This window comes from Saccostrea cucullata, unplaced genomic scaffold (assembly GCF_032062105.1).
Source record: "Saccostrea cucullata isolate Sc308-1 unplaced genomic scaffold, CSIRO_AGI_Scuc_v1 ctg503, whole genome shotgun sequence".
NCBI classification, from domain to species: domain Eukaryota; kingdom Metazoa; phylum Mollusca; class Bivalvia; order Ostreida; family Ostreidae; genus Saccostrea; species Saccostrea cuccullata.
The window spans coordinates 29,442-90,389 of record NW_026935642.1 but is presented as its reverse complement, the minus strand read 5'-3'; the positions used below and the strand labels follow the sequence as shown (position 1 = coordinate 90,389).

Sequence of the window (60,948 nt, the reverse complement as noted above, 5' to 3'; positions counted from 1 at the left end):
AGATTTTCGAAGATTTAATACATTTTCACTATATTCAATAGAGCCCCACCCTTCACCAGAGCCCCTGACTCTGGGGCCATGAAATTCACGATTTTGGAAGACACTCTTCCTCATCATTACTTTACATTAAATTTGTTTGTTTAATACCCAGGAGCAGAGAAGATTATCAAAGAAATGCATTTTCACAATGTAATCTATATAGCCCCGCCCTAGCACTTGGACCCCTGACTCTTGGGCCATACATTTCACAATTTGGGTAGAGGACTCAATGCTGAATACAATCATGCCAACAGTTTGACTGTTTGATGTCCAGGAGTAAAAAAGGAGATTTTTAAAGGTTGCATTAACTTTAGTGGGTTTGGCCCAACTCCTCAGGTCCCGGGGGGACAGGAACCATGAAATTCATTATTTTTGTTCTCCTTTACCCATAGATGCTCTGTTCCAAAATTGGTTGAAATTGATTGAGCGGATGCAAACAAGAAGCTGAAAATGTTCAATTGTTAACACACGACGTACACCGCACGACGCACGACGGCGGACTAAAACTAATAGCAATAGGTCAACGGAATTTATTCAGGTGACCTAAAATGCAATCTTTAAAAATCTTCTTCATGTTCTTTACTCCTAGATATCAAGCAGTCAAACTGTTGGCATGATTGTAATAAGCAATGATCCCTCAACAAAATATATGAAATTTATGGCCCCAGGATCAGGGAAACTGGTGCTAGTGAGGCGTGTAGCTGAATATATAGTGAAAATGCATTTCTCCTTCTTTTTAAATTCTCCTCGGTCCCAGGGTATTAAGCAAACAGACTAAATGCATAGTTATAATGAGGAGGGATGAAGAGAATTTCATGGCCCGTGGGTTAAGGGGTCTGGTGTAAGAGCGAGGCTCTATTGATTATATAGTGAAAATTCATTAATTCTTTCAAAATCTTCTCCTCTGATTTTGGATATTAATCCGATGAAAATATGATGAAGAAGGGTGCTTCCTTTAAAATTATGAATTTCATGGCTCTTGGGTCAAGGGTTTTGGTGTTAGGGCGGGGCCTTATTAATTATATAGTGGAAATGCATTTTCTTTTATCTTCTGCTCTGCCTCTGGGTAATAAGTAATCAAAGTAAGCATACTTGGTGTATAGTTATGAAGAGCAACAGTTGGTGCCTCTTTCAAAATTGTGAATTTCATGGCATTTGGTTAAAAACACAAACCAAATTAAAGAGTTGGAATACGCGGTCCCTGTAACCCGCGGTTCTCTCGTTAGAATTAACAATTAAAATTTCATTTATAAAAACTGTAGAATGTTCTCATTCGCATTAAATAGTCTGCTTTACTATATATCTTTGAAATGTATAAAAATTATACATACATGGATATGAAAGTTTTGCAGATCAAATTCTTGATCCTTTTCAGAGAGTTTCACTACAGGAAACATAGGTGTATCCTTATATCAAATACACACGTCACATCCATTTTGTCTATTTAATGGTGGAAAAATTAAAGACTGAACGAGATTTTTCTCTCCATTTATGCTCTACTTTGCAGATTTAACTAACAAAAGTTTTATGCAAATACAAAGATTGTTGAAATGTTAGATCGATTACATTCAATCAGGAAAAATTAAATTGTCCGTTGCATTTTATTGGACCTAAATGGAAGGAGCAAATAGCACCAACGGAAGATGGACTTAATTCATATTCCGATACTCTCATACATAAATTCTTATCAGTATACGATCTTTTATCGACGCTTTTATACAATTTAAAAAAATGTATGCTGCAAGTATTCATAAAAGAACAAAACTTTTCAACTCTGCATGAGTGACGCAGTGGAAATCTGTAATTGATCTTTATGAAAGTATTAACGATTTGTGACTGGTCCTTTCAGGGCACATCTAGGATATTTATATCTATTTGGACTTTCTTCCCTACAGAATATACACAGTAACCCTCCTAGATCGATACAGACCGACATTGGAGTATTCAGGACTGTTCAAATGTAAAAATTTATAATTTTTATATTAAATCAACAGAAGTCGAGATTTAAATATTATCTATGTCACTGACACGGATGCACGGAAACTGACTTTTTTTGCAGGTAAGCAATTTTACTTTTCTTTAGAAATGTGTTTATGTTGCTGTTTTGATGTGAATAATAAGAAGTTTTATAATTCCTTTTTTCTATTTAATATTTGCTATTGTGACAAAAATAGTTATAGTTTTTTTAGTGAAAAGATAAATGATACATGTAATTGATAAATGATGATATGTATTTGTTTTGTTTTTATTTGTTTTTGTGTTTTTTTCCCTTTTTTCCATAAAGCACAATCAGTATATATTACTTTAAAAAGAATATAAAATTAAACATTATAAGTTTAACGGCAGATGAAGAAAATGTTAAATTAAAGAAATTATTAGTCTTTGGAATTGACACCAAACTCACACTTTCTGACAACCATCACACGATAGCTTCATTACAGTTTTATAAATTGGATGATTCGGGGATTTGCTCGGTGAGGGAACACTGGCCTTTGATGGGGCCACAGAGAACTCTATACCCATTTGCCAGAACCTCATGTCATTTCATTATCTCTGTTTACACAGAAAGTTTGTTCTTTTAATGAGAATTTCTGTTCGAGATGTCAGTAAGAAGTCCAATGCAAAGTAACTTAATGATAACTTAAATGTAATCATTCCTTTAGATTTCGCTTCGAATATTGCTCTAATATTTCCGAACAATATAATGTAAGTCACATGACTTTTAACATGTTTTGATTTTATCTTCTTTTGGTAGAGATTTGCAATTATAATTAGAAATTGTTGATATTTTGTTTTCATTTTAAGCTATCTAAGATTCAGTGAATATATCTGATTCCTTTCTTACAGGAAATTACCCAGTACTTGTGCTCTGTGTTATGGCTGTCTAATTTGAATCTAAATCTTTTCTTTAAAAAAATATATCTAAAAATCTTTTTAAAAATTGCAAAACGATGGTTTGTAAATGGAAGTATCTATGCATAAACTTAATTCACCAAATAAACATGACTTATATCCCCGATATATAATCAATAGATCGACTAACATTGTATTTCACACAGTTGTTGCATTAAAGTACTCACTCTCCAAACAGGTGTACTGGTCCAAAAAGCATGCATTCCATCTTTCTACTTTTTCTGGCAAAATTAATCAAATTAAATTGTTTTCAATTTACATCTTCCAATTTGTCTAAAAATATATAAATGCATATCCATTTTTGTTCCACCTTCAATCAAGAAATTGAATAGATGTTTAATAGAAAAAAATGTTCATGCGTATACTCTTTGCATGTTTGTTAATTTAGTCTTCAAGCGATCTTCGCGGTGAAAGTCGAATGCTCTTTAATAATTATTTAGAATGCTTACACATGAATAAATGAAAACTCAATCAACTGATAAAATTCAAGTGCTATTTTGCCTAAATACATATAGAAAACCATTTTACTAACGACTTAAGTGGGTTTGTATGAACTGAATGTAGAGCAGTCACGACTGTTAGTTTTAAGAATATTGTTTTAAGTTCATTTTCTCTTGAATTTGCTTCTTTTATAACCATTTTCATTATGCTGTAATTCACGTCACGCTAGACAATGTATCGAGCATACAATAAAAAATTAATGTGAAACATAAACATATAAATGTATAATAATTATTGAAGTAACTGGTTTAATGCAATTACTCACATTCACGAAACTTATCATAAGGGAGATAATTTCTTAGATCGGTGTAGAATGACTGTTAGTTGCAATAGAATTCTTCCTCTCACGGGACCATCTTCGCAGATCGTGTGATTATACTCCACTAAAAGCAAGAAACCATACATATTCACGCCGCCGTTAATGTCTGTTTCTGCTCTATTGTAAGTCAGTGTAGCATTTCGCGTAGTGTTACAAAAGAAAGCTAATCCCTAGAGGAAATTACAATACAATATAGGTCTAACCTTAAACCATAACAGAATTGTACATTTGTTAATTGCAGCATTTGTTTTAGACATATAAAGCACCATTGGACATTATGATGTAACTGTGCTATGTTATCAATAAATTACTGTACATTCGTGTGAAGCAACTGCAGATGTTATTTGATTTTTGAGTGAAACAGCATGCAAGTACAGCAAAGATCAACAAGTACTAGAACTACAATCGTAGATCATAGAAGCATAAACCTTAGAAAATAAAAGGAATCCATTATTTATATGCAACTATGGAGTGCAAAAAAAAAATATACATGCATGTTTTATATTAAAAATGGTCATTCAAAAAATACCAAGCCAGTATGTCGCTCCTCATCATATTACTTTTACTAAATGTAATTTCAAAGCATTCTCTAATATAAACAAAAACATCCCTATCTTGACATTAACAATTCAGCAAGCACAAAAATTTAACGTCTGTCTTCCCACAATTTTATATTTTATTATTAAAATATAAACTTTTTGATAAATAGTTATATCACCACCAAATTATGTATTTTGATAATAAAAAAATGCGGGAAATTTCTTTTCTCAAGAAAACAGAAACAGAAGTACTTTATGAATGGTTTAAGTGCAAAGAAGACGTATGAACTTACTAAAATTTTGTTCTCATTTAGGCAAACTCATGGATTAAATGTCTCCCCAAAGCCTACTGATTGCGATTCAAATTCTGGATTTGCTGTCAGTTAACAGCTTGTCTCGTCGCAAATGGCACGACAATTTAAATTATCATGAAGTAATTTTTAAAGACATTTTATAAGCTTATTTTGAATTTTCATTGTAAGTACATCTTAAATAAATTTTTAAGCTTGTATGTCTCAAAATCTGATAAGGATAAGGAGAGGGCTGAAATAGGCTTCGCCTGCTGCCCAGTCCCTTTCACTTCTTGTGAATAAAACTATGTATGAAATTTGGTGTATAATTTTAAAAAGACTTAAAGTATCGAAATATAGGTGTGCATTTTTAAAGTATAATTTACTCGTAAAAATGCCTCTTTTTCACAAATCAAACGTCTAATATAATATCATTTGTTAAAACTCATGCTCAATAAATTTAAATATATTCTGATCTCTGAAGTATGCATGCTTAAAAAGCTTTCTTCGACAGTACTGTAGATCACTTAATTTTCGCGGCACCTTATTTTCTCGAGATAGTCATTGACTCTTTATTAGCGAGACAAAATTATCGCGCGATTGTTGATATAGTAGTGTTATGATAATCTTATGTACAAATGGTTGAAGGCAAAGGCTTTAAAAAATTTTCGCATTTCGATGCACCAAATTACGCGAAAATAAAGTTCTCGTGAATAAAAAAGGATTTAATGTATTCAATCGCAAAGTCCATTTAAACAATACAGATCGAAAGCAGAGCAAAAATGGACCTACAAAAACATTAAAGATGGGCTCAGGTTCAATTGATGATTATTTTTTTAACAAAAACACTGTGAACCACTTACATTTGCTTGTGTTTATCATGATAAAAAAAAACCCGGAAAAAATGTTGTATTATTTCATTTGTAGTTGGTATGAAAAACATAAGTAAATATTTGTCGTAATAATAGATTTTATTTGCTGATAAGGTCATTGTATCCAACATAGAACTTGCGAAATGATGACGTCAAACAAGACTGATGATATAAATATAAATCAAAGGAAAGACTACAAAGAAAAGGTAAAAAAAAAACTCAAACTGAAGTTTGAAAAACCAGCGTTAATGCTAGGAATGCCAATATTAAAGTTTGAAAGCACAAACGTAAATTTGGAAATGCCAAGATTAAAGGTAGATTACCAACTTTGTTGGAAAAGCCAAAAGTTGGAATAACCGACTTTAAAGCTGGAAAAACCAAAAAGTTCCGGAAAATCAACTTCTGTTTGGAGAAGGGCGAAAGAAAAAAATGTGATTGAAGCAGAATTTTGAAAAAAAGAACTTAAAAATGAAAAGAAGAAAACATTTTCTGTGGTCTAAAACTCGACATTTAGATACATGTATATCGACGACGAATTGTCAGCTAAAATGGTTATTTCCATTCTTATGTCGATACGATATACCAGTATCCCGATGAAAGATGCCACAGAATCTAACACACCTGTTTCATATTTAGATATTTTACTTGAAAATATTTCTGGTAATGGTTAATAACGTTTATGATAATCTAACAACCATGCTTTATGACAAACGAAAAGACTTAACATTGTCAACTTCCATTACTTATGCAGCAATATACATGTACCTTCATCACCTGCATACGGGGTTTATATCTCTCAGTTGATTTGGTACGCAAGAGCATGTTCTACTTATGAACGATTTTTATAACAAGGTAAGTTATTGGCAAATAGGTTGCTGAAACAAGAATATCAGCAGTCTCTTTTAAAGTCATCATTTTGTTTGTTCTATTGTCAATTCAATGATTTTGTCAGTAAATACAATATATCATTAAGTCAAATGATGACTGACATTTTTCAAACGAATTGTCAGGCCAATATTTCTCACTGATTTGTTGACATACTTTCCCATTTTTTCCCGATCATAACAAGCAGCACATAGCTGGTGTGACAGGTCGGCAGGGGATGCTTACTCCTCCATGGACCCTGATCCCACCTCTGATGTTTCGGAGGTCCGTGCTTGCTCTGATCCAATGTTTTATTGTTTATTGGATGTTTGAGCTTGAATGCTGTTCGTCATTTCCATATAGTTCATTTAATATACTTAACTTTTTATAACATTTTTAAAAATCTCTTCTTGTAGAGCTTCAGTTTAACATAATGTCAAAAGCACAATATTATGATGTCAATCTACATATTAGTTTTAAAAATCATTTTGAGATTGAGTTATATAAAATTGTAATTAAGTTTTTCCGCCTGTGATTTCGGATTTTTTTTTTTTATTTATTAATTAGGTGGGAAAAGATGCTTTAAAACTGTAAATGCACTTCATTTTACTGTGATGCGAGAAGAATTGGGCAATGGAAAACCCCGAAATCCCATTCGTCCCCCTAAAATTTACTTTGTTTTGAAAATTAAAATTTAAAGGTACTCGTCATAATTCAAAACTTGGTTGTAACTGATATCCTTTTAACTGTCTTTGCAAACTACAAAACAGATCTATTAGATATTGAAATACATTCCATGCGATATGTTCTCACGTTTATGGATGTATTTATTCTACCTTCTGGTATTGAATGTTTAACTTTAATTGTTTCCGTTTTTAAAAATAAATCTACGATGTATTCTTCAATTACAAAGTTAACATGATTTTGCTATTAATGTAACAGGTTTGTTAAAGAGAACAGAGGATGTAACTTTCATGTTGTTTGAACGGTTTTACATATAATGACTTAATAGGCGATTATTTTCTTTGCTCTTTTATGCCTTAAACCAATATAACATAACAAAGGAGATAAAGATTGATAAATGAGGAAGTGTAACATTCTAAATTACAGATTACAACCCAGCATTAACCCTCATTACCTGACGAACGTAATCAGAGGACATCTTAGAGTTGCTGATGTTCTGGCGATGAATTATTCCCTTATTATTCTGTTTTCTCTCTGGGATTAAGAATACAAGTTTCAGCATCAATCATATATGACAATTCAATTTGCTTGATGCGCCATATGTAAACGAGTCTCCGTCTACAAAAGTCCTAAGATTATTAATCTCTCCTATAGTTTATGGAAAGTGAGGAAAAAGTGTCGATTTATGACGCGATATTATTCCCTTTTCATTGTACTTCTACAACTATTGTTTCTAAAATTATAGTCAAAATATGCGTGTTTCCTTACTTCTTATCTAAGACATTAGCACTAGAATTTTATATTAAAATATACACAAAGACGGCGCCGGGGGACCTGTTGGGAACTATTGGCGCCAAAGTATTTGGCGGGAACCGTTTTTCTTTCCTTTTCCTCGCTTTGCGAGAAGATTATAATGCACCAAGACAGTTCTATTTATGTGGGAATACTTGATAATAAATGTATTGATTCAGAGCTACAAATTTGACGGACATTTCATCTTGCTTGTTATTTTCAGGAGTGATAGATATCCATTACACATAATCGACCAATATCTGATATACGCGAGTAATATAGCAATAACGAAATTGCAAATATATACTGAAAACCCTTTTTAGGTACTATAGTACTTGTAACCATTTTTTCATTGTTATATACGGGTACATAGGCCACCAGGGTTACCAAAAATGTAAAAAAAAAAAAAAAAAAAAAAAAAAAAATCCTTGACCATGAAAGGTTATTAAAAAAAAAGTAGTGCCCCCCTCCTCCAGTTTCTATCAATAAGAGAAAAAAATACATAGTAGTAGTTGAATAGGATCTCTGGGGTGCTAGTGCCGTCCTTTTCCCCTTCTTTTTTAGAATCTTGTTTTTTTAAACTCCCTTCCCACTTGAAAAATGGAGTATATTTGAGATTAGGATGTCCGATCGTATAACTGAGGGTTCATCTCTTATACGCAAACCTTCTTGCAACACTCTGTAATATGTAATGAACTTTTAGAATTATTTATCGGGTCATTTAAAAAAAAATGTTTGGGTGCCTCCTCCCGACCGACCGCCCCTGGCTAAAAAAATTGCTCGACTAAAAAAAAAAATAATCTACAAGTAACATTTATTTTTTAATGCACAATGTAGTTTGGAATTAGATTTTGAAAATTTGAGGCATTGGTGTTGAAATTTTCTAACAGAAAAAAGTTTTCACTTCCACTTACTGGGGCGAACTTAAAAATAATGTTTGTTTTTCCATTCGCGACTTCCGATGAAAAAAAATCGGGACAGTTGGTAGGTGGAACTTTTTTAAAGAAAATTTATACAACAATGCTTGATTTTGAAAAGTCTAATAGTATTTTCCGGATACTATACAGAAATAGAAATAACTGTCATCTGGAGGTTTGATTCGAGCCATTATTAGTCGGTCGGTCGGGAGAAGCAACCAAACAGGGGAGGGCAAAGAAACGCTGTTTTAAGGTGACATTACACTAAATATAGTCCGACTCAATTTTTTTTCAGCACACAATTTATTTTTTTCCAATTTATTCCTGTTATCCTGTCAACAAATATGTTGAAATTTTCTACATACCTATCGACCCAATAATTTTACCACCATGAGTCGGGAGAGGGCAAGCAAACATTATATTAAAGATGGCCTGAAATGATAGACAATTTCATTAATTTTTTAACATTGAGAATATCCCATATTATCCGCAACTCCTTCTATACTACTGAAAAAATTAATGAATTTTCCATAGAGTATTATTTCAATATTTTATGCTGTCATAATGCATCTCCTATATGAAACATATGGAGATAACGAACAGTATTCAAGATCAAAAGTCCATTAAGCAATACAAAATAGGAGCAGAGCAAACAAGGACCCCCGAAACATTGGAGGTGGGACCAGGTGCCATGGAGGGGTAAGCATCTCCAACATATTTCAGTTCCATTGGACAAAAAATCTTTTAAAGTTATACATAGACACTGGCATTCTGTACATAAAAGTGGGGGTACTGATCACGATTCCTCCTTCGCAGTTTTCTAGTTATCGTTTGTATTTTGTTTTTAACGAAAAAAAACATTTTTTCGTTTTCTAGTTGAATTGTTACCAGCAGGTATAATAATTTTTTTTTCTTCGTTTTTTAAAGGAACATAAATGTATCTGTGTAGATGAATAATTATTGTAATCACAAAGTAAGAAAGAAAAGTCTACAATCCTTCTTTTCCTATTTAGTCCTGTCCATGTGATTTTACGAATTACCACTGAGTTGTCTGGATTATAAAGAAATCTGACCTTCTGTTTTTCTCTGGGAACGTTCGTTTTTGGTAACACTTGTTCATTCTGGTCTGCGTCACGCCTCTCTCTTCTCCAGTCCTGAGAGAAAACTCCTCAGTCTAAATACTGAACAAACAAATTGATAAGGACACACATTGGCGGCTATCACAACAAGGGCATTAACTTTTGTGCGTATTTGGAGAATATTTGATGAGGTTTGGAATAAAAGGAATTCTTTGTTTTATTTCTGGGCCAAAGCTAAAGCAAAAACGATATTTCGTCCAAAGTGAGTTGATAAATAGATATAAAAGGGTCATCAATCATATAAAAAATCTCTTTAATATCAATAACGTTTTCTCTTGAACTATATTCATTGTAATTTGTTCCCGTTATAAATGATATTTCATCGAGTAACTATCTCTATTTGTGGCTAAAGAAGTCACTCAGTTTGTTGTATTGTTAAGTACTTTTACCAGTGCTTCTGGCGAAGAAAACAATTGTCAGACTTAAATTGCATTTCTACAGCTTTGATGAGATTTTACGTCGAAATGATGATTAATTTTTTTTTATTTATTTTCATAACAAGAGATGGTTCAAGACACAAACACCAAAGCAACACTTCAGTTCTATGAGAATGTAAAGTGTACGATATTAAAAAATTGTGTCACATAACTTTTAATGCAAACAAACCATAGGACACTGAAAATTTACCATGAAATTAAACAGATGTCGTTAAAACGATATATCATCTTCCAGTTTTATAAATATCTAAAGGCCAATTTCACTTAAACTTTTATTTCTTCAGAACAACATTGCACAATTATTTAGAAATCTAAAACAGCATTTTACAATGATCACTCATATTAAAGTGTCCCACTGCCAACGAAAAGGTATTAAAACTGGTCTTTAAAAGCTAATAAAACTGAAAGATGATATTGTAATTTTTTGTTAGACCGTTTTGAAAAAATGGCGCTTTGTACAATGCAGGATAGGCTTATTCATGTTATTTTTGATTAAATAAAAATATTTAACGTTTTATAATAATTATGTCCTATCTCATATATTGAGTTATATACAAACTAAAAGGGGATGATGCAAACAAAATCTGAAAAGATAGTCAGGATTCATGGGAGCGGGGTTGTGGGAAATTGATTTTAAAAATCCTTTTAAATCGGCACATTTGTTGTAAAAGTCAAAACGATGATTTTACGACGTTACGTGATATATATAGATTATGAAATACAATACTTTTAGTGAATTGATAGGCCAGACAAAATGTAATGAATTATCATTAAAAGGCTTTGTCATATTTTTTGTGAGTCGATTTAGAACAGCCACTTTGAACAGCTGGTACCAAGTTCAAACAAAAGCAATGTAAATATATGGTCAATTTGAAAATGATTTTGGATATATCTCAATAAATCTCCTTTTATTTCAATAATGATTTTAGAAAAAAAACTATCAAATTCGCTGTATGGTTGTTAAGAAGCTGGGTAGCGGACTGCTTTAAAAATGTGTTCAATGAAACCGGGCCAGCGTGTTTGATAGTGTATCTAGAAATTGTACCCAAGTGGCATCCTTATATCTAATTGTGTACGTCTATTTAACGGTTTAAAGAATTAGATTTGATTGGCCCCTCGGATCGCATGTGTTCGAACAATAAAATGACTGTCGTCTGCGACAACATCATCTGAAGATGTTACATTTAGTTGTCTGAATCTTGAGGACAGCCTTATTTGTAACAATGGTACAATGGATTTATTTGTAACAATGGTGCAATGGATTTCAAATGTCTTTTCTGGGGGTGCGTATACGTTAATTATGCATACACATTTATTAAAGCATATTTGTGTACCAATTTGGATAATTTTATGTGCTTATTTAATAAGAAAAAAAACAAGCAAATATCAATAAAGGAATTAACTTTTCTAAATCTTCATATAGCAAGGCAATTTGAAAGCAAATTGCATCAAAATTGAGATCTTGATCAATTTGATTTTATATTAATCGGATATAACTGGTATTTAAAACTAGCGTTTCAAAAATAAGCATTTAAATGCAATATATTTCCTTGTAAATTGAATTTAAAAACATGCTTATATAATTAACAAATACGGGTATTGTACGATTACATTAGCGCTCCCCTGGAATTAACAACTTTTTATTACAAAATGAGAAAACATTGAAATTACAGGTATATTATTTAAACATCTTATCTTAATAACGGCTATCAATATCCACTATAAAATGATATGATTACCTGGCACACAAAAATACTTTCCTGAACTAAAATTCTCCCATTGGGTTCATATTTCAAAGTATATAAATGGAAAAATTATCGACAAGGGTCCAATCTGCTCCCATATTCTTCAAGGATAACTCAAAAGCAATTACTATTATTTTCTTTTAACTGAAACAATATTTGACATACTGTTTAGAACGTCTCAACTGCATCAAGTGGATAATTTAACATTCATATTCAATTAATAATTTATTCTATATTTAATGATGATAATTGATCACTTTGTGCTGATAATTTATCTTTATACACTGATACTAGTATTTTTTCTTTATGGTGTTTTCTCTTCATTGTGTTTTTTGTTCACGAGTACGTGTTGAACTTTAGTTTGTTGTTTCAGTTGTTTTCATGAGCTCAACATTCTTTATGCAATGATGTAACTATGTCTTTTTTGTTGTTGATTTGAACATATTTTATTGTCTATATACTTTACAATTGGGATTGAGCAAAAGTTCTAAAAACTTGATACGCCCTTTCTCTACATATGCATTATATCAAACATATTTACATACATGGGTTTCAGCTTAAAATGAATTAACACAGAAAAACATGATACATAATCAGAGCAACACACATTCAGTAGAATACATTCCTTATGTAATACACATGCTGTGCTGTATAAAATTTGAAGAAGTAATTATTATATCAACCAAATCGCCCTGACTTTTCAATAAAAGTTTGTACAATAGAAAATAGGTATTCATTTTCAATATCATTTAATGTTTTATCTCCATAGAGTAAAGTGTGAGTATCAACAGTATGTAATTTACCCATTCGCACAAATTCGTCAAAAAATTATTCTTTTCTAGCTTTGGTATATTTTTTCCATGAGAAGAAATAATGATGAGTATCCTCCACTCTTCCTTCCTTATATATTGATGATTGTTTGACAATAAGTAAAGATAGCGAACAGCAATCAAAGCTAAATGTCCACTGAGATTAAACAAAGTGAAGCAGAAAATGTTGAGACATTCGATAACGATAGATTGTATTTACTGAAAAAGTAATTGTATAACAAGCATAAAATTTGCTGGGTATATATTTAAAACGAGTCTGTTGATTTCTTTGTTCCATCAATTTACTTTTCAAAAGCTTACCTTCTTTTAGAAATTATTCGAGCATGTTCTTGCAGATCTGTATGGATCTAAGCAAGAGACATAAATTACATTTGCAGTTGATAATGGTATATTGCTTTATAAATAAAGGAGAAAATTGAAGTCATATACGAAAGTAGGTCTGCTAATAATTAGGTGCAATTAAAATTCTTGTTGCTGATGTTTCTTCATAATACAATAATAATGCTTAAATTTATAAAGCGCTTAATTTAATTACAAATTACTATTATTAAATAAAATGCAGCAATATAATCAAGAAACATGGATAAATAAAATAAAATATATGCATAAGAAATTATAACAGTAAAATCATTTTTAAAAATCTAAAATTACATAAATACAAATAGGTATTTCTCCTTAAAAGCTGTAGAATTTAGAAACGTGTGAGGCAATATGCTGATAATTGTCCACCGATATTTTTGAAGTTATATTCTGATCCCTGGTATATGCTGAAACTTGCGATGTGCATGATATTTTATTAAGGTGATGTGATTTTTGTTTTTGTTTTCGTTTTATTTAGTTTATAAGTGAAAATTTCATGTCAAAACTTCAAAGACGGAACTCAGAGGCTCAGTTCATGATCGAAATTTCAAACGTGTTGCATGTAGAAGGGAAACTGAGGTTGCAACATGCTTAGGAATATTTAAAAGGTAATTATTAAAGCCAGATTTTATTTGTAAGATGTCTCTGTAAACAGAAAAATAGTGTTATTGTTAATGAAAATCAAGCAGTGATTATGACACTTAGAATTGAAAGTGTTGATTTTTTTTTAATTTCAATTTAATAAAATTGAAGGTAATGAAAGATAACATCTATGGCAAGCCCTTTTACTATTTATTCGTGAAATAAAAATTTTCTTTCAATAAGAGAGATATCTCTTTAGCATAGAGAGATATCTCTTTAACTTATACGGATATCTCTTAGACTAAAAGAGATATCTTTATACCTTAGAGAGGTATCTCGTTTTATAAGAGAGATATCTCTTTTACTTAGAGAGATATCTTTATAAGCAAGAGATATATAAAAAAGAGAGATAAAGAGATATCTTTTTTTGCTTGAGAGAAATCTCTTTTGGACAATTTTGAAAGATATCTCTTTGAGAGATATCTCTACAGATAAACTAAGAGAGATATCTCTTTTACTTTGAGAGATATCTCTTTAACTTGGAAAGATATCTCCCAAATAAAAATAGATATCTCTTTAACGTTCTCAAGGAGAAAGGGATATATGTTTAAATGGAAGAGATATCTCTCTTACAAGAAGAGATATCTTACGAAGTTTAAGAGATATCTCTTTCTCATCGAGATATCTCTAAAATTAGAGATATCTCTTTAATTTGGGAGCTATATCTACTTTTTAAGAGATATATATTTTAACTTTCTCTGTTGTTTTAGATATCTCTGCTTGCCATAAACTTCTGTTATATATTGCAAAATCGGCATTGCATGAAGAAGCTGCTTGCAGACTACTTTCAAACTGCTTACTTTTAAACTGTTTGTTTGAAAAACTCTTAAGGGTATCAAAGAGAAATACCAATTGCAAAATGACACTCTTTTAATTGACCCATAGAGAGGTAAAAATACTAGATTTGAGACACACTTGATTAATATATTCATATTCTTGTCTCTTTTTGAAATTCCAGGACAGACAGATTAAAACAAATCTGAGTTAATTTTTCCCTTTCATGATATTCGTGAGTAAAAGTAACAAAATTACATTCTAACTTGTCAAAGTTCTTTATGGATCTTCGATCTTGAATACTGTTCGTTATCTTCATATGTTTCAGTGTAACTAAGGAACAATGTGCAAAAATAAGCATCAGCACAATATGTTAAAGTCTAATAATAAAATACAAAGTATCAGAATATTACGGCTAGTATCAGCATAAATGAATACGTATCAGCAAGAAATGAATATGTATCAGCATAAAATGAAGATGTATTAGTATATATAATAAAGAAATTGCATAAAATTCCAAAGGATAATAAGGTATTAGTATATAAAGGCACAGTGTATTGTCAGTATGACATAAAACATCTTCTTCGGAACATAAATATTTTCCTTATTAGAGTCTTCTTTTCATATTTAGATATTCTAATTGAAAAAAACGTGCATGGTAATCTGAATACCAAGCTGACTTGAACTGAACTTTTCATTCGTCAACTTTCCTTATGCAGCAATATACCTTCATCACACGCAAACGGGGTTTCTTATTACTCAGTTGATTCGATACGCAAGAGCATGCTCTACGTATGTACAATCTCTAAAACGAGGTAAATTATTGGAAAACAAGTTGATGAAACAAGAATATCAGCAGTCTCGTTTAAAGTCATCATTTCGCAAGTTCTATGGTCGATACAATGACCTTGTCAGCAAATACAATTTATCATTGAGTAAAATGTTGACTGACGTTTTTCATACTAATTGTTAGTCCATTATTTATAGACTGAATTATCGACGGACTTTTCCGTTATTCCTCGATCATGACAAGGAGCACACTGCGGGTATGACCGGTCTGCAGGGGATACTCACCCCTCCATGGCACCTGATTCCATCTCTGATTTTTTTGGATATCAGTGTTTGCTCTATTCCTACTTTGTACTGTTTTATGGATTTTTGATCTTGAATACTCTTCGTTATCTCCACATGTTTCATGTATTTTCGGAGCTATAACGAGAAAGTGATTTCGTAAGTTCAATGGTCGATACAATAACCCTGTCAGTAAATACAATTTACCATCATATGCTAACTTACATTTTCAATACTAATTTTTAGTCCATCATTTACACACTGAATTGACGACGGATTTTTCCGTTATTTCCCGATCATGACAAGGAATACACGACAGGTGTGACGTACGATCAGCAGAAGATGTTCACTTGTTTGGGGTTAGGGGGCCATAAAACTTAGTCTGTCTCACTTTTGTTCTCACTTTCACTTTTCCACTATTAATTCCTTTGGAAAAAGAGAGACTGAGATCAAAAGTGAGCTCATCAAAGTTTTATGGCCCCCAGGACTAATCCAATCTCTGATTTGTGGAAGTCCGCGTTTGCTCTGCATTCGATTGTCTTTCTACTCCATTTTTTTTATTGTTTAGTGGAGTTTTGAGCTTGAATACTGTTCATTATAAATATAAATCATTATAAATCTCTGTTCGTTATCTCCATCTATTTCAAATTAAGACTTTCATTTAAACTGTATGGGAATAGAGACAGCTTATCTAAGATCGGGTTTAAAGGATAAAATAGAAAAACAACTCTACAAATCAAACAACATTCGACATCGACTTCCAAAAATAGAACGCAATTCAAAAATCATTTCTTGATTAAATAAGATTTTGGAAGTAAAATAAGTCCCTGAAAGCGTTCATTCAAATTAAAATAGCTTCGGGAGACAAAAGAAAGGATTCTAAGTTGACATTCCCGAGACAAGCTTATTCTTCGGCAATTTGAGGCTGCTTCAGGAAGTCAATCAAGGCCTTAATGTCTGATCTTTTGAAGACAGTTTTCCCAGAATTACATAATTACGATACCTTTGATGTATGATATAAGTGACCAACGAAATTCGCTTTCCGTATCTCGTTTAAAAGATGTTAAAGCTCTTGTTCATTCTTGTCCCTTCAGAGTATGTGGTTATCGTGTCATTCCATCATGAAATTGTGAAGAATTAAATCCCACTTTCTGATTCAGATTAATATCATCAGTAATATTAACTCATACTATTCATTTGTATAGCGTTTCTCTAACGAAAAAAACATTCATTATTACCTCTTTACATTTTCAAAGTCTTTGAAACAAGAAACCGATATTCTTCGGGTTTTAGATTTGTTTTCCTAATCATGCTGATTAAAATGTTAAATTTGAGAAATATTCAGATTTTCACTTTGGTGACATTATTAGGTGTAGAATGACTTTACACGAAAGCGGTCTGAACAAAGAGCACGATTTAATGTTAGCACACGTATAACAGCTGCTTTCTCTGTCAAATCTCAAAACCCACACATTAAAAAATTAATGCAACTGAGATGAAACTTTTGAATTACGTAATATTTCTTCAAATGTAAGAGAAATACAATTAAATCTTATTTTTAAAATATGGAGATAAGGAACAGCTTAAGCTCTGGTAAACAATACAAACAGGACCAGAGCTAACATGGTCCTCTAAAACATCAGAGGTGGGATGAAATGCCATGGAGTACTGCACACCCCATGATGACCGATCTTGTCATGATCGTGAAATAACGATAAGTTCCATAGACAATTCATTGTATAAAAGTAAAGGATACTTACTTACAATAATTACCTTGATGTTTTATGAATGCATACTTAACTCGTAAGTGCGTTATCTTCTCGGTACTTGGTCAGGTGTATTTAATTACGTCTTCATTAGTTTTTCGCATGTTTGCCTGTATGTCTCTTCCGAATCCCTTATTTTAACAGGTTCAATCTTAAGAATAAAATTGCTTATGACCTAAAGGTATATAGTATATGGTGGCAACATTGTTTCAAGGAAAGATACATCAACGAGAACTTTAATTAAAGGGCATGGTTTGATGGTCAAGATAATCTGTTCAAATGATATACATGTAATGATGGTCGGGGTTTTCAATCATATGAATGCGAAGATCCAGATTTTTTATGTCCCAGCTTATTTTTTTCTGTCTGTTTATTCCTTAACTATAGTTAACTAAAGTTTACTATGGTTAACTATAGTAAATCAAAGTTCCAAAGTTTTCACTATAGTAAATCAAAGTTATAAACTTTTCACTACAGTAAATTAAAGTTCCAAAGTTTTTGCTTTGGTACTATAGTTAACTATAGTAAACTATGTTAACTATAGTATTTTTTGTTATACTATATTTTCTTTACAGAAGAAAATTCAAAATAAAAATAATGTAAATTGTTTCATATTCATCCTCGGCATTCAGCAAAAATTATAATATTAACATCATTATGTAAAACGATGTTTCTCTCTCTCTCTCTCTCATTTATTAAAATCATTTATATATAAGCTGTAACTTTATAAATTCAATATTTCATATCTTTTTAAAATAATAACTACATTGTAATAAGAATTCAATTCGTTATTCATTAAACGGAAGATATCTTTCTCATTACAATGTACGATGAAGTTTAAATTTCTTCCGTCCAATTTCCCAACACAAATAAATATTGCATGATATGATTTGTTAATCTAATTTTCATTTACTTTCTTCTTTTAATTACATAATGCACTCCCAAAAACTGAAATAAAAGAGTTTGGAAACCACATATCTTTTGATTACAGTTATCTACGTTATGATTTTTTGCTAATTAAACAAAGTAACACAAATACGAAAAGGCGTTTTAAGTTATTAAACGATAAGTAAATAAATCCAAGAAAATGCTCTCAAATCCATGGGTCGTGTATATACGTAACAACATTAAAGAATCAAAATAGCTCTTTATAATGAAATATGGAAAGCTCCATTGGTTATAAAATTGGGATTCTTTTATCATGAAGAGATCGAGCTAATTACCTGTAAGATCGAAAAGCATATTTGAGCAGAAGTCAAGAACTACAAGTATCTCAGCGTGCACACAAGTGGAACAAATTACAGCTGACGGGGGTACCATTATACCACAGACGCAGAACTTGTTGATTTGTAGGAAATACGGTGTAAAAATAATGTGTTCTAATCTTGCAATGGAGTAAAAGGAATTAATTTAAAACACAACTTGCGAAATCTTATTTGAATTTTTTTTAAAAAAAGCAATCAACGAGAATTCTTGGTAAAAAGGTTTCAAGTTGTTCTAGGATGGTGATTTTTGTGTCTGGTGCGTATTAAATTAGGCAGCCTTCTGTTGTATCTTTTTTTGCATACAGGCAGGAACATTGATATGTTTCTGTATATTTGAATTTACAACGTGATCAATCAACAGGTCTAAGTTGCTTATATCAAGACTGGAATGACGTATTTATTCTTTTCCAACCAATTTTCTCATTTTTACTGCATTGAATGTATTGCAACTGCAACTGAGGTATTGAGAACGTTTTTGGTATTTCGATGAAGCACTGAACAAATCAACTAAAGCTTTTTTACTTCCTTTACTTAGTCAATGAAGACAATTATATCCTTTCTGTGGCAAGCCCTCTTACTATTTTTTCGAAAAATAAAAAAAACCCTCAGATTTTTTTCTTTTAAAAAAAGAGATATCTGTAGATTAGAAAGATATCACTTTGTCTAAAATAGATATCTTTATAATCTAAAAGGATTTTTTTTTTTAAAGAGATACAAGCATCTCTTTAAACATGAATCTCTTTAGGCAAAAAAGATATTTCTTAAAAGGAAAGAGATATCTCTTTTGCTTTAGGGAGTTAGTTTAACTAAAAAGATATCTTGTAGAATAACAGCTTTATCCATCTGAGTGATAAAGACATTTTTAAAAATGAAAGATATCTCTCTGGGTGAAAGATAGTCTCTTTATTTTTTAAGAGATATCTCTCTATGTGAAAGAACTATCTCTTCAAGTGAAAAAGATTTCTCTCCAGGTGAAAGAGATATCTTTTTTTGAGATATTCTTTAGGTTGATAGATACAATGTATACCCGTTTTCAAACGATATCACTCCAAAATAAGAATTATCTCTCTAATTTTAAGAGATAACTTTTTTCCAAATATATAGGCTTGTCATACTTTTTTTCTGAACAATTTGAACTAAACATAGTATTTTTCAACAGATTTAGATCATCTTTCCACACCTTTACTCATTAAATTTATGGAATGTTCTCTCTGATGTCTTGTATTAAAAACTTCAAACTTCTATAGTGTTTTTATTGTTTGCTCAAATTAACAATTCTTTTTTCCACAATATTTTTTAAGGAAAAAAAACTTTCCAAAAATCCTTTGATCTAGGTATTATTAAGGCATGTTTTTACCATGATGCTGTGATGTTTATTGCTGTAGCCGAGGCACTTCAAAACTTAATGAATATATTTCACTACAGTTCTAAATTAATGATGGACAAATGGCATTGCTGAAGTCACAATATGTTTTTTCGTCATTTATGTTTTAAATCTAGAAAAAAACCTGTTGATTTTCTAATTCTATAATTCTCGAGCTTAATTGTAACGTTAAGAATGTCCTTTTTTATTACGTAAGATGCCCAAACCCATGGGTGAAAACCTATAGTATTCATGACGTTTTATAAGAAATAAAAAAAAATCTTACGCTGAATTATCAGTCTTCTTAAAGTTCCTATACTTTTTAAATTGAAGACAATCCAACTCATCATTAACTTTGATCTTCTCTGTATTTGTTGTTTGTAATTGATTGGTGCACGTAGTGCAAGTTGATTAATTATTACTCGTCAGAAATTATAAGAATAAGAAACGCTTGAAATAAAAGCAAAATTCTCAGTTTTGTAAAGGTTTTTTTTTTGATAAGTTGTTATCGTGTTTGAAAACAAAAGAAAATTCTGTAGAATAAATTCTTTGAAAAGAAAATTGATTTCAGTTGAAAAACTCTTGAATTCCATAAATCTGCAAAGTGAAAGAAAAAAATAAGTGATTTATTTCACAATTCAATTTGCAGATGGGTTTGCGTAAACAACATTACATAAGACGATTCATTTGGAGAAATTTTGTTTATCTCGTACCGAGACCGTTGTTTATTGAAATCATTGAAAATGTGTAAATATTTAAAAGTTAAAATTTTATTTTACTCCAGACTTCGTCATATATAGTGGACAATCTTTCCGTACTATTTGTAAAAAATAAAATGATTTTTTAATTATAGCTGAAAATAATTTAAAATTTTTGTTCATACTATTTTAACATGAAGACTGAAAGTTTAAACATGGAATCAATCTCTTTCATCTGGAAAAAAAAAAATCGAACTATGTTTTTCGATCCTTTGAAGAAGCGAAGGAAAAGTGGTTCCTGGGGATGAATATTTATGCAGATCATAATAATAGACAACACGTGTCTAATTTGGCACATCTGACTTTTTAGCATTCTAGCAGCATGCAAACACGTGTAAACAATGGTATTATAGTCTGATGGTCGGTCGTACATGTTTGATTACTATAGCCGATGAGGGCTGATAATAGAAACCGTATATTATATGGTAGTATTGTATTTTATTTCAAAGAAACGCCCTCAAGACTGATTTGTAAAATTGTAAAATTGAGTAAAATAGTAGGAAAAGCATGTTTCGCGAAACAAATAAAATATGCAAAATAAGAGAGATTATTAAAAAGAAAACAAATTTAAGATAAAATTAGCATCACAAAAAACAGGAGTCAAAGAAAATGCGTTATAAGCCTTAATAAATAACACCCCAGAGAGAGAATTTATTTGCTAACACCTAATATTGACATGAAAATAATTGAATTTGAAAATAGACGGTTTCTAAAATTGAATCCGTATTGGATATTTTTCTTCCAGGGAAGACGCAATCTTAAGGCACGAGGGATGAGTTTCTTGGAAAGCCAGGTTTATATAACTGAGGATGAAGTGTTGGTTATACCGAGTGAAGCATCATAGCACAGTGACGCTCTATGTATTGTTTTTGTGGATTCTGATGTAATTGCAGATGAGCCGTATCTACCAGGACTAGAGGTGATCCCCAGCCAGGGTCTAATGAAGAGATGTACACTCTATCATCAGCTACCGTTAATAGCTACCAGGAGCAGGAGATGGGCAAATGCTCTCTTGATGGCATCACAGTGTTGAAAAAATACTGACGGGTATCTATAGTTTTACGAAAAGATATTGTGGTACATTTTTGTTGTTTTGGGAAGTAATACTGGTGAAAATATAAACCATGGAAAAAGTTTCATCGAAGTGTGTGGCTTTGAAAAGTGGAATATTTTTTGTTATAATTTTAGAGTTTCTGATTTTGTTTGTGAATTGTCAAAGGGCTCCAAGAGCAGAACTTGACATTATTCTGCCGGATGTTGATAAAGTTGTCAACGCCATTAATACTAGGAATTTATTCAACATTATGAGATCCATCAGAAGAATGTATTCTCCATTTCCAAGAATTATAAAACTGGAGAATAGTAATCCAAATGAGATTCTGGACATTTTCTGTGAAACAGTGTTTAAAAAGAATGTGAATGCTTTAATTCACTTAAGTGTCACCAGGAAAGCGGAAAAATCTAAGGATTACATTCTAGGTTTAGCAACTAGTCTTGGACTTCCGGTCCTTTCCTTTGATCCGGATTATGTGGGGGCGCTAGAGGTAACATACTCTCTTAATTCCACTTAATGAAAATCTAGTTAACATTAAATTCATATTCATCACTAACAACAACGCGACATAGAGTTTCATTTATTTTCACACCAGCCAAATTTGCATGCTTTGTTTGCCTATCAAGAATTATGCTTACATAGATGATTTGATTTAGTTTTTACAGAGCTTGAAATGTTCCACTTTGTTTTAAAGCTGAGCATCTCCGTTTTTATGATAGATGTCTAATTTAATGGTAAATGATTTTCAAATATGCAGACAACTAAACTACAGGGCAGCGGTGATGGATCGGTAATGTACAGCGAAAGTTGCATGAATTTATGTATTTGTATACATCGTATTCTTGGTTTTCTTTCCTTCTTGCTATTGCTATTTGAAAAAAAGAGATCGCCGATTCTGTCGTTGATATTTTTTACTTCATTTTTTTAAATGTGATCTTAAAAAGCAAAAACGAATTTAAAAGAAAAAATATGGTTGGTAATCTAGTAAAAATCGGCGATCCTTTATGTATTCTATATAATTAGTCTTCTTATCTGTCTTTGAATAATATTCTCTTTCTGTATCTTCTAGTATCCTTAAGATAAGATGCAAAAAATAAGAATAAAACCAAATAAGGATGCTTCCTGTAAATGTGACATATCATCAATATCATTGTATTTTTTCAGGAAACCTTCCTTTTAAAATTTTTGAAACAAATCCCTTTGATAAACATAGGGAGACTGGGAACCGTTTAATGCATACTAAATTTGATTTACTTTGTTCAATACAGGACCGACTTGTCTCTGTGAACGATTACATGACGATGTCAGAGGCATGGCGATGTCATTCCGATAAATGGTTTAAATGGTTCCATTGATCTGTGATCCGGATTTTCAATGTCCATACGTTTTTCTGTCATTCACACTCAGTTCAGAATAACTGATGAGATATATATGGATTTAATGTTATTCACTTGATTTAGGAAGTATACAGCCAAATTGTAGTTACTCCCTAGTTAACTAAAATCTAAGACTTGTTATATTATACATTATAAAACTACACTGTGTCGTTATTTTATTGATGTATTGCAATAAGTATAAATTTCAGTCTTCAACTAAAAAGTGGAACCTGTAATACAGAAGAACTTTCACTCAGACCGAAAACTCGAATTGAATGTAAAAACTTGCAAAATAGATGATTCTGTTAAAAAAAACAGAAATTAATCTTTCTGCATCTGAAAAATCAAATTCATTTAAAAGAAAAGTCTTCTCCGAAAGTACATTTTTGTTTTTATGTCATACTTTTTGGGGGGAGAGGTCGTATTGATTAAGTCAATATTCTTGTATATACCCTCTTCCAATCAGAGTGCCTCTTGTTAATGATATTTCTGTTATTATTTGATATATTGGACCCAGTTTGACCAAAAAGACTTTTTTCCCATTACTCGAACTATCAATATATTTCTTGTGATAATTTTCGTTCTTGTGAAAAAATATCCCTCGAGAAAGAATAAATTGTTTTTGAATGTTCAATTTCACACCCAAAATCTCATTTATGTATCTTAAAAAGAAGGATATTTAATAAAATGTTCATTTTCTTACTACACTGGTATTCCAAAAGCATGTTTTATGATACCAAACACGCTGATAATAACTGAGCATCGTTATGACAAACTCCAGCAAGCTTATGGTAAATTACATATAACACAAGAGAATTTTTATACCAGAAATTCAACCTTCACCGAGTTAGTTTTGTTCATACGCGTAACTGAAAGTTCTCTAGAGCACTAAATCCTATACATTAAGCTGTCACCATAGTCTTAAGTTTTGTGTGAAGAGAATGGAACAAATTTGCAAGAGTTCCATATAGGGATTAAAAATCTATAAGTTATAGTTTTACTGAACATAGAGATGTCTTTTAGAGGATATCACTCGGTTGTAAAGAACCGAGTTTTCCCTTGTGTGTATTTTTTTCCTTTTTTACCTGTATTTTGTCATCAATTAAACATCAATGATGATACCATTTCAAATTAAATTTTAAGATGCATGGTCTTTCTGATTTTGGTATAATTTCGTTTTAATGATTACAATTGCAATGTAGGTCTGTATACATGTATTAGCATTGAATTTGTTAAAGATAAGCTTTTAGTAACCGATTACTCGATTGCCTTTTTGGATCGAGTACTCGGTCGTTTTTACGAAAAAAATATCCTAATTTAAATTTATACCGATATATACCGATATATCTTTTTAATCAAATAGTGTTCTTTGGCTCAAACAACACATGATTTATTAACATTCCAATTAAAAGGTTTGCATAATATATAATCAATTCAATTGTGTGCCTGACAAATTTTGCTTCGCGGAGAAAGAAACAAATTAATTGTGAAACAATGAGTGTTAATTTGCTATACGTATATAAATAGTATTATATATTATTATTCATATCAATTATCAAGTTTATATATGAATGAAAATCCATCTAAACCGTTCATTGATTGACTGGATCTAAATTAATAGGAGATTCTATGGCGAAATCAGTAAAAAAAGGACATCGTCTTTTTCCCGACAAGTAAGTCATCAAACATTAGAATTTCTGGTCTTTATTTTGAGTTATATTCTACTGATTTCTTTTTAAAAAGACGGATCTTTGTGGCGATGTCAAGGCGATGTCAAGGTGTGGTGGTGAATGAATCTCTGCTTCGGGGGGTAAATGAATTGGCTGTATTACTGTTGTTTTAGAGAGGATAAACCTTTAAACTGGTCAGCAGGGAATATGGTTATTATGAATAACGAGCGAGTGATTTAATAGGAAATATCGCTTTTATCAGGCCACACTGATGCCCGTGGTATATACTGATATTACAATTGAGCATTCTTATTATCTTATTACGGGAGGCATGTCAATTGCACCTGCGGAGAACAGTTCTCGCCTAAAGAGAGTTTTGATATTTTACAATCGTTGTCAAGGGTAATTTTTATGTAGAACCTTTCAGATCTCTTAGTGACTGTCAAAAGTTTCCTATTCCATTTCAAAGATGTTTAACGATTTTCCGTAGTTAAGTCCTCACTACAATCCCCAAGCAACTAATATTATTAAAGAGACAAAGCATATTTTGCGGCTCTTGAAAACTAAAGGCAAAATGACGACAAAACCTTGTCTCTATCAAAAGCTCAGCTCCTATTTTGCATTGTTTTATGGACTTTTGAGCTTGAATACTAGTTCGTTTCATGAGAATCGGAGTTTGAAAAACTGAAGTACATACTAAAACCTAAGAGAAATTTTCTTTGGTAACTTGCTGATAAACTAGGCATGCCATTTACAACCTTGTACAACCATTGCAGCATTAAACTTATGAACTTTCACAGACTCAATTATATATAGAGGATATGAAGTCATGCTACATCCCATGTTTTTAGTGTTAAGTTGAATAGTAAAAAGTCGTACATCATAATTTGCTATCCGTGGTTCATTCTGTATGTATAATTAGTTCACTGTTTGTCTCTCATTATCTTCTGTGGCAGGGTCTCAATCACAGAATGAAATCGTTAGTGTTCCCAGCAACAAAACTTCAATTTTCTTATGTGCATGCACATCCTTAACCTTTCAACTATATTCATTTGTAGGTGAAAACAAGCCATAAAGCTTACGATATATGCCTGAGTGCAACGCCATGCACATTTTTTAGCATTATCTAAATCATAGCCATGATTATCAGCTTTATTTCTTTGAAAGTTAACGAGAATTTTTCAAACAAAAAATAGATATTGAACAAAAAATCCAACAAAGGGAAAACCACTATATATCTTCTTTGAAATTTTAATGTCCCTTTAATCTGCTCACGATATATAATGGGAGTTGCTATGAAAATGATTTAAAAAGGGTAGTGGCATTTTCACCCTTTCATTATACGTGTAGCACACAATATTCCTAGGTCATCACAGGATGAGCATTTATGGTTGGAGTTTGAGGGAACATAAAGATAACATTCACCATTTTATAGATATCAGTAGGGCTACTTCTAGGTGCGACTTTCCACATTTTTGACAGATTGGTCTTTATCTTTGTGTTTGTGAGAGCCAAAACCCGGAATGGACAGAATGTCAGATGTTAATACCTTTTCTCTCGCAGACTTCTCTGATTTGTTTCGGCGGCCTCAGATAGGAAGGTTGGGATTCTGTCCAGATGTATTAATGTCAGGCTTTTTATCAATAATAATGTGTAGTTATTTATAATTTGTCACGTATTTTAGACTTCATTTATTGAAATAATCGAGCAATAAAGCTCTTAGAGAAATAGATATACCGTTTTATAATTCTTTAATTTACAACTAACATGACAAAATGGACATTTAATACCTCAGTATGTTAGTATAATAGCACAATAACATTTGTCGTGTCAAATTGTCATATTGTCAGTTATCAATTAAGTCCTGAATGTTCTGATACTTTCTCTTTTTATAAAGAATTTGTATGATTATTGTTTGACTATTTTCTTCAGAACTTGAGTCGATTTAGCTGTTTTCTTTGGTGTATGTTGTAACTATCCTAATATTTATCAAGTGTATTTTCTCATTTAGATATACTTACTGGATATAATATTTTGTCTTTATCTTTGTTGTTTGTAAGAATTAAGTCATTGTCTTTTATTTATATATATTTAAAAATCATTCGTAAGAAATAATTTTAATCATTATGTTTTTTTCTGAATAAGAATGTCATTTCCTACCAACTTCATATATTCTAATATAGGAACTTTTTAAAAAAATCAAAATTATAATTTCATCAAATATTTCAACGTTTAGTCTCTATGATCTTTCAATGTATGTACTAATGTACCAATGCATTTACAAATGTATACGTACAGTCAATAAGCCTTAAAATTATTTAGTTAAAAAACGTCAACGAAAATAAAATGCTACATGAATCTGCATACACAGATTACGGATGTACGTATATGTTTCATTAAACCAATAGCCGCTGTTCTTCAATATGATCCATTACAAACATAATGTATATTGCTGTAACATGTTTTGCATTTCTGCAGTAAGCGCTCTACTGAAGTTCTTTAATACGTAAAGTATTTGTAAGATAAGAACATTTATCATGAGCTCGTTAGTATGTTGCGTCAAGGATCATTAATCCGAGCAGAGACACTTCTATCCAGTTGATCGTCAAGCTGGAATTACAGGGAGATTTGGTTAAGTGATTTCATTTATATCATATTTATCATCCAAATTTCACACATTTAGGGCTAACAAATTCTGATCTTAATACAATTTTAAGGATTATATGCAAATAAAGCAAAGTCTAATAGGAAGTCATATGACTGTTTAAGAAATTCAAACAGAGTATTTTTCCATCTTTTAAAATAAATTTCAAAGACAGTGTTTTTTAACTACATGTACTTGTAAATAAGTATATACTACTTGTCACAAAAATACTTGATTCTCAGTCTAAATTTGCTTTCACGTAAATCACTTCATAACAGCACATGTCATAAAAGATTCGATTAATTTATTCAAATGAATAAAATGATTAAATTAAAAATAAAATGAAATAAAAAGCACCAAACAAAACATTCTTTAACTTGAATCTGATCTTGTAATTTTTAATCCCATTTGAAAGAAATAGACAATTCACGAACCTTAAGTTCTTAGATTAATAAAGATCGTCCCTTTGTAGAACCCCCAAAACAGGATGGTCCTGCAATTGGCCCCAACCCTTTACCATCAGGCCCAGGCCATGCTCAAGTTCATGATGACCTTCAACTGGACACATTTCACGGTGGTATCCACTACAGAGGACAACAATTTTGACTTCACTGCCGCTCTAAGGACGCTCGTAAAAAAGAACAATGACGTCAACATCCTCAGCGGCCAGTTCAGGTTTTGAAAACGAGACTGCCATATTATTTCAAATTCATAACTTTTAAAGGAGACCGTTATAGTATATGTGTAGATATAAAAAAAAATCTTTTAGGTAAAATTACGCATTATATAATTATAGTAAATGTGTATCTTAAGTTAATATTTAGTTGTGTTGTTCAACATTCTTTTAAAAAAGTACAATTGTTCAAAAAAATTATATCAGTCATACGTTTCAATCCAGGTTCAAAGTTATGAAATCACCATTAAAAAATATGTCAAAAATCTACATCAGTCAAACTTTTCAATTCAGGTTCAAAATAATGAAAGAGATCATATTTGAATACGACGATAAAGATTCCTATGACGTCATGACTAAGAAGGCTGTCCACTTCTTCAGAACACAAAACCCCAAAGACAGCAGAATTTTCTTATTACAGTAAGTACATGTATGATGATGGATTCATGGAAATGGTGGAATCTTCTCATTACATTAGAAGTAGAATAATATTTATTTTGCAAAGCATCTCATCCTCTCAGCAGAAGAAAATCGTTTATACAGTACTGCATGTTATGTATTATGACTTTATTATTACTGTATAAATATGCAATTATTTACCCATACGCATATTCAGTACCTACATCAATATTGCAAAACAGATTGTGTAAAAAGGATACATTTACTCTTTTGGTTGCAGAATATATATAAGTATTTAAACATGATACAATTTTTTGCAAAACCCTTGAAGCTATTTTGAAGACCTTTTATATGGACAAAAAACAATTTTTTGTGCAGAAGAATTTTTTTCTACTTTGAAAAAGTAATGCAACAGAAAGAGGGCTAGAAAATGCTTTCTACCCTGGAGCTCGAATTTCCTTTAAAAAATTGTATCACTTTATATTGTATAAAATCGCCATAAAATTTCACACACATAGTCAAATACCAATACAAATAGATGTTCTATATGTTTTATAATTGTTAGTCCATTATTTATACACTGAATTGACGACGGATTTTCCCGTTATTTCCCAATCATGACAAAGGGCACATGGCGGGTGTGATAGGTGTACAGGAGATGTTCACTCCTCCATGGCACCAGATCCCAACTCTGATGTTTTGGAGGTCCGTGTTTGCTCCGCTCCTGTTTTGTATTTTTTTATGGACTTTTGATCTTGGGTACTGTTCGTTATCCCCATATGTTTCATACAATTATTGTTTATAGGAAATAAGTGTGCACCAAATTTTAAGACAAACAGCACATTTTTAAAAAAAATAATTTCACTTGTCCACTGGAAAATTCAAAATAAACATCAAAGTGCACTACAAATTAGACATGATGAAAACAATTAGTTACAATATCTCTTTCTTGATTCGATAAATATCTTTGTCTCCAATGATTAATTGTTTGCACTTGTTCTCCTCCGTTCAAATTCTTTATGATTTTTATCAAAACAAGTTACACATATTTTCATTCTGTGTACAATGATTCAGAAGTGTAAAAAAAAAAGAAACTTAATAAATAACATAACTATTATGTACTGGTCCAAACTGACAAAGCAGGTTACAACATTGTCTTTGTAAGGCTTAGTGTTTAATTGTATTTTAAAGGAGTTTGTATTTAGTTCTGCAAGTGGTAATCCAGCTGATACCTATAGCCCCTTTCTAAGGAGGAATTTTTTTTTAAAAATCATTTGTCAAATATATGCATATATATAATATGTAATATTTCCAACAATCAAATTAAATTTGAACTACATATACCAACCGTATACTAAATTCCTAAACTACATAAATATTCTTACAAAGATACAAAGCAGATTCCAGTAAATGTTTTACAAAACCTCTCTCTTTATTCCTTGCTAAAATTTTACACTGTAACAACAGTAAAGGATTGAAGAACAATATGTAATGTTAATCAAATGTGGATACTTCAAACTCCAAGGAACTTTTAGAACATTTAAAATCACAAAATTTATCTGCTTTTTCAAATAAGATAATTTAAAATTCAAACATAAAGGCTACTTAAGTAAGACCGTGCTTTTTCAGCTAAAACTTTATACAAAGATTTGGCAATCTTAGCAAAACTTAGGCGGCCGGTAGAGGTGACTTAAGTATATCTTAACTTTCTTGTTCATATATTTAGAATTATATAATGTTGACTTTCGATGTTAAAACATTCCTTTATTCATTTTATGCATTAAAGAAAATAAGTATATCTAGACGCTGATTTAAGAATTTTATTTTCTCGTTTTATTTATCACTCAACACAAATACATGTAAATACAAAAAATTAATTTTAGGGATACAAAATAAGTAGGACCTCGGTTATAGAAATAAATTGAACACAGTAATAAACCATGGATCTGTATGTTCACTTTGAAAATTGAAAATATGAGTTGAAGTAATTTGTTATAAACAGAAAAGAAAGAGGATGATGACAGTAAGAGTAATATATTGTAAAAAGTATCTGTAAAGTAGAATAAATGTAGACAGGGCTCACTACATTTCTGCAGAGAGAGAGAGAGAGAGAGAGAGAGAGAGAGAGAGAGAGAGAGAGAGAGAGAAATTGCTGATAAGTGGAGAAATACGAACAAATATTCCGATTTTTTGTATCCTTGATTAACTTGCAAATGAGTATATCATAAACCTTCTGCAGTTTTTACTTCTGACACGCATGGCCGGATACATAGCGGGGATTCAAAATGTATTGAAGTTTTTAGAGTTTCAATTTCAAGTGGAAAGGCGGTCGATTATCTTTTCTTGTCTGCGATAATAACAGGGTAACACAGCATTTGTCAAAACAAAAGAGTTACATAAACTGAAAACATCTCAAAAACAATTGTCGGGAACATTTACAATGAACCACAAATCGCCACTTTGTGACCGTGCGGTATTTGTTTTCAAACATTCTGAATAATTTATAACATAATTATAATTTTAATACGAAATCTAATCTAACATATCTTAAATCGATAGATAAGGACGTCAACTTTAATATGTAATTAATTAAAACCCTACCTGAATCACTTTTAGCAATATATCTATATAAAATCAAAAACCATAGGTTGACTCATATAAAATATTTTTAACATAAGTTTGACTTAGCTAAGACCTCGCTAAGTTCGTTTTATGTTACGGTTTAAGACATACTTAAGTAGTACTTAGTCAGGTCCTAAGATTATGCTTAAACCATACTTACGACCCTACTTAAGTCAAAAACTTAGCAAGCTTTATGTTACGAGCCCCTGGTGCTTAAGAATTAGCTATTGTTTTTTTTTTTATAGTAAACAATGAAACTCGATAACTTACTTACCTTGCAGAATTGTTTTGTTCTAATTGTACACACACAAGTTCTCAGAAGTAGATATAAAAAAGATGCTTGGGTTTCTGATTCAGAATTTCTAACTTTTGGAGATCGTCTTTCAAACACAATCTATGTAGTTTGTAGAGATTAGGACTTCCAGTAATGTGTTGGAATTCCAGTAGTATTGGATACCAATTGCGCACCGTAATTTGCAGTCTTGATTTTGTTTTCATTTGAAGCACAATTTGAACTAGACATTAAGATATATCGAGTACGTATTATAAATAAACAATAAATTCTTCCATTAATGTGTCGACTCGATTTATCCTACTTCAACTTGAAATTAAATATACTATATAGTTGACATCAGACACATCTGTTTCATATTTAGTTTACTAGCAAAGGACTTTTAAGTTTCGTTACTTTTCGCTTTCTCCTCTGTTCATTTAAGAACTATTTGAACAGCGATATTTGTTTTTGTTCAGAAATATTTTTCATTCCCTCTACACATTATTTCAGACGTTTGAATATTTACTTTGGAAACTAACTCTTTTCAACTGGGAAAAGAGAGAGAGAAAAAAAGATTTTTTTTATCACAAACAACCAATGTTGTATTAACTGCGTAACGAGATGGGCCCTATTTTATGGGACATTGGATTTGAATACCTTCTACCGATTAATTTTGTTTTATACTACCTTTTACTGCATTTCCCGGTCATTTACTCTTAAAGCACTATGTTTACACTCGTAATTTTGCCAGTTCAAATTTAATTTTCATATCTGTTGCCCTCCGGTATTATTTTAAGTCATATTTTATTTATCATGAAAAAATTTAAATATATTCAAATAAGGAAATATAAACATTATATATCATAGGATAGAAGTATGGTACATGTTTTGAATTTTAATCTTGTGATTCAGATATCATGAAAACATGTAAGCCACAAATGATCATTAAACAATGCGTTAGCTACACAGTGCTTGTGATAGTCAGTTTTAGTAAGATGTTTTATTCTGTGAATGATTTAATTATAGCTGACGCTGACGTAACATAATAAAACCACGTGGGATATACTGCTACTTAGATCAATATCAGTATATCTACATAACTATTTTGGTACCTCCACAAGGAAAATAACTCACTCTTTTGTCTGTTTCCTCTGAAAGCAATCCATTTTCCCGAAAGAAAAAGGAAAGAGAAGATAACGAACATTAATCAAGCTCAAATTTACATTTAAACGACACAGATTGGGAGCAGAGCAAGAATGGACCTCTAAAAAAAAAGAGGTGGGATCAGGTACAAATTAAGGAGTAAGCATCCTTTGTTGACCGGTCAAATTTGATGCGTGCTCCTTGTCATGATCAGACATACTGATAAATCCGTAGAAAATACAATGTGTAAACACTGACCCTAAAATTTGTACGAAAAACATACGTTATCCAGCATTCGATGATTGATTTGTATATCTGTACACTTGATGATAAATTTTTATTTGCTGACGAAGTTATTATACGTACAATAGATTTGAAATCGTCGTCTTCTTATGGGACTGTAGATATCCTTGTTTCATCAACATGTTTGTCAATAGCTTGTCACATTTTAGATATTGCTCATGCGTAGAGCTTGCCCATGTGTATCGAACCAACTGAAGTTATAATTTAGCAAATTACCTAATTAAGGGAAACCAGCGGTAGAAAAGTTTATGTCATTATGTTCATAAAACTTTTTTTTAGATGACAATGAACCGTTTTTTTTATTGAAATATCCAAATATCAAACACGTTCATAAATGTTTCCAGATTACCATTAACACCTTTATCTTGAGAAATATCCAAACATGAAACAGATGTATCAGATATATGTACTAGCTATAGTTTAAGTTAAAAAGCATGTTTAAAACTAAGTTTTTGTCCTGTAAAAATTTCCAAAATGTATTTTAAAAATAGAAATCGTCCCATAAAAATTTCCGAAATGTATTTAAAAAACAGAAATGTCGATGTAGAATATAAACGGTTATGTGAGTGATGCATTTCATTTATGTACGCAAAAACTTAAACTTAGATAGCTTTTGGTAACAAGGTGCAAGCCGTTTTTCTTGAAAATTCCTAATTTTTTGTTCGTTGAATTAATCTGTATATATAAAAGCCCTCACACAAAGTTCAAAATAAACACAGCTGAAGGTGCATATTTTCCAGTGAGCACGTTTTTACTTCACCAGAATTTCCTCCATTTGTTTTTTATTAGTGTTAACACTGTTATCTGATACCTTTTTGTAGTTCTTATTGATTGAGCAGCACCCCTTTCTTCACCAGCAGCAGGTGATAAATAATTGCTTTTTAGTAATTTTTATGTTATTTAAACGATGCCTTGATGGTGAAAAATATATGGCTTCACTTAACTTTTTTGCAGATAAGAAAAATTCGCATCTGCAAGCAACATGCGTAACGAACACTCTCTCATCTTTTGGATTTATTTTATTAAATCAATGCCGAATTTTAGAGTCTTCAAAATTATTTCAAATGATCTTAACTTACCAAAAACTTAGTTGTAAAAAAAAGATATGATAATTAGATACATTTTTACCAAACATTCATTTACAAATGTAAACAATATACACATCGGTAGGCAATTAAAGGTTACCAACATGCTTAACAAGTCAAACCCAATATAACAACATCCATGCAGACACGTGCAATTTCACATTAATGAACAGAAACCGATCTTCTTTGAATGTTTATTATTCTCCAATATTTTTAATGTCCCTGTAGTTGACGATTCGGTTGTATAGAGAGTTTAGTCTATCCGTTTGCCTGTCATTCTACGAAAACTTCAACCTTGCCTACCGGTGTAACTTTTGATTACTTGAAGCTGGGGTATTTATATGTCAGAATGTATTTCCTCGGAGAAGAATCTTTCTTTTGGTATCAACATATTTGACCACATTAGCCAAAACTTTTGAATGGTTTAGTGCTGGGGTTTTCATATTTCACTTGCTTATTACTCGTGAGAAGACCCGTCCTTTTGGGTATCAACATTTTTTTTAACCTTTTGACTTCGATCTTGAAATGTGGTCTACCTTTGAAAAATACTTTAACTTTGGTTGTAATTGAAGTGTTGGTGCTATATTTAATGCATGTTATATCACAAGTTTTCAAATGACCAAATTTTTTTCTTCGATACCATCATTTTTGTTATTTTGATTTTGATCTTGCAGTTTGACCTACTCTGGTCATTACATTTATACCGTTTTTGCTAGAGCTTTATTTGTATTTCTTAAGACAAGTCCTTTCATTTCAATTCGACGTTTTGACCTTTTTACTTTGACAATGAATTTTGAATTACTTTTGAAAAATCTAAACCTTGGAAAGCCCTAGTTTTTCAACTATTGATACGAGAGCTTTCAAATTCTTCATGCATATCCATTGTAACAAGATGCCTTCTTGCACACCAACATTTTTGATATCATAACCTATATATTATGGCGAGTCTGACTTGCTTTTTGAAAAATTTTAATCTTGATCATAATTTCTGAATGATTGGTATAAGAACTTCAACATTTGGCATACATGATCCTCGTGACAAGACTTATTTGGGGGGTGCCAAAACTCTTGACTCTGGTGTTTGACCTGTATTTGAGAAAAAAACTGTCAAACGGGGACATAAGTTTTTCATAAACACATCTTGTTTTCTTTTAATTACTCGAACTTAACTTGCTTGTATACATTTAAATCAAATTTTATAGTTCAAGTCAAGCAAAAACACTGTTGGACGCCGCTGCAGAAGCTGGTTTGATAACTTACAAATATCTGTGGATTGTGACGTCACAGAGTATCGGAATACCCACAAAGAGAGCTTCCAGATCTTACCCACTGGGAACAATAGGTAGATACTCGTATTCTGAAGAATAAGGGGACTAGAAGAGGATCATGGAAACAATTTCCTAAAGTTTTTTAAAGCTATGCTTAAAATAATCATTACTGCTATCTTTAAAAGTGCATTATTTTTCTTAAATGACTGTTTTATTTTTTTTTTTCGCAAAGTGTATGTCTCGAAATTCAAGTCAATGGGATTAGATCTTTTTTCAGTTTTAAATCAATTTTTTTTAGGGAGATTTTCAAATAAAACAGTGGTTATTATCATTTGCTTTTTACTTTTTTATTCTTCACCTTTGGTTGCAAAAATCGCATAAATGTAATTTTTAAATAACGTCAGTTTTACATGTGCATATATATGCATGAATATATGGTTCCTGGTCATACTATGAGGAACCTTTAAATGAAATACTTTTTTATTCACTTTTAATTAGTTTAATGATTCTCATTCCAGTTCAATACTTTAAATACACAAAATATGACCAGAAATAATGTCGAGACTGTAGATATATGTTTCCCCATACTGAAACCAACCGGGTTTCATATTCTTATTTCTCTGTAGCTGTCACAACAAATCAACATGACAGAGTTTTGCATATGACTCGTTCATTTCTATTGAGAAACAAAAATAAAAAAAAAACATTGCAAACATAACAATATGAAACTTGTTAAATGGGTGCATATGTATTGCAGGTGTGAGTTACGTAACAACAGACAGTAACTATGCAGATTCTGTCTACAACAAAGCTGTAGAAGTGGGCGTGGCCACGTGGGTGGGAGCAATGGAGAAACTGAGGGGGCGTGTGCTTCAGCCGGATTTTACATGCAATACGTCCGTCCCTGCTTCATCCTGGGGCGCTGGGCATGAGCTGTATAGGTAAACACAATGCTTTTGTATGAGGAATTATTAGAATTCTAAAATTTTATAATTGTATCCTTCAGAGGAATCACATGGAAGCAACACATCATAAATATCAACCCACAAATAAGATTTGTGCAAATATTATAATCGAAATCCGTTTTGATATACCTTATTTAATGTGTGGAAGAATACGATATCATCAGATATCATCAAGAGTCGTTCTGTGTACTTGGCGCTAGTCTCTGGATGATAAACGAACCACAATCTTCGCTCCAGATCGCGTGTTTCCGTGACAGGTAGTCAACATCTATTATTACATGTTGTCCAATGTATTTGACATGTTGTGGGTTAATCTCCTTCCATTTCTGTAAGCACACGCTTTACTTTCGCAGCCAATCTTCTAAATAAGATTTTGGTGGCACCTTTTTCTGCCAGTACCATTTCTAGACCCGAGTGACCTTTCTATACCTTTTTAAAAATTTCAGTAAAGGAGTTCATTTAAACTAAGAATAGATTATGAATTAAATTTTTATTTTAATGATTACCGTTAAACATAAAATTCACCGCTTGTCGTTCTTTAAAAAACAACCGAATCACAATTAAATAAATTTAATTTTAAAAAAAAATCTATTGATTGGTGAGTCTGTTTTTCACAAGAAATGATGTTTTTTCCTCGTTAACATAATTCCACGGATTTTTAAAGTAATTCCTATTCAACTTGTTTGTCAAATAAGAAAAAATGCCATTTTTAAAAGTCTTCGGTTACACGTTTGAATAAATATTTCGATTTTTTTGTAAAAAGTGTTAAAAGACGTTTATCAATATTAATACATGTATGTACGATTTTTCTTTGTCATCTTTTGATATAAAAACGATTTTTCTGTGTAATTTAGATGATTAACGTTGTTTATAAGTATGATTCTAATAATAAATTTGTAATATTTAAAGTATTCAAATAGATGTGCGTTGTTTAAATACTAGTACTATGATCTAATACGGTATTTACTAAATTTAATTTCTTTAGCCAGATTTTTTAAACTTATTTTGATAATTTTTTTAATCTTGATTCAAAATGACTTATCTGTCCCCAATGAAATATTATTAAAATATTTCAACTGCTTTTAACTTGCAGTCTGATGAAAAACTACGAGAACACTCGAGGAGCGACTTTGGTCAGCTATGACGAAAACGGCTTGAGTCGGAATGTGGAGTTGAATATTCTCAATGTACAACTGGAGGGGTACAGCAACGTGTGGCGGGAGGTATAGTACAGCATTGTTAGAATAAAGCATTCAGTACACACGATACAGACTCTTACATACTGCACTTTTGCGTGTGAAATCAACTGAGAGATATAAACTCCGTATGCAGGTGATGAAAGTATATTGTTGCATAATTAAGGGAAGCTGACGATTGAAAAATTAAAGTCATCACGTTTATCATAGAGCTTGGTTGTTAGATTACCATTAACGTCTTTTCAAGTACAATATCCAAATATGAAACAGATTTGCCAGACTGTGTAGTATCTTTTATCTCGAGTTCATCAGTATATATCGTATAGACAAATTGGACAGATTCTTCTTCATATACATGTAAATACAAAAGTAGGCCTGCTAATAACGGGGTGCGATTGGTACCCATGGAAATTCTAAAAGCTTGTTGGAAGATCTGGTATCCAAAAACCACATAGATATTGTCAATCAGAAACTCAATCATTTTTTATGACAACTTAAGAGTAGTTGTGTTTATATTAGGAATATCTTTAACAAAATAATTTTGCAAATAACCAATGACAAGGTAAGTAAATTTACGAGTTCCATTTTTATTGACAAAACAGCTGTCAATGATATCAATGTGATTTCAAATTGTTTCTTGGAATTTTTAAGCATCCACATCTGATTTACACCACTTCTTAAATATATTGTTGCACAGTGCTCTTGAAGTTTCTCCTTCACTACGTAATATCTAAGTTAGGAGTAAAGAAAGAGGCTTGGTTGAACATTTTGTGGAACCCGATATGTATCTTTGTTAAGGATTTTTTGTGTAGTTTCAGAATCCAATATTGATAGGCATTGTTTTTTGAAAGATTGGCCGTTGGTATGCAGATAAGCCCACCCTCAAACCTAAACTGGAGTTGAATGGGATCACGTGGCCGGGGGACAGAAAAATCCCTCCGCGGGGGAGACCCGAGCGGAGGTACTTCTCTATAGCCACCCTGGAGGAGGAACCTTATGTAATGTACACTAAGAAGAACGAGAAGGGCACTTGCAACCCTCCCGCTGTACCCTGTAGAATACATTACAATAGAACTGTACAGTAGGTATCATGTTCTACTCTTTAAACTTATAATTTACGGAATCGGTAGGAACCGCCAGCTGGTTGTCTTGTGTCATAAGCAAAAACTTGATGAAAGTTTGTCTGTAGCAAACGTGGCATGTCAAGCACAATGTTCTTATTACTGTTGTCAGTGTTGGAGCATGGCGGACTCCCTGAAAAATTTCTATTGTTAGACTTTGTTTTAAGTATAGAGAATTTCTGAAATTCCTTTCGGCAAATATGACGTTACTCACTCATTCCATCTCAAATAGCTATCTCAAAAATATATTTGTGCTTGTTTTCTTATCCAAAATAATGATATGATTTAATTAAAAAAAAAGTGTGCTCATGTTATAAGGGAAATCCGTGGACAATTCAGTGTGTAAATAATGGCCTAACAAGCACTATGAAAAACGTAAGCCAGCATTTGACTCTATGATATACTGTATTTGCCGGCAAAGCCATTGTATTGACCATACAATTTACGAAATTATGACTTTAAACAAGAATATTGATATTTTTGTTTCATCCACTTGTTTTTCACTAACATCCTCGTTTAAGAAATTGTTCATACGTAAAGCATGCATTTGCGTATCGAATCATCCGAGAGAAATAAATCCGTATGTAGATGATAAAGGTATATGGATGCGAACGTTTAATGGAAGTTGACGATTGAAAAGTGAAAGTATTCATGTATATCATATTTTTTATTAAAGAACTGTTGTTATTTGTTATTAACGTCTATTTCTAGTCAAATATCCAAGAATGAAAGAGATATATCAAACTCTAGTAACTTTAATTTCAAGCTCATTGGGAAATATCATCTTGACTTATGCATTTAAATAGCTACATGTATTGTAAATTTAAGATGCGCCATCAATATATATATCTAAGTGTCAACTGAAGGTCACATAAGGGAATTTTTTCATATCAAGCCTTAGAAATTGGAATCTTTAAAAAAAGATGACACGCAGTTTTTTTCAAAGTTAATAAATGAATTTTGGGACTTGATGTTTTATCATACTGGCACTTTATAAACATGGTTTGGGTCCATTTTTCGGATACACAGTTTTGTAAAATGCCAGAAAAAACTGCCTGTTTTCAATAATTTGTTATCATCAAATTATCAATGAATGTACATACATCAAAGGCCTATGGACTAAATGCTAACCCGAACATTTGAAGCCAAATTTGTCGTGTTTTGTTTATATAAAACAGAAGAACGATCGTAGCTTGGTCACTACTTTTCACCTAGTTACCAATTACCCATTGTTACATGAGGACACGAGATTAATAACACAAAAATTAAACTGATTGAAAGTTAAACTTTGTAATTAAAACTTCAGTATTGAATTTGAAAAAAAAAATCCTTTCACGTGATATTTAGTAGGGGACTCTTTGACTCAATAACTTTGACAATGGATTAAATAAAACACAAAAAGTGTTTCTACAGTGGAATATTTAAATCCAATTATTTTATTTTGATAATATTTGACAGTGGCGACGACCCCTCAGTAGTTAATGGAACCGTACAATGGTGCTGCGCAGGTCTGAGTATAGACCTATTGGAGATCTTCAGAACACGCCTAGAGTTTGACTACGACCTGTTTGAAGTCCCAGATCGCACATGTGGAGTAAAGAACCAGGTCGGTTTATATGTTGAATTTATTTATGTTGAATAAATTTTATTCTTATAACTTTTTTCCGAATTACAAAATAATCTTAGTCTACTTTTAGCAAGTATAATCTCCATTTAGATGTAAAACATTTGGTATCTTGTTGATATATCTATGATAAAACATTGAGATAACGAACAATGGTCACACTCAAAAGTTCACTGGAACTTTACATATATGGAGCAGAGCATACACGGACCTCTAAACACATCAGATGTAGAATCAGGTGTCATGGAGGAGTTAACATCCCATTCCACGGGTCACATCGCTGTTTACTCCTTCTCCAGAGTGAGCAAGCGTCAAAATATGTTGACAATTCAGTGTGTAAATTATGAGCCTTACAACTTGAATAAAAAAAAAAACACCAGTCAAATTGCATTCGACTTAATGATAGATTGTATTTGCTGACTTAAGGTCAGTGTATCGACAACATAATTTGTGAAATGGCTTTGAATGAGACTGTTGATATCCTTTTCTCAGCCACATGTTTGTCAATAGCTTGTCTCACTTTAGACAACGTTCCTACATAAAACATGTTCTTACGTTTCATATCAACTGGGAGACTACCAGTTGGAACTTATCGTCTGATTTATTGTAAATAGGTATAGCACTTTTCTTTTCGCTACATGTACAACTTATTTAACACATTTCCTGAACTGATAGGACAATATCAATCAATCTTGCAACATGTAGGTTTCTAAGGTGATGGGGATCATTTAAGTTTGATAAATTGAATAAACTCGGACACTTTTTCAAGTAAAGACGATTAAGGAGTAGTTAAATGGGTAAAAAGTATTCCCCAGAGCCCAGTGGTACAGAGAGGATAAAAGATAAGCTTCTTAATCGAATTCAGATTCTAATTGCTCAATCACTCTCTTCCCCAAACACTGGCTGAGCACGGAAGAGGTCAGGATATTTAAGTGAAATGGAAAAAAAAAAAGATTTCCGAAGATCTAAAAGGAAAGCTTAAATTCTTACGAATGACAAAATATGCAAGTATGCATCATATTGTATTGCAAATTTAACAGGATTATTAGAAGATATAGTCGAGATCTTAATAAATATAAAGAGCAATAGAGTGATTTAGGAAATAAAAGGAGAGGCAATTATTCCAATAAAAAGGCGATTAAGATTTATTTAACCATGATGGACAGCTATAATTTAGAAAGCAACAGGGGGCATTTTCTTTTTCTTTCTTTTTTACATATCCATGCACACAAAATTATGTGTAGTTCATTCAATTTTTTTTCTGTTCTTTAGAACATTTCTCTTGACGATTTATGCTCCTTCTGATTGAGATTCAAGAATAACTTACATGCAATATCGAAACTTTATTTGATTTCTAAAAATTATTTCCTTGATTATACAAAATGGATTGCAACGTTTCGCTCTTCTATCATTAGCAAAATTTTAGGTTTTGATCATGGATGTTTGTCTGTCATGTTTCTTATAAACGGTATATGCATTAAATTAAAAACCTATCAAGTAAATGACAACATACTTTATTTAAATAAGAAATTATTAAGCAAAATAAAAGAAAGCATTTTTCTTTTACAACATGCATTTTCGATTGAGGAAATTTTCCTGGTTAGAGTGTAAACTGCTTTGGGATTCAACAAAATTATTGCTTTTACGCCATCGGACTATTTTTATGATCAATTTTTTACACTTTGATGCAAGACTTCTTGATTAAAAACATTCATGTTGCTTAACCCCATACAGCGAGTGGAAGTCAAAGGTTTTATTACTGGCTAACGAAAAATATTAAATCTTTGATTTTATTATTGAAGAATGTATCTTCTCAATTATCTCAACGCTATTACATCTTACCAATTATTTTCTTTTATTTGGTTGTACAGTTATACAAATTTGGCATGCCATTAAGTTGTTCACCTTCTGAAAAAGTGTGTATGTGAAAAAGAGGAGTTGCCTTCTGAAAAAATGTTTATGAAAGAGAGAGAAAAGAAAGAGAGAGAGAGGAACTGTTACCATGTTCTGTTTACATTCTAACTTGATGAGGAAAACCGCCACTATTATACAAAACATAAGATCTTTCAATCTCAGAAACAATTTCTGGGACCTTCAAAGTTTATAAACAATTCACAGAAAAGAGAGTCTCTCCCATATTCAAGAACAAGAATTTGTCAAAACAAATTACAACAGTATCAAAACAACTTCTAAAATTATGTCTCTGTCTTGTATTTATTGTTTGGAATGTATAATAGTTGTGTATTGATATGCACAATTAGCAGAGTAAACACAATTACAAACTGGATTTTATTAATCAGTTACAGTAAACTGATGCTTCGAAAATCGAAACAAACCTTCAAGACTTTTTTGCAAATTTGTTTTTAGCATGAACCTTGAAAATCTTTACACTTGCTTTAAAAGCTTGGCAAATATTTTTATAGTAGCACTGAGTATGTCCAAATTTCAAAATCTTTTTTAGCAATACTACATGTGATTTGATGTATATTATTGTCGAAGTCTTTCCTCTTGAAGTGCCTCTTGTCTTAACAAGTTAACATGTGCAAATCTATTTAGTCTTCAAGTAATCATCGCCTGTACCGTATTTAAACCAGTAACACACGAAATTACGTCCTCAAGAAGAAGTATTATTTTGCTTGCTTATGAACATTGGTCCCCACAAATTAAAATGATTCCATAGTATGTAATGCTCATTTTGATCGACTTTCATGGAATGTGACAATTCAAATTTCTTTCTTGTATTTATAAAAGCTCCATCGGATACCCACTGGTGATATCATCTAAAATGAGTATGTTGAGAACGCTGTGGGTATCCGACGATGTTATAATAAAAGAGAGCATTCTTTATCTCTACACTTATGAAACATATGGAGATAACGAACAGTAAAAGAACAAAAGTCCATAAAACAATACAAAACAGGGCCATAGCAAACCCGGACCTCCAAAACATCGGCGATGGGATCAGGTACCATGGAGGAGTGAGCATACCCTGCCGACAGGTCTCACCCGCCGTGTGCTCCTTGTCATGATCGGGAAATAACGGAAAAATCCGTCGTCAATTCAATGTATAAATAATGGACTAATTATTGGTATGAAAAAAGTCAGTCACCATTTGACTCAATAATAAGTTGTATTAGTTGACAAGGTCATTGTATCGACCATAGAACTTACGAAATTATGACTTTAAACGAAACTAATGATATTCTTGTTTCATCAACTTGTTTGTCAATAATTTACCTCGTTTTAGAAATTTTTCATATGTAGAGCATGCTCTTGCGTATCGAATCAACTGAGATACGTAAACTCCGTATGCAGGTTATTACTGTAAAGTATATTGATGCATAAGTAATGGAATTTGAAGATAGAAAAGTTACAATCATTGGTGCAAAAATCAAGTTATCTTTTAAAAATCTTGTTGGAAAAAAATAGGCATAATGTTATGAAATTTATGTGGAAGTATCCTTAGGTATAATGCAAATTAAAACTTGTCAAATGTTGACCCCTCTGGTAAGGTGGGGCCTCAGTGAACGATCAAAGTCTTACATAGGAATACACAGAAAAATATTCTTCTCAAGAACAGCAAAGCCATGATGTCACAATTAACTGGAAACTTGCTCAGGTTATGAAGATTCAAGTTTGATCAAATTCTAATTTCTACGGGTAAGATGGGGCACAATTGGCAATTAAGGTTTTACGAAGGAATACTCAGGAGAATCATTAAATCTGTATATGTTCATTTTGGGATTAATGTTTCCTTCAATAACAGTTCTAACGATTTACAGGAAACTGGCCAGTGGAACGGCTTAATAAGGATAATCCAAGAGGGCGGGGCCGACATGGCTCTGACGTCACTCCAAATAACACCCAGCAGATCGGAAGCTGTTGAATTCACAGTTCCATATTTGGAAACGGGAACGTCAATTATCGTTTATCTGCGAAATGACACCATCTCAGCTTATGCAATTTTAGGTAAGACTTTGCCAAAAAATTATCAGAAAAAAATGGAGTCGACTTATGGAAATGGATTTTTAAGTGAAAAACATTAATTATATTATAGAGAGAAAACAAAAACAAAACGTATGCACTTGCATCACAGGCTTGCCAAATTTCTTAGTAGCAAGGTATATGTCCAAATTTCAATATCGTTTTTATATAGTATACTATTTTTCTATGATTTCGTTTTTCCCTTAAAATGTCAAAGTCCTTCTTTCTTTGCCTATTGTCTGAAGCTGTCTCAATCTATATAAACCTGACTTTGATATCCTTTCTATGACAGAGCCGTATGATTACGGAGCCTGGTGCCTCATTCTCTTCATAAGCGTACACTCTATGGGGGCGTCTATTTTTATCTTCGAATGGCTGAGTCCCGAAGGCTTGGATCAAGGCAGGACTCCAATGCGAGGTAACTACCAGGTAAATTTATGTCAATCTCGGATATGGTAATATAAGCTGTTGTTTCCTGTCTCTAACCTCAAGGAGAAGTCCACAAATTTTCATGCAATAAATTAATCGTAATGACATCATTAATCTTTTGAGTTTTATGTTGTTTATTGAAAGTTTTGTTTCTCGTAGATTAAAGGTTAAACTTTTAAAATAAATGAATATTTATTTTTCCAGAGCATTCGTTTTCCCTTTTCCGCTCTTTCTGGTTGATGTGGGCCATGCTTTTTGGCGCCGCCGTGTCAGCTGACAACCCACGTGGTGTCTCGGCGCGTTTTATGGGGAATGTCTGGGCGCTGTTCGCTCTGGTATTCCTCGCCAGCTACACTGCTAACCTGGCCGCCTTCATGATCACTAAAAACACCTTCTACGATCTAGAGGGCATCACAGATTGGAGGGTGAGTTTTAATTTGTCGAAGCACTTTGCCCTATGAAATTTTTATGAAGGAAACAAGTCTTTGTTACAAAGAATTATAAAAAATGTATGAAAAAAAAAGTTACATTTATAATGGATTTTTACAAGTTCATTGTCATTTGCTGAACCCAACATTACGGTATAAGAGTACAGAAATTTCATACGTTTAAGAAAGATTGATAAATTAATAAGTAAAAGTATAAACATCAATCCAAAACTTTCTTGTTTTAAGAATATAATAAACAGTATAAAATACATAAACTATTGTCGTGCATCAACTTGAAAGCTCTTAATTTGCAGTTGAATTCCCCCCTGAAGCATCAGCCACCTTTCAAATTTGGGACCGTGTTTAACAGTAGCACAGAAGAAAACCTGCGCGTCAACCACCCTGCTATGTTTAAGTACATGCAACAGTTTAATACTCATACTGTGAAAGAAGCCATTGATAAACTAACAAAAAGGTAAGTGATTAGGCGATTTGAATAAGGGCCTTTGAAAACTTTTTTGTAAAAAAAAAATTATTTTTTTTATGAAGATATAAGATTAAGAAAAATAAAGTTGAAAAGCGGGAGGGTATAAAGTAATTTGTATGTCCGTCCGTCTGTCTGTTACGCTTTGGGAGTAACCTTTTTTTATTCGCAACTCCTCTCATGCCACTGAATGAAATTTGATGAAACTTTCACAGAATCTTTGTTACATATTGCCATTGTTACCTCCTATTTACTTTTTGATCTGACACATATTTTGGGTTTCCCACAAAACATGGACACTACTATTTTATTCATATGGGAGGCGGGGGTATCATTTAGTGAGCTCATTGCTCACAGTGCCTCTAGTTTCACTATGTGAAACCTTGGCAAAACATTAAGATGTTCATGGTAATACATTCAATTAAGCAATCTTGTAAAAATGTTGATAAATGTATCAAATAAATTTTCTATGCTAAAAGTAAAGTAAAACTCAGCAGTTTTTTCTTCAAATACATTATGGCTGTCTTGTAATGAGAGTGCAATAAACAAAAACTAAGAATATTAGTTTAGTTTATTCCTTCTTTCACACCTCTTCATAATTCCTTGCAGTAAGTTTGATTTATTCTTGAAAACCTATTGTAAACATTTAGACAATGCATAAATAACAGAACACCCTGTTATAGCGGTTTCTTGTGATGCATAAGCCGCAGCTTCAGCTTATATCTTTTCATCCGCATAGCTTTAGTTTAATTTGGTTATGAACACTGCTTCCCTGAAATTAATATTGTTGGCATGTTAACGACGTATCGCCATTTTTTTTTATATGTTTCAAATGCAGGTGTTTTGGAACAGCCATAACAAAATACCCCATTCCTCCGTAACTATTCAAACTTTGAAGTCTTTGATCTTTAAACTTACATAAATTGTTTGTTCTAAGACAACGGAAGGAAAAATAATGATGTCCTCCTGCTGGTATTTATTGATATATCCTTGGCAGTAATTCTCTCTGAACAAGGTTTCTATTTTGAAAGTTTCTAGAAAAAAAATCAGGTTATATAAATTAGGTTACATTATTTCAGCTTTAAACGCATACACAGAAGATAAAATACCAACTTTTACCAGTTTTGACGCATAAACATTTAATTAGAAAAATTATTCAAACTTTTAAGTAATTTTAATTCTCCCACTACAACTGACATAACATTTGCTACATCTTACACATGTACCTGTAGCAGAGCTATCATCTTTTTTTAAACAACTATTTTAAATACCAGATTAAAAATGGTAACTGTGTCTATTTATTACAGTGACATCCAGGCCTTTATGTATGACTTCACTCCTTTACAATACCAAGTAGGCATCGATAAGAACTGTCGCTTGATGTTGGTCGGTAAGCCGTATGCCATGTCAGGATACGCAGTGGCCTTCCCCAAGGGTCAAACAGAGCTCAAAGAGGAACTGGACGAACTGATTTTAGAATTACAAGATGACGGTAAAATCACGCTTGTGACGCATTTACAGGAAGCAAACAATAATTATTTGATAGTCCACTATAATTTTGCCTTTATTTTGCAAAACAATAGTGATTTATTCGGGTTTTATATTATAAAATAAAGAAATGCACTTCATAATTTAGGTGAACTCGAAAGACTCCGGAAGTATTGGTTGTCGGGTCCATGTTATTCCAAACAGCGGATTGGTCAATCCAGTCAGAGGCTGCGCGTGCTGAACTTCACCAGCGCTTTTATCTTGTTATCTTCCGGTATTGTATTAGGAGGATTACTTCTTGTAATGGAGCACCTATACTTCCGGTTCGGCCGAAAATATTTGAAAAAGTACGATAAGTGTGGGTGTTGTGCCCTGGTCAGTTTGGTAAGTTGACATGGAAAGTTTATGCCTGTTTTTAAAATTATTATTATTTTCTGTATGCTTTTGATCATATTTGTAGACTTTTTAACATGACAAATACATGTACTTTAATTAATGAAATTTCATCCAACTTATTTCAGAGTATGGGGAAATCGTTAACATTTGAGCAAACAATTATGGAAGCCATAGATTTGAAAAAGAAACACAAATGCAAAAATCCTATATGTGAAACGCAGCTTTGGAAAGTTAGACATGAATTGGATATAGCCTTGTTAAAAGTCGAAAAACTTACAAAGGAGTTAAGGTAAGTTTTATTCTAGAAAGTAAAGATTATATCGTGAAAAGTCAAAAAGGAATAGTAAGGAACTTAATTTGTTACAACTAGAAATGCATAGTTTGTAGTAAAGGGTAAGAATATTATTTCTTTTCAGACGTGAAAGGAATTTACATGCATTAACTTCAAGTCGTGATGATACAGTGGATACCTCTGAACCTTTACCGATAGGATGGAAAGACAGTGAAGAAAATGATAAACCTCCTGACTCTTCTGAAAATACAGGTGCGGAGAACCTTAAACCAGAAAATAATATACGACGTTCTCCTAGCTATACTCAGGCCGTGACCTCTGACCCGCCAGATGACGACGAGGTCAAACAACCCGAGAGGTCAGACCTTAGATATAGAGACGGAAAAGTTTATCAAAAAGTTGATGATGGCGAAGTGTGAAAAAAGGTCGTAGGGATTTCATTTAAATCGTCATGTGATTCAGTTAGCTACAATCAGCATTACAACCTCTAATGCTCAGAACCGTCCATTTGTGCCAAACGGCAGACGACAACCAGTTGGAGTTTCTCTCCCCTTTCAAAGCAACGAGATGAACACCAAGGAACACGCGCCGTGTGTGTCTTGCTTGAAGGATTATAAGTGCCTTAGTATTAGCCAAACTTGTTGGAGAAAACTATTAGTTCATAATACTTTACAATTTCTTATTATCAATGTTAGCTGCTGATTATCAATTGAATCAATTGTTAATTATTGTACTCGATTCCATTATAAACTTAAGAGTGCAAAATGCGACTGATTGAAAGTAGAAAATGATTATATGCTATATAAATGTTATTTTGTTTGTGTGTGAGCTAACAGTGTCATTATTATTGTTTAACTAAAAAAGATGTTTTTCATCTGTTTGGATTCCAACACAGGTAATGTCCAAATCCAGATTATCTGATGTTTTCATGATACAAGTCAGATTGTTGTTTGACTGGAATGCATGTGTATTTTCAGATGAAAGAAAATGAATTTCTCAAATATCAATTGATAATTTTGTACTTTCATCATATTAAATACAAGGTTAATGGGAAACACGAAATAACTCTTCACAGTACATCATCTGAGCCAAAGTTTAACGTGAGCTTTCTTACCAAAAAGTGACAGGCATACATGTCTGTGACTCGTATAAAATATATGGAGATAACGAAAAGTATTCAAGCTCAAAAGTTCATTTAACAATACAAGATTGTAGCAAACAAAACACGGACCTCCAAAAAATCAGAGGTGAGGTCAGGTGACATTGAGGAATGAGCATCCCAGCGAAACGGTCACACCGTCCTTTTGCTCCTTGTCATGTTCGGAAAAAAAAAACGGAAATATCAACTCAGTGCATAAAAAATGTCATAACAATCAGTATGAAAAACTCGGTCAGCAATTGACTTAATGATAAATAGTTTTTGCTGACAAGGTCATGGTTTCGACCATTAAAACTTACGAAATGATGAATTAAACAAGACTGTTGATATTGTTGCTTCATTAACTTGTTTGTCAATAACTTATCCCGTTTTAGAAATTGTTCGTATGTCGAAATATACTCTTCTGTATCGAATCAACCTTGAGATTTAAACCCTTTATTCAGGTAACAAGGGTATATTGCTGCACAAGTAAGGGAAGTTGACGATTGAAAAGATAAAGACGTCCCGTTTATTACATAGAGAATAATACATACCCTTTTCCATATCACATCCTGTATGAGCCCGAGACACCAATATCAGCCATAGGGCCGAAGGCCCGAGCGCTGATATTGGTCGAGGGCTGATACAGGATGTGATGTGGAAAAGGGTATGTATTATATTATGTTTATTACATACTTAGTATAGAGAATAATACATACCCTTTTCCATAACACATCCTGTATCAGCCCGAGACACCAATATCAGCCAGAGGGCCGAAGGCCCGAGCGCTGATATTAGTCGAGGGCTGATACGGGATTTGAAGTGGAAAAAGGTATTATTATTATGTTAATTACATACTTAGTAATAAAATACAGCACACATTAAGTTGAGAGGAAAATAAGTAAATAATCATGCATGGACTTTTTACATACATGTACATGGTCTATTGTTTCATACGGTTTGGGGTTTGTTTCTATTTCAAAGCACTCGATCCATAATTTGAAAATAATCTATTATTTGTAAATTAGATTATTCTTATTTTCAAAAAGTTAAAATCAAGAGAAAATGAACTCACCAAAAAATTGTGTATGATCACAAGTACTGTTTTTGTGGTTTAATTTACTAGGGGTGTGATATTGATCTGTATCAGCCCTGCAGGGCTGATACGGCTATTGTGACGTCAGGCATATCGCATATGCAAAAATCCTGTATTTATTACTAAGTATGTAATAAACCTTTTTATAATGATTTATGAATTATATGAATACAAAAATAGGCCTGCTTATAACGGGGTGCAATTGGTACCTATGTGATTTCCATTAGATTATTCGAAAAATTTGTCTCCAAATATTACAAATTGTCAATCAGAAACACAAGCATCTTTTTAATACGGTATCAACTTCAGAGTACTTGTGTGTACAATCAGATTGTTTTAACACAAAGATATTTTGCAAATGACCAACGACAAGGTAAGTTAATTTACGAGTTCCATTTTTATTGCAAAAAGCAGCTGTCAATGATGTCAGAAAGACTAGACTTCAATTTATCATGCGGAATAGTTGTATGTGAAGTTGAAAAGTCATATAAGTTTATATGTGGTTGAGTTTGGTAAAATTTTATGTTTTCAAATATTCTAAAAGTTTCTTGAAATTGTTAAGTATCCACGACTGATTTAAACCACTTCCTGAATATTTTGTTGCACAGTACTCTTCAAGTTCCTCCATCCCTTCTTTTTATATCTTAGTGAGGAGTAATGAAAGAGGCTTGGTGGAACATTTATTGGAACCCGCTGTACGAGGGCTGTTCAGTAAATGTCCTTAGTGCTCGGAAAGAAGCAAAAGACGCTTTTCAATGAATTAGTCTTTATGGTTTAACTTCATTATCTTTGAATTAAAACACATGTCCGTCACATTTTTATCCAGTTTCTAATTGTTTTTAGAACTCATTTTTGAGTATGACCCTTCGTATACTGGATTATGGTAGATCCTATGATTTCCTGGACTTGTTTCTTCTTTCTGAAAGGTTTTTTTTCTCAAGTTTGGAAAATGAACCAAGTCAAAGGGTAGTAGATCTGGCGAATATTATTGTGTGATAAAATATTACCTTTCTGTTTTTCCCAAAAACTCATATACTCTTTATGACGTGTGGGTTTGGACGCTGTCATAAAGAATTTTAATGTACTGGATTCCTGATTCTAGTTCCATCCTTCCAGAAACCTTTCGATTTTTTTTTAAAAAAAAAATGTGCTCTCTAAACTCCTCCAGAAATTGAACTGCCTTCCCGAATAAAAATTTGAACAACAAGACCATTAATATTTAAGAAAATGGCATATAGAACTGTCTTTATTCCATTGCAATTCTTTGCTCTTTTTAGACCCTTTCCGTTTTTGTCAAGTGCATCTTATTGTAAAAATATTTTAATGGGTAATAAAGCAATATATTCAAGTTTCATTATCTGTTTGAATTTCAGACAAACGTGGATAACAACAATTTCTGATTTTAAAAAAAATTTAATAGTTTTGATATTCGGACACGCTGTCATTTTCACTCATTTTTCAAAACATAAGGTGACCATTGAGTGCTTAGCTTTTTTACTGTCAAATATTTCTTTAAAATAGTGTGAACTACCCCCTAATTGATGCCTTTTAAATTTGCTATATCTTTTAAAGTCAATCAAATACCGGTATCATAAGAGATAATTTGTTGAATTTTGGGCAAACAGAGCATTGGTTGTCTTAAGTCTTTGTCGCCAAGGACGGTACGCATTTTTGATGCCCATTATATCATTATTGTTCATTGAAATCCACCTGCTCAAATGTTTATCAAACATGCATTGATTGCTGTAAATTTCACAAATTTCAGTGAATATTTCTTTGGGATTCTTATCAGGTTTTACAACAACTTAAACGAAGCGTGAATTTCACTCATGTTTACTGATTTATAACCATTCATTTTTAATGCAGTGTCTCGAATAGCCCTTGTTTTCCAGCTTCTTACAATAAAGAGATGAAAAGTGGTCACATAAACTGAAATCAATTCATTAAAGATTCGATCATGAGAGAGAGTCAAGCTTAATTTCATATGATATCTGTGTTGTATGTCAAAGAGTTCAGGACATTATTTACTGAACAGCCCTCGTATATGTTTGATTGTAAGGATTTTTAAGAAGTTTGGGGATTCAATTTAGATATGGTAATTCAAATTCCGTAAGGTTTTTTGGAATATTAAAAATATTTAAACTGACATGATTTTAAAGAATTTCCTCCTTAGAGAGGGAGCTATGTGTATAAGTTGGTTTACAACTAGTTGAATTTAATCCAAGTTCCTCTAAAATATATTTTATAGAATGAGCCTTGCAAATACAATGTAGTTACCTGCTTTGTCAGCAGGGACCAGTAGGTACTGATCGTGTAATTTATCTAATTTTTTTCATTTCTGAATTATTGAATACAGAAGAATAGATGGTTTTCATATTGCCCCTCAGTCGATTAATGCATGATTTTATCATACATCTAATTCATTCTGACAAAGTGTCAAGATCTTCTTTTCCTATGTAGTCTGAACACTACATTTTTTACATCTTCTCAAGAACAACAGAGCCAGTTTCAACCAAACTCAATGAAACTTGCAATAAAGCATCTTTGGTTGAAGGGGATTTATGCTTTTGACAGAAAGCTTTGACCTCTTTAACGGAGAGATGATCACGAACGTGTCAAAATCTTAATAATGTCCAAACTTCATTACATACCGGTACTTCTAATTAAAATGTGTCTAAATGATTAAAAATGTTCAAATTGAAATGATGATCACTGAAGTAGGGCGGAGATAAAACAGGTGTCCAAAATTGTACAAAGAAATAGACTTTTACATAGAGATTTATAATCTTCTTCACAGCAAAGCTATGATTTTTAATAGTGTAATGGGTAGCGTATATCGCTATACCTACCATCTCGAAATCTGAACGGGTATTGGAAAATACTCAGTAGACTCTTTCAACTCTTCCAATAAGTTGATCGCCCCTTGTGATAGGTAGAATAAGCCAAGTATTTCACACGAGACGCCGATAGCTGACAGGCCTTTTCTTACAGATCAACCGCTGTGAACGCATAGAAATAAGCTGAAGGTGCGAGGCTATAGAGCCCCTATTAAAGGAATACACATGAGACAGCAAAGGTTAACGCAATAGTGGAAAGGGAGCAGTCTAGAGGAATTGTGGTGAGGCACCGGGGCGACGTAATTCTGAATAAGGGTGAAAGAACGTTGGTACTTCACTGAACAATGGGAACTTTGGTTGTTCCAGGAAAACAGTGTAGGTTACCTTGCTCAGGAACCATGGCCTAGCATTTAAAATCATTTGTACATAGATTCAATCAATCACAACGCATTTAGATATATTACATGATCAGTGCATACTGGTCCTTGCTGACAAAGCAGGTAACAACTTTGTCTTTGTTTGTAAGGCTCATTATGTTAATTGTATTTAGAACTTGGATTTAATTCTACAAGTGGTAATCTAGCTTATACTCATAGTTCACTTTTTAAGAAAGAAATTCTTCAAAATCATAATTGGTTTTAAAAATATCCCAAAGAACCAAAATGAATTTAAATTACCATAATATATATAGGATTCCGAACTTCATAACATTTCTTACAAACAAAGATACCTACATTAGCAGGTTCCGGTAATTTCTCAACCAAGCCTCTTTCTTTAATCCTCACTAAGATATGAACAGTAGTGAAGGAGAAACTTCAAGAGTACTGTGCAACAATAAATTCTAGAGGTGGTGTAAATCAGATGTGGATACTTAAAAATTCCAAGAAACTTTTGGACAACTTGAAATCACAAGGTTTTACCAAAATCAATGGCTTTAAATTAGAACTTACGACTTTTCAACTTTATAAAGAAGCATTCCACACGATAAATTAAGGTCCAGACTTTTTTATATCATGGACAGCCACTTTTTTAATAAAAATGGAACTCGTAAATTTACTTACCTTGTGATTGGTCATTTGAAAAATTATTTTGTTAAAAAACATTCTGATTGTACACACAAGTACTCAGAAGTTTACATTAAAAAGATGCTTGAGTTTCTGACTGACAATTTCTATGTGGTTTTTGGAGACCAGGTCTTCCAACAATCTATTACAATTCCAATTGTTACCAATTGCGCCCCGTTATTAGCAAACCTATTACTATTATTCATATGAAGCAGAATGTGTCCAATATCTTAAACATGAAAAGAAGAAAACACTAGCTGCAGAACTGTAGCTCTTCGAAAAAAGATATTGAAGGACCGGAGAGATACAGTGCCACCCATTACTGAAATACTGAAGTTTGTGCCTCCGTAATCGAAGATTTGCCTTGTCCATCTGTCTGTTTGTTTGTTTGGTCCGCGAAAACGTTAACCTTGTACATAATTTTTTAGTAGATGGGGTTATGGCTTTCATATTTCACAGCTGTATTCCTCGTAACAAGCCCTAAAATTCTTTTTGTGCCACCAAATTTAACCTCGTTACCTTGATCTTGCAGTTTGACCCACTTTGACTAAATTTTCCCATACTTTCACCATAGCCATAACTTTTGAATAGTTGGTGCTAGGGCTTTCATTCTTCACCTGTATATTTACTGTGACAAGATCTTTCATTGGGTATAAAAGAATTTGAGCTTTTGATCTTTACCTTAGAGATTGACACATTTTAAAAAAAAACTTTAACCTTGACCTTAACTTTTGAACCGTTAAACTAGGGCTTTCATATTTCACAGGCATATTCCTTTTGACCAGACCTTTTGTTGGGTATATAAATCTTTTACCTTTTGACCTTGACCTTAGAGTTTGACCCACTTTTATAAACTTCAACCTTGACCATAATCTTGAATCGTTAGTACTAGGGCTTTCCATATATTTCACAGGTACATTACTTGACATTGAGAAGACATTCCATTGGGTACCAACAATTATGATCTTATGACCTTGACCTTGGAGTTTACCTTGCATTTGAGAAATTTCAATTCTCGCCATAAGGTGCCTTACGTGGGCATCAGTGTTTCACAAACACATCTTGTTTTTCTTTTTGCAGGATTATATGTCTCACTCAAACAGCATATTGCTGAAGCTATGGCATGCTTCAAAAATCCGTTAGCTTGGTGAAAGCATGTTCAAGAAACGAAATTAAAAAAAATACAATTAACATCGATTGTAAAAAGCTTTTGTGGCAATTATGTTTTCATTGTCATTTGTATTATTGGGAAAAATGCATTAACAGGAAATTAATAAACTCTATGAAAATCAATTTTGCTGTTTGTGAATTATTATCTATCCTTTTTCTCAATATCAGACAAATGAACGTGCACAGATATGTCATGCATGTGATTTTTTAAAAATTTATAAAGTATATATTTTTGACTCCCACTTTCTCTAAAAGTGGGGAATATTAAATTTGGTGTGTCCGTCTGTTGGTCACTCTTTCTGTATGTAACAATTTGTCTCCAGGTAATATCTGTCAAAAAATCTGAGAGCTTTTGCAATATTTTACATCACAAATCCCTATGGTTAAAAGAAACTCCTTATTCTTACATATAGGTCAAGGTCATAAATGTTTGCATTTTACCTTTGTAAAACAATTTTATTTCCGGAAACTTTTTTCAAATGCTTTTCAGGTTTTGTAATGAAGTACAATTCCCTTCGGCTGTAAAATACCCCACCGATTTTAAGGTCAAATGTCACGGGCATAAATTTATTCATTGCAAATGACACTTTCCATGAAACATATGAAGATAATGAACAGTGTTTATTATCAAAAGTCCACAAAATAATACAAAACAGGAACAGAGCAAACACAGACCTCGAAAACATTAGAGATGGGACCAGGTGACATGGAGGAGTTAGCGTCCCCTGCAAACCGGTCACATCCGCCGTGTGCTCCTTGTTATGATTTGGAAATAACGGGAAAATTCGTCGCCAGTGTATTCAGTGTATAAATAATGGGCTAACAATTAGTATGAAAAACGTCAGTCAGCATTTGATTCAGTTTGCTGACAAAGCCATTGTATCGACCATAGAACTTACGAAATGATAACGTTAGAGAGACTGCTGATATTCTTGTTTCATCAACTTGTTTGCCAACAATTTATCTCGTTTTAGAAATTGTTCATACGTAGAGCATTCTCTTGCGTATGTAATCAACTATGATATCTAAACTCCGTATTCAGGTGAGGAAGGCATATTGCTGCATAAGTAAGGGAAGTTGACGATAGAAAAGTTAATGTCACCAAGTTTATCATAAAACCTCGTTATTAGATTGCCATTAATGTCTTTTTCAAGACAAATATCCAAATATGGAACTGGTGTGTCAGATTCTGAGGTATTTTTTTATCTTAAGCTCACCAGGATATATCGTATCGACATAAGAATGGAAATTATTACTTGACAATGCGTTGTCGATATATATAAATGTCGAGTTGAGCGCAAAAGCAAGTTTTTCTTCTTTTCTCGCATAAGATTTTACATAAATTCTGCTTCATATGAATGCAAAAATAGGTCTGCGAATAACAGGGCACAATGGGAATACCAATAGATTGTTGGAAGACCTGGTCTGCCAAAACAACATAGATATTGTCAATCAGAAACTCGGGCATCTTTTTGATGTTATCTTCAGAGTACCATTTGTGTACAATCAAAATGGTTTTCAATAAAATAGTTTTGCAAATGACCAATGACATGGTAAGTAAATTTACGAGTTCCATTATTATTGAAAAAGCAGCTGTAAACGATGTTTAAAAGCCTGGACAAAAATTTATCGTAGGGAATGGTTGTATATCAAGTTGAAAAGTCCTAAGTTTTAAGCTGTTGAATTTGGTAAAAGCTTGTGATTTTAAATTGTCCAACAATTCGTTGGAATTTTAAGTATCCACATCTTATTTACACCACTTCTTCAATACTAGTATATTGTTGCACAGTACTCTTGAAGTTTCTCCTTCACTACTGTTAATATTTTAGTGAGGAGTAAAGAAAGAGGCTTGGTTGAACATTTACTGGAACCCGCTATGTGTCTTTGTTTGTAAGGATTCTTCTGAAGTTTCAGAATCCAATATATATCGTACCTGGTAGTTCAAATTCATCTTGGTTCTTTGGGATATTAAAAATATTCAAAACTGACATATGATTTAGAAGAATTTCTTCCTTAGAAAGGGAACTATGAGCAAATGTTAAATTTAGTGTTCTCTGAGCATTTGTAAATAAAAACTATTACTACTCCCTATGATCTAAACTCCTCTACTGGTCCAAGAGAGAGATACAAACATCCTATCCATGTGTGACATTTTTGTTTCTGAAATATACATATATTTACTAGCATTTGAGATTTGCATTGAAATTGAAAATATATACCGGTATATCACAACATAAACTTATTGCCTTTAAAAGACAAAATTCATTTTGAGATCAAATGACATAAGTTTGGGCAGAACATGTTTCATATATTGCATAATGTAATATTATTGATAATAATATGTTTTATGCATACATATGTAATTTTCCTTTCTGTGGTTAGAATGTAGTGATTGTAGTATATTTTATGTATATCTCAGGTTTTCCCTGGATAAGCTGTAAATGGGTCAGATTATGTCGGTCATGTTCATGTAGGTTGTACCCAGATAAGCTTTCAATGGGTCAGATTATGTTGGTCATGTTCATGTAGGTTTTCCCCAGATAAGCTGTAAATGGGTCAGATTATGTCTGACATGTTCATGTAAGTTGTCCCCGGATAAGCTGTAAATGGGTCAGATTATGTCTGACATGTTCATGTAGGTTGTCCTTAGGTCAGATTTAGATGGTTCAGATGAAGTTTTTACATTTATAACCACTGAGTTACTTTCAGTCATATGCAATGGATGATTAGAGAGTAAATAACAAATTGGAGCATGAAATAAAGGACTCAGGCATTTGGAATGTTTTCTGCAAAGCATTTGTATAGTCTAATTTACTGTTTGCAATGGAATTAATTGATTGTAGTTAACCGTTGCTGATATGTTGTTTTATTACATGAATACAAATATTTTAAACCTTTGCACTAGAAATATTGTTTATCATTTATCATGATTTATATAAATGCAATTAAAATGTGGTAAGTTAGAGGGGTTGCTGGCCATCATTTATTATTCAGGTATACAGAGCGATAATCTTTTCTTAAACATATATGTTAAGGTTATTAAGGTTTTTCTCCTATGTTGTCCATGTACGTGAGTTGTTTCCCTCAGGTGGCAGAAAATCCAATGTAGTTGGATTTTTGGTGGCCTATTGTTTGTTGCCACCTTATTTTTCAGCTTAAATGTTTGATATATTTGTGTTTTTTGAGTATTGTCATGATGTTATTTTAAGTTTTGGGAGATCCATAAAAGGTGTAGATACAAATTGTAGAAAGTCATAGGATCTCCCAAATTTCATGTGTTTCATTTGTGTCATTAATAAATTATTTACAACAATACTCATTCTTGGTTTTCATTTAATCTGAAAAATAACAGAGCTGCGGGAAACTTGGTTTTAAATTTGCACTATTATCATATGGAAGGCATAAGAAGGATTTTTAGATGATAATTTTAGTTTTCTGAGTTTGTTTTAATAAAGTATTTGTGCTGTTCATTTTAAAAACTCATTAAAGTAATTATGATGTTTTGATTAAAAATTAATGGAACTATGAATACACTGCTTTGCTTATAGAAACAATATTTTTTTTTATTTTAGGTAAAATATTCAAATTATTATTTAGGAAAAGACAGGGAGGTAAAAGGTTTTTAAAGTCAGACAACTGCAGTCAAGTTTTTAATGTTATAAGTATATTATTTTTTTCAAAAAAGAATAAAACCATCTTAATCCGCGATGTTTTGACAGCTTGTAGGATAAGCTTTCTCTCCGTAGTTAGTAGTGATCTATCGCTTTCAGTCGGCATTGTAGGGAACTAAGACTTTAGAATATATTTATCATTTTCAAAATGCCTTCAAAAAGTAAGTATTTTTTCATGTTAATTAATAAATATGTAATTGCGACGCAGAACACAAACTTTCTTTCCACTGTGCATTTTTGTATGACCGTATATTCATATTTATGTTTTTATTTTATTTTAAAAAAAAAGTAACATGCCTTTGTTTATAAGATATTTTTTATATTTGTGTTAAATGTGAAATGATGGAAGTAAATAGGAGAAACTAAAACACTTCATAAGTATCAAATTGAAATTGTGCAATTTCTTCGAAAGTCTGGATACGTATATGAGTTGTATTTGTTAAAAGTGTTTGCTGATTAAAAATTGAATCAGAAAATGCATAGTACAACTCGCATTTCCTGAACATTTATTTGAGATTTACTGATTTTTCCCTGTATAATATTATTAACTTTAAAGATGAAGATTGGAGAATTATCATGTGTAAAAACACATTGCTTAGAGAATTCAGAGACATTATAGGGAGCATTTTCAATTAGTCTACACTGATTTTCAGAACCTGAGGATAGGAGTAATTTAATTTGGTAAAAATGTGTGGTTTAATTATTTTCATTTGACAATAAGAGAGATTTTGCATCTTAAACAAAATTTTAAATTCAAACAGATTGAATTTGAAGAAATTTGATGCCAATATTTCAATACTGCCTGAATACAGTCTAGTAACAGTAACTTTTGCTTGGTTTGAACATAAATTGTTAAGTTACAAACGGATTGTGGGTGAGGAGGGAATAAATTTATGCCGTTGTCTCAGTTATGGTGCCTCTCCTTACATGAAAAATTTACATATAGTTTCAGTTCCCAAGATTAAATTATGGAATGATTTGCAGAGGTTCGCGTTTTTCGTGGGTGATAATACATTGCCAATTGCGAAATAATGCAAGTAATTTAAAGGCAGACTTATATAACCAATTTTTATCAGCACCAATGTGTGTACTGTATTGACAGTTATATTTTTTTTGCTTGTCTAAAATATAACTCTTCAAGAAATGTACTTTTCCAAACAATCCAAAATATAATTGATTGTGATCAAACTCATGAACTTGATTTACTTTTGTGTGTTCATGGACTAAATATTAATACTCAAATATTTGAAGCAGTACATGCTTTCATCGCAGCAACCAAACGTTTTATTTGAATTGTAATGTATGTTACTATGCACATTTATAACATATATTTCATTGTACTCTCTCTCTTTCTACTTTTTTTTCTCTTTTGTGTGTTTTTGCTAGTGTGTCTAATTTTTATATCTATATATTGTGTGTTCATTTTGAAAAGTCATTGACTCGTTGTACAGAAAAGTCATTGGCTCGTTTATAGACTGGTGAGTCAATTTCAATCTAATTAGAATTAGATGTTAGATCCGCTCGTATACTCGCTACACTGACCTCGGTGTTAGTGTAGCGAGAACATCTAATCTTCTATATTAGTGTAGCGAGTATACGAGCGTATCAAACATCTAATTTTAATTAGATTGAGTCAATTTGTACCTTAAATATTTAATATACTGGTATACGTACCTTTGAATGGTTGATACATGTTGTTGTTTTAATACAATTGAAGTAAAAGCTAGGTTTCGGTCAATGGAATTATGTCAAAATATTTTATCACAAGATTTTTCCTTATATCAAAGGTAAATTTCAAAATATTCCTTTAAAAATGTATAAAATCTACTAAATTCTTATTTTTGTCTTTATTGGATGGGAGTCCGTATGTTGAATACAGTATTGGATTTCACTACTTTGTTTTGTAAAATCAATGTACGAAATGGTGTGAATGTCCTTTTGTCCATGTTTCCTGTTGATACAGTTTGCACACTGAAACAGCTGAATAGCCAAACTTCCAAGAAGCATCATATGATGGTAAATAATGCATTCACTCTTTTCTTTTCATGGCTTGGGTACATGTGGAGAGCCTTACGTTTGCTTAATATTTAATACAAAATATCGCAATATTGAAGATTATCGGATTGCTTAAGTGTAACTGCGATGGAGTGTGGACCATTTCGATTCAATTTATA

General features: G+C 32.1%; 1 protein-coding gene across 3 annotated transcripts; it reads left to right on the top strand.

Moving 5' to 3' along the window:
- The first annotated feature begins 1,949 nt into the window (after positions 1-1,949).
- On the top strand, positions 1,950-48,805 carry LOC134243467 (glutamate receptor ionotropic, NMDA 2B-like). 3 transcript variants are annotated; one of them, XM_062725725.1, is made up of 18 exons: positions 1,950-2,098; positions 21,626-22,424; positions 22,692-22,724; positions 28,097-28,299; positions 28,592-28,717; positions 35,326-35,465; positions 36,149-36,332; positions 37,450-37,579; positions 38,404-38,633; positions 40,132-40,279; positions 44,080-44,266; positions 44,574-44,699; positions 44,915-45,135; positions 45,453-45,613; positions 46,930-47,114; positions 47,259-47,494; positions 47,632-47,795; positions 47,923-48,805. In XM_062725725.1, exons 2-18 carry the CDS (start codon positions 22,005-22,007, stop codon positions 48,215-48,217), a joined length of 3,189 nt encoding a protein of 1,062 aa, XP_062581709.1. In that variant the 5' UTR covers positions 1,950-2,098; positions 21,626-22,004; the 3' UTR covers positions 48,218-48,805. The 3 variants fall into 3 exon arrangements, with proteins under 3 accessions (XP_062581709.1, XP_062581711.1, XP_062581710.1); XM_062725726.1 differs by lacking the exon at positions 1,950-2,098 and adding an exon at positions 18,899-19,015; XM_062725727.1 differs by lacking the exon at positions 22,692-22,724 and having other exon boundaries at positions 1,951-2,098.
- Positions 48,806-60,948: the final 12,143 nt, after the last annotated feature.

What these genes read in the sequence shown, in the direction of transcription:
- LOC134243467 (XM_062725725.1), top strand. Translation starts at nt 22,005, where the DNA reads ATGGAAAAAGTTTCATCGAAGTGTGTGGCTTTGAAAAGTGGAATATTT. An exon ending in CATTACAATAGAACTGTACA is followed by an intron (nt 38,634 to 40,131) that starts GTAGGTATCATG and finishes AATATTTGACAG; the next exon opens with TGGCGACGACCCCTCAGTAG. An exon ending in TTTAGAATTACAAGATGACG is followed by an intron (nt 47,115 to 47,258) that starts GTAAAATCACGC and finishes TTCATAATTTAG; the next exon opens with GTGAACTCGAAAGACTCCGG.